This window comes from Chenopodium album, chromosome 4 (genome assembly GCF_948465745.1).
Source record: "Chenopodium album chromosome 4, dcCheAlbu1.1, whole genome shotgun sequence".
NCBI classification, from domain to species: Eukaryota; Viridiplantae; Streptophyta; class Magnoliopsida; order Caryophyllales; family Amaranthaceae; genus Chenopodium; species Chenopodium album.
In genome coordinates, this window is record NC_137837.1 from 76453222 (window position 1) to 76514169 (window position 60948).

Sequence of the window (60948 nt, forward strand, 5' to 3'; positions counted from 1 at the left end):
TTTGAAGATTGCATATTCGAGCTCCCTTATTCTCTCGAATGTTTCTCACTAGTCGAATTTCTTTCTCCCCTTACATAAAGGTTAACAATCGATATTTCTAAGAACTTTTATTTCAAAATAATACACCGAAACAACACATGTAAATAAATCAACGTAAAATACTCATAGTGTCGTACTAAAGTAGTTGGGGTACACAATAGTCCTTTTTTTCAAACTCTTGACCCACCACAGAGCATTTTTCAGTTTGCACAAAACCCAATTCTCCCCCATCTAACTTTCTCTCTCCTTTTCAAACCTTCAAACTTCCATCTTTCCAAAATTCTGATCAACAATCACACAGTCACACAGTTGAAGATGGAAACGTTAATGGAGGAAAGAGAAGCAACAATGATCTCACCTTCTGGAGGAAAACCCAGTTTCAGAATTGCCCATTTTCTCAAACCCTCATTTCCAATTTCACAAAAACAACAAAAACACTTAAACCCTCCTCCAATTTCTACCCCCACTAAACCCATTTCCCAAATTGCTAAATCTCTCTCTTATAAAATCAATTTCAATGGCTGGAAAAACCCAGCAAAAAATTGGAGTAATTGGGTTGATAAATTGCTCCCTAAATTTCAATCTACTTGGAAAAACACTTCAATTTATGAACCAATTATGGGTTCAAAATATGAAATACCTAGATTCAGGGATTCTCTCTTTTCAATTTGTGAAAAATGGTGTCCTGAAAATAACACATTTGTATTCAATTGGGGTGAAGTTACTATAACTTTAGAGGATATTATGGTTTTGGGTGGTTACTCTGTTACAGGGGACTCTGTTTTGAGTAAAATTTCTTCAAGTGAATTGCAGGAAGTTAAGCGTAATTTGGAAGTAGTTTACTCTGAACTCAATAATAGTAAGTCTAGGAAGGTATCCCATTATCAGTGGATGGATGTTTGGATGAAAAACGGGAGCGAATTCGAGCACGAAGCTTTTTTAACTCTTTGGCTGTCAAGGTATGTGTTGCCTTCTCAAGCTGATGGTGTTATCAATAAGGGTGTTTTACCCATTGCTATACTTTTAGCCCGAGGTACTAAATTTGCATTAGCTCCTGCTGTTCTTGCTAGTATATATAAAGATTTGAGGTTGTTGAAAGAAAAGATTGTGTGGTTGAGAGAATTGGGTGATCAGGTTGATGGTGGCAGTGTAAGCAGACTGTGTCTGTCGTCGCCGTTGCAGTTGCTGCAGGTTTGGATTTGGGAAAGATTTACTACATTGAGTCCTAAACCGAATTATGTGACTGGTGGTATGTCTAGATTACAGAAGTGGCACAAAGTTGCAAACCCGAAAAATGATGATGTTGGTTTGGCTTTTGATGCTGCTAAGGAGAGCTTTCGATGGAGGCCTTATACGACGAATTTGAATAATGGCTCGGGTTGTGGAAAAATGTATGTAGAAGAGGCTGGTTGGGTGTCTGTTAGTTCTGATGTTTCTATTGATTTGGAGTCTTATGTTAGGATTTTAAGGAATAGTAAGTTGGTTGGGTTGAATTGTGTTGAGCAATACCTGCCTCATCGTGTTTCGATGCAGTTTGGGTTCGATCAAGATATCCCTTGTGTTTTCCCTAGGGTAAGTTACACCCGAAATCTTGCTTGGAATGATTATAATAGGCCTGTTGGAGATGTCAAGGTGTACATTCCATCGAGGCTCTTTGAGTCGGATGTTACAATGAGTTATTTGGAGTGGTGGAAGGATTCAGAAGATGTGAAGGTCAATGTTAATTGTCTGAGAAAGAAAAATGATGCAGAAACCAATACAAAACCATGTCAAGAATCTTTGAAGATATCAATGTCAGTGCCTCCTGGTTTTAGTCCAAAGTCCGAAAGGGTGGCAATGAGTGATTGTTTTGATCAAATTGAACCTTGTTCCAAGAGGTCTCGAGTATCTCCTGAAACTGTTATTGAGATCAGTGAATCTGAAACTTCTTCCGGTTTTTCTTTACATTGTAAAGGGGTGAAATCAGATGTAGAACCAGATGATGATCACCTTACATTGACTGAATTGTTTGGAGTTCAGAGTACTCAAAAGGAAAGTAGAAGGGAAACCTTGTCAGTAAACCGTCAAGAGAGCCCTCAATCTTCTGCAGCAGATAATGCTCTTATTCAAGAGATAACACCAGCGAAAGAAACTTCAGAGAATTCTTTGCCAAGTCTAGAGTCTTCAAGGGAAGAACTTATTGTTGAAGAGAAAAATGAGAGTAAGGTAGAATGTCAGGTCACAACACCAATTAGCACTGAAGTGAATAAAGCTCAAACTAGTTTTAATGGCACTCCTGAGTGTCCTGACAGTTCTGAGACTCCAAAAATGGATATTTTAGATCGGATTGCCTGGGTACAGAAAATCTTTGACATCTACAAATCGGCAAAACTGGGCTCTCTAGAGTCTAGGGTTAAATCCGAATAAGATGCATTCTCAGTTATCTTTATATATTTTGCTTGGTAGTACCATGTACAGGCTAAAGAAGTAGATGTAATTACAAAGTGTTAGAAGTTGTAGATAGGCTGGTTTGAACTTGGAAGGCATTTCAGAGGTTGAATATTTTGCTATCTGATTTGCTAGACAGCATGATGCAAGTAAATCGAATGTAATGTAATTAATGTTATTAATCTTTTGCCAAAGAGCCTTAATCTAATCATTACTAATTATGTTTTCCTTTGTTGTTTATACTTTTGATTGCTTTATACACATATTACCGAAGTCTGAAGTACAATGCAACTGTACTGTATCAGTTTCGTCTCCTTGAAATTTACGAGTGCAAGAAAAGCAAGCAATGGATTAGCTTTGTTTAGTCTTATATATTTCCAAGTATGTTGTTTCCTTGTACTCTGCATCAAGTAATGTATGTCGTTGTTCACATCATGGTTTACCACTCTGGATTAAATCCAAATGGTGAGCACTGAGCAGTGGTTCATATATTGGTGTTCTCTTTTAGAAAAGTTTATACTTCATACATGGGGTTTAACTAGAAGGCAATAAGACAAATTGTTACTAGAAGAGCTATGAGTAAAATTAATATCTACAAGTACATTACTTTATTTGGAAAATTTGGTAACTAGTTGCCTTGGTTTATTTATGATATATAAGCTTCTCGAGGATTAATCACATACATAAACTATGAATTGCTATAGCAGAAAATTCAATTTTTCTTTAATTTGACATCAGAGGCAGTACCTACCTTCTTCCTAGAGCGCGATTGTACTTGAAGTAGAGCCATAAAACAAAGCAGTCAACAAGAGAGTCATACAGGTACAGATAGTGCTGACAGCATATACTGTAGGAAGACGATTAAAAATATTAAAGAAGATGCCCATGGAGGCAAATGTAACAGAAGCACCAGCCATAAGATGGCTTATATCCTCCCTCCTGTCTTTGGCTGGATTAGCAGTGGAGCTTGCAGAAGACGAATTTTTGTACCTAGTGGGCTTAATCATCCATGAGGAGATCATAAGCACACAAATCAAGCCAGAAATTCCAGTCATGACATAATCAAGCCAAGAAAGGGAGGAGCCACTGTGAATGGCAGCCTCGCAGTTGACAGTGGTGTTGGCGACAAAGGTAGTTATGATCATGGTGCCTATCTGACTGTCTACTTTCGTCCCTGCATGTTTCATCATCTGAATTATTTGTTGTAAACAGATTGACCAAGTGATCTTAATAATCTGTTTGGGTTCCTGAAAACTGTCTTCTTGAGATCCACCACATGGGGGCATGTCTACTAGACATGAATCAACAGGAGTGAGCAACTGTGGCGCTGCTGGTGAACAAAAATTGCTGAAACTCTTCTCAATTGTAGATTGTAGTAGTTGACTCCCCTCGAGACTCAATTCGCAGGCTCTAATATATCGCTTGATATAATCCAAATGTGAAAACTTGATTTCACCAATATGCAGACGGGAATTCAGCAAGTCTGCAGTGGATAACTCAACAGGCTGATGAAAACCAGATAAACCTCTGGAGGGAGGTCTAATTATGCCTGAGGAATCATTACCCTCTCCATTGAACCAGGATGATGCAAGCTGTTCATAGATACATAGCTTGATATCGTTATTAGTAGTATTACCAATTAAGTACATACCCCAATTTATCTCATTTTCAAACTCCAAGTGTGCCTCATCACGTACTGCTGCAAATGTAAAGTTGTTTGAAGGTAAGATTTCATCAGCATCATCAAGAAACTGTGACTCTTTATTATCATGATTAACAAGCTGGTCCTTCATGAAATCTTGAAATCTTTCTTCATGGCCTCGTTGGAAGCTCTGATCTGTGAGCATCACAAAGATCCGTCCTGAGCTGTCATCAACGCGGCTTATTATTGACTTGCCTCCGTCTCCTATTTGACTGCTTTCATGCATTGAGGGAAATAAGGGAGCAGATCTTAAGAGTAGCCCTGGACCTAATGAAATTGTAATTGATTTTCCAGTAACCATGATGTGGGGAGAAACATCAGATACAATTACCCGATCACCCACCATGAAATTCAACCCAATCGAGGTAATCACTGGATTTATGGAGTCTGTCATCTTTTTTCTCTTTGTCTGAAGTTTTGGAGTAATTCAATGTAATTAATCTTACAAAAACAATCTTGTGAAGTTTAATATAATGATGCCAAGGCTAAAATAAGACTTTTTTTTATCTTGCAAGCAGCAGGTAGAAGTTTCTCGACACCTAAATATGCTTTCAAATAAAATTTACTTGACCAAATAAATAATCAACTTGTATTTCATTATAAGTTTATAACATCAAGTTGGTGATATGATGAAGTTTATAACATCAATTGTCCTTAATGAAGTATTGCTGATATGATGAATGCATCACGCTTATTATATGCCACCATCCATTGACATTGTAGCTTGAGCTGATGTAGTACTACTCCCTATATCCCTTGATGTATGCCTCATTCTCTTTATTTTTTTCCTTAATCGACGTCAGAGCAACTGATGTATTCTACATCACTCCATTAAATTAATTAGTTAGCCTCAGTCAACACGGAAATGAGTTTTCAGCATGGCAACCGAGGAGAGCAACTTGTCAGCCAAAATAAAAAACAATCCTACTCCCTTATTCAAATAAGCAACTTGTCACCAAGTAATAATGCAACCTCTAGACATTTAGCCATTGTTTTTTCATTTCCCAAACAATCCTACTCCATTATTCAAATTGAATGAAATCCTTTTTCGTACAGAATTAATGGAAGATCACCGCACCAGAGAAAGATGCAGCAACAGCAACGGTTACAGTAAAGAAGATAGCAATGAGAAGATCAATAAGGTGCTATTAATCTGCTACCTTTGGTTGATCACACTACTTCCCCAGCGATTGGCAGACTATTTTCAGCACATACCCTCACTATATATAGGCACCTTGGTATTTCTAGCCATCGGTTTCTTCTCCTGTTTCCTGGGATTTCTCAGAGGAGACAACTACAGGTTCAGGCGCGTCTGTGCTGCATATTCATCTATCTGCTTGGGTTTCGTAGTAATTTTGCTTTCCTCCGGTTTCTTGTTACTGGATTCAAATTTACCATTCAAGAAACATCTCTACTTCACTTCTATTGCTCTGACGAATCCCATTCCGATTTTTGTTCTCCTAGTAGTATTGCTACCTCTACTTCTCCATTTCTCATTAGTCCTTAAAAAGTCTTACAAGTAGCATTATATTTTCTGCTTATATGTACTTGTACTTTCATCAAAGGCAATACAATCACAGTAAATGGTGGTTTTACTTGGTATTGCATATAATGTCTCTTGTTTAGTTTTTTTTTCTCAGCTAGCAATAAACTAATAATGTTATCTATGGTTGCCCCTTTGCACATAAGTAATTCAATGCTCAGATTGCTCTTCTTGTTGTTATACTACTAAATTAATTATGTAGACAAAATGAATAAATTTGGACCTTAACTAAATTAATTACAAGTTAGCAGATTATGCTAAAGCCTTAAGCCCAAAACGTAACATTAGAGGATAGATAATACAACACTAATTATAATTAAATGAAGTCCTTAACAACCCCCTCAAGTAGGAGAGCATGAATGTCACAGATTTTGTTTAACGTATATAGTAGAAAATCAAACTGTTTTTTCAAGGGTTTGTAAAGATATCTTCTAATTGTGCATTTGTAGTTACATGAGCGCCTGAGAGCACTCACATTAGTAAGCACTTTTTTGCTCATGAGCAAAAATGGTGAACAAATTTGGTAGAAATGGTACTACATTAATGAGGAAAATGAAAAATGCTCATGAGCATTTTAGAATTTGCTCATAGGATGAGCAAATTTCATGATGAATAGTAATCTCGTGGGCCCTAGCATTCATCCAAAATTGATGAGCAAAAATGGTAGAAATGTTACTACATTAATGAACAAAATAAAATATGCTCATGAGCAATTCAATTATTTTTTGATTACCAGTGGGATAAAATTTCCTCACCAAAAATGCTCATGAATGAATAAATCGGTTGGGAAGAGAGAGAATGAGCAACTAATGTGAGTGCTATGAGCTGTACTAAACTACCAATGGTCAAATAGTAACATCCAATATACGTTTTTTCATGAAAAATCGGGTTTTGAGCTAGTTGGTACAAAGTTGATTGGCTATTAATATCAACTATAATTGTCTAGTAATTAAATAGTTTTAAATTAAGTGTTTATGGTATGCAATTAAATAAATTGTGTCTAATTTAAGAGTTTTATGCATAATTTTCAACCAAATACTAGTTTTAATACACGTATCAATTAATTGGTTATTACAGATTTACAAACGAGTGCCCCGGGGCGTTAGATAAGGATTAATTATATTGGTTAGAATGGTATTAAGTTAGGAATTCATGACAAAATCACGCGTCGTTCAGTGTAATTAATGTTAATTTTACTCTAATATTTGCACTTTAATTCTCTTATCTAATGCCCCGGAGACGCTCATTAGCTTTTGCCTTTATATTATAGGGTTTTAGTCAGATTGGACCATAAAATTTAGAAAGTACGAAGTATAAGGGTAAGTTTATCCCAAGACTGAGACTTATACTTCAGACTCTGCCACATCAAATTTCCACTAAATTTTAATTACTGTTTTATTATTCGGACTCATATAAGACTTTCTCCAATTTCACACGTTATTCCAAGACTTACTCCAGATTTACTTATCTAATTAATATTTATAACATTAATTTATTTATATATTTATTAATTATTATAATATGGTGAGTTGGCAACTCACTATTGGACAACATAATTATTTTTGTCCATTTGTATAGTCTCAAGATGGGTTTTAGAATCCAAAACTCATCTCAACACTATATGTGGTCTTGATAGAGATTATTGCTAGAATCTTACTCAACAGTTGTCTAAAAACTCATCTTAAGACGAGGAATAAACTTACCCGGGTCGGTTCTCTTCGGTCGCACCGGACGAATCGGTACTTTTATTAATGAGATTATGAGAATTTGATACATATGGGCCATGCCACAAAACTAAGTCAAGATGTTACTCAAAATGAATTAAAAGATCCACTAAAAAAAATGTCTCTTTCCTCCAGTCCTCCATTGAAGCAGGCAAGCAGATACTCTGAATTCTCCATTAAAGCAGCTTGTAAGCTTTCTCTCCTCCATTGAAGCATAGGTAAGATGTTTCTATTAATCATCGAATATCAGTTTCACAATCTTGTGTTAATCGTTAATTTAATTCAATTTAGGGTTCTTCTAAGGTGAATTGATTATTGAACTATCGCTTTCAATTTAACTCAAATGCTAGAATTTTGCTATTCATATTTATAAGCGAGAAGAATTTAATTCGATATTTGACTTAAATTTGGTTGCTAATTTGTTGCAAAATCCTTGAATGTTATGGCAGAACTATGAAAAATGGAATTTTTTATTTTCGCCTGGTAAACCTTCCATTACTGCTTTTTTTTTTTTGGGGGGGGTGGGGGGGGGGGGTTCTTTTTGTTTGTTACTACCTCTGTTTCATAATATTTGAAATGATTTGACATAAAGTAGAGAGGAAAAATGTTTAATCTTTGCAAATAATATGAAACGGAGGTAGTATTTTGGTGTTCGGGTTAAGCTAGTATTTGTATTGAGTTTCATGGAATTAATTTAGCTATATATTGAACCAAACACCAGCAAAAAGAATTAATGGGACTCGAATCACAATTCCTAATTTAGGCTTGAAGTAAACAGACTATGGAATTTTGGGTTTATCTAATGATTTGAAACCTTGCTTTCCTGTTCTCCTGAGATATAAAGATTATAAATGTTGTGTAGCTTATTGTGTTGCTTTTATATGTTCTTCTTGCCTTTTATAATGTTAGTGATCACTTGGGAAATTTTGTATTTTATATGTAGATAGAGATCGTAATATACTCGTTGATGGATATGCTAACAAAGGATAGTCACCCTGGTGTTGCTAGTAGTATAGTTGATCAAAGGGGAGACATATGTCATGGTGAAGGGGGTAGTGGAAATATGGTTGATATTGTCAATGTGGTACATGATCAGGATGTAGGGGCTGGTACATCTGCGACAAGCAGTCTTCTGCTTGAAGGAGACATTGATATTGGGCCTGATAGTGACCTTCAATTTGAGTCCCATGAAGCTGCGTACAAGTTCTACCAAGAATATGCCAAATCTATGGGATTCACGACCTCAATAAAGAACAGTCGACGTTCAAAGAAATCGAAAGATTTTATCGATGCAAAGTTTGCATGCTCCAGATATGGGGTCACTCCAGAATCTGATGTTGGTAGTAGCCGGCGTTGTAGCGTTAAGAAGACTGATTGTAAGGCTAGCATGCATGTCAAGAGAAACAAGTATGGGAAATGGGTCATACATGAGTTCATTAAGGAGCATAATCACGAACTTTTACCAGCATTGGCATACTATTTTCGTATTCACAGAAATGTGAAATTGATTGAGAAGAATAATATTGATATATTACATGCTGTTAGTGAGCGAACAAAGAAGATGTTTGTTGATATGTCTAGACAGTCTGCTAGTTTTATGAATCATGAATCCCTAAGGGATGCGCGCAGTTCTCTACTTGATAAAGGTAATCGCTTGGTTCTAGATGAAGGAGATGCCCAATTCTTACTCGATTACTTTATGTGTGTCAAGAAAGAAAATCCTAAATTTTTTTATGCTATAGATTTGAACGAAGAACAGTATCTTAGGAATTTTTTCTGGGTTGATGCTAAAAGTAGGAGTGACTATGCAAGTTTTAGTGATGTTGTCTCTATTGACACCTCATATATAAGGACAAATGACAAGCTACCACTTGTTCTCTTTGTGGGGGTGAACCATCACTTCCAGGCGATGTTGCTTGGCTGTGCCTTGATTGCAGAGGAATTGACGTCAACATTTGTTTGGTTGCTGAAGACTTGGCTCAGGGCAATGGGAGGGAGTGCACCCCAGGTGATTATCTCTGACCAACATCCTTCAATAAAATCTGCCATCCAGGAAGTCTTACCTAATACACGTCATTGCTTTCATCTGTGTAATGTTCTGGAGAAATTCCCAGAAAATCTTGCACATGTCACTAAGAGACACGAAAATTTTACTGGAAAATTCAATGAGTGCGTATTCAAGTCATGGACGGATGAACAATTTGATTTAAGATGGTGGAAAATGGTTGGTAGGTTTGATCTTCAAGAAGATGAGTGGATAAGGTCACTGTATGAAGATCGTAAGAAATGGGTTCCTCTTTATTTAAGTGATATTTTCTTGGCTGGAATGTCCCCTCCTCATCGAACTGATAGCGTATATTCGTTTTTTGACAAATATATTCAAAGAAAACTTACTTTGAAAGAGTTTGTGAAACAATATGGTGCAATTCTGCAGAATAGGTATGAGGAAGAGGCTATAGCAGATTTTGACACATGGCACAAGCAACCTGCACTGAAGTCTCCTTCACCTTGGGAGAAACAAATGTCAACTATATATACACATGCAATATTCAAAAAATTTCAGGTTGAAGTTCTGGGTGTGGTCGGCTGTCATCCTAGGAAAGAAGGTGAAGATGGAACATCCATTACTTATCGAGTAGATGACTGTGAAAAGGATGAAACTTTTTTTGTAGCATGGGATGAAACAAAGTCTCAGGTTTCTTGTTTATGTCGTTCATTTGAGTACAGAGGTTTTTTGTGTAGACACGCAATGCTTGTTCTACAAATCTGTGGTATCTCTAGCATACCATCTCAGTACATATTGAGGAGGTGGACAAAAGATGCAAAAACTACGCAGTTGATGGTAGAAGGAACTGAGAGGTTGCAGACCAGGGCACAGCGTTATGTGGCCTTGTGTAAGCAAGCCATTGAACTGAGTGAAGAAGGATCTTTAACTCAAGAAAGCCACAACATTACCCTGCGAACACTGGTGGATACTCTGAAAAATTGTGTTAGTGTGAATAACATGAATAGAAGTGCTATTGAAGTTGGGGACACTTATTGTGATCATGATATTGTTGAAGCATACCACGGAAATATTTCAACTAGAACTAGCAAAAAAAAGAATGCAGTGAAGAAGAGGAAGGTAATTTTTATGGTTAGGAGTAATATTTATGCTCGCGAATGATGGTGCAATTTTGGTGTAGATTGTGTTACAGCTATCTTGTTGTGCAGGTAGCTTCAGAAACAGAAGTGATACTGACTGATGCTGAGGACAACTTGCATCAAATGGTTTGTCCTTCAGCTATTTCCCCAATTAGATAGTGCACCATTTTGGCTGTATTTAGTTTTGTAAGTGTGCACTCTGGATTCTGATTTAACATTGTTGCTACTTGTAGGAAAATTTAACCTCTGATGGGATATCGCTCAATAATTACTATGGTTCCCAACAGAATGTGCCAGGAGTAGGACTGGTATGCCAAGTCACTGTTTGGAGTTTCTTGCAAAGTTGTTTATTGTTTTGCGAATAATCTGTCAAAATTACAGGTGCAGTTGAACTTAATGGAGCCACCACATGATAATTACTATGTTGATCAAGAAAGTATACCAGGGCTGGTATGCGATTATGAAATTTTGTATGATATTATGTACTACGTATATAATTTATGGTTCTTTTTCTTAATCTGTTCTTTATGACACAGGGGCAATTAAACTCCATAGGACCAAATCATGAAGGATTTTTTGGGGCTCAACAAAGTGTACATGGGCTGGTATACTCTCGAATTTTATCCTAAATTCCTAATAGCCAATAATTCTATATACTGTGATCCCCATTCCTGAAAAGAATCCTCCAGCTTAATTTTTATACTTTGTAGGGACATTTGGATTTTCGATCATCATCTAGCTTCTCTTACAGCTTACAGGTAAGTTTTTGAAAATGTCGTGTTTGTAAACAATGTTATTATATTTATGATTCTTACCTTCGTAGTTTGATCCTATATCAGGATGACCATGATTTAAGATCTGCACAGCTGCGTGGAGATGCTTCTAGGCACACTTGAGAATGAGATTTCTTCATGTGTTGGTCAAGTTGTAGATATCTTCGTGTATTGATCAAGTTGTAGATATCTTTAAAGGTTAGATTTGGTACTATATGAGGTATCTACTATGGACTTATTTTCAATATGATGTTCTTTTATCATTTGAAGTATTAGATATGCCTTGTGTGCTCTTTTCAAACTCTAGATTTTCTTTTTAATCTGGACAATCTCCATATACCCAGCATAGATCCCTGAAGAAATGGATTGATTTAGGATAGGGGAGACAGGATTAGTAAATTCAAGTTGCTCATATATACAAATGTAAAATTTTGTTAATGGTAGGATGATACCAAAGGAAGCTGGATCTAGTATATTGACAATGCAATTGAAGATCATCGACCTTATAGCAATAAGGGTGATAAGTTTGTGTGGAATTAGGAGATTTTTGTCTATCTTGGCCTCTTGGGGAGAAAATAAAATTAATTATTGCAATGTTTATGACAGGATATGGATTATGGACCCATCACGCATTACTCATTGTTTTCACTTAATTTGTTATATCTGTGTCATGAACCTTCAAAATAATTTTTAGAAACTAGAAAGCCTTGGAAAAACTATAGACTAGATCTATATTTGTCGAATATTGTGTCCTATTCCAACACTTATTTACTTATTTGATTAGCATAGGAATGGATCCAGCTTTGGCACTATTTTGAACCACTACTCAAAATAATGAAGGTATGATTTTGTGAAAATGGATTTATATACTACTAGTTGAAACTAAATAACATGAAATGACTATTTTGCCCACAAGATTGGGCAACACTGCATAATCCTGGGACAGACTTTTGGTTAACCAAAAGATTTTTTATTTCAAATTTAGCTTCTTTAGATTTTTTGGTTGCTGCTGTTCGGACTTGTTGATATCACTATATCAGAACTTCCATGTTACTATAGAATTGTAGTATCATGATTTTATGTGGATTTCATTTCAGAGTGACTCGGCTGAAGTATTCCATGTGACTACCATATTGAGGAGAAAATACAAATTCTGCCTCAGGTATTTCCTCTTGTCTGTCCTTTTTTTTCCTCCACCTCTCTCTAAAGTCCCTAACCCACCCCTTCCATCTTCCTCCCTAAAGTAAATAATTTTTTGCCCATTTTTGTCATTTACAAATTACACCTATATTCATCTTGGTTTCCTGTATATCTCCTAGTTTTATACTCGTTATCTCCACCAATTTACTTCCTCTAGTTTTGTTTGATTCTTTCTTTTAAAGTTTTATGATAATCTTCTTGCAAAATATTAATAATCTCACGGGAATCCTTATGATTATGTGTTTTCCTAATGCAAATTTATGATTGGATCATTGGAGTCAAATTTAACTTATATTGACTTATTCATTATATACTCATCTATCATCTTGGCTTCTGTTAATTCCTACAAGTATCCACTTCATCATCTCATTTGCTTTTTATATTGATTACTTCAAATGATATGTAGCTAGCTTTCTCTATGGAATGGATTGAAGTGGAAATAGTGTAATCAAATATCATTTGCTTGCAAGTGCAAATGCTTTTTTGTTTGTTTTTGCTTTATATGCAAGTATCTGTTTCCTATCTGGAAGGAATATTTTGCTGTGCTGGTTTGAGCTAAAAGTTGTGTTATCCTTGGATAAAATTACTTAAAAGTTAAAACTACTGAAGAAAATACTTGCACGAGTTTGAGGAAGCAAGTATAAAAAGTAAGGGTGTTATAATATATTTTTATTCAATCCCCTGACAAAATGTTGGGTTCAAATTAGTTGAAATAAGCCTGTAACAAGCTGCACAAGGAAGGTAAACTTGGATGGCATATGAAGCATGCGTAAAAACAACTGAATAAGTGCATTTATTTAGTATAATGTGGGATGAAGCCGTAAAGGACATCTTGATATGGTTTCGCAGATGATTTTTTTTTGGCTGTTGGTTTTTAAACCTGATATTATTACCGGATTTGTAAGCTTTGTCACTTTGTAGGTTTTCCTTGCCGAACTTTAGATTGCTTAGGAGAACTAGCTTGCCGGATCAAAATAGCCTTCCTTAAGTAAATGTATCCTAAGTCTTGGATTGACAAATGCAGTTGCCAAGTATCCGATCTCCCATACTTTGGCATTAGTTGATTATGGTAGTTTTATGAGGCAAGGTAAAAGGTTTGATGGCAATTTCAAGAGTATATATATATATATAATGCCATGATTTATTTTTCATCTGCAGACATGCATATGAACTTAGACTGTATGCACTTGTGCAAAGTTTATGGCATTAAAGAATATATAATTATTTCATGAAAAGTTGATCTGTTTTCCTGGGCATTCAGCAAGTAAAATTTCATTTAACAAAGAAATCTCAGCATTGCAAGGTTGGATGATGGTGTTGTATCTGATTTGTACCTACCTCTGCTTATTCCTCCTCCAGGTAGCTGCTGATTTTGGCACTGCTCGTTCAATCAGGAGTCGTGTATTTCAGTTGTACCGGAAGTCTGGAAGAATATTGATGCTAATAAGCTATATCGCTTTATTACAGCAATTAGAGAATGTAATGACAAGTATGCAGATAAACCTCACATTGATGTATAATCTTTCATCTATATATCAGTATTTAAGGTGTCCTTTTTCCGTCATGAATTAACCCTAGTTCATATTTTCCATTTCTGATGGATTGGAAACCGGGAATTCAATCATATTGCCAATATATTGTATTGCTTGTTACACTTCTGGAGTTAAACACTTCATTCATTCATTATATCTCCTGTGAATCCTTAATTTTGTTTTGTCCACATACTGTATTAATCTGTTAGGTTAATCTTGAAGTGTCTTTCCCGCTTATTAATACTCCAACGTTTTTCTAAAATTACTCATGCAGTTATAGAATACCTCAACATATAAACACAAGAAGATTATTTTACCCAAAAACCAGGCATCATTAGATTCATTACCTAATCAAAGGTTGAACTTTTTCATTACTGTCTATCAAGTGGTTGCTACAGAGTACTACTCAGTAATTACTATGACAAGTTGAAGAGAGAATTGTAACAGAAGATACTCCATTTACTCGCTAGATAAATTACCCACTTCTAATAGAGATTAGTGCCTTAATGACAGTGAAATCCTACTCAACACTTCCATGTACTCTCGAAAAAAACGTTTAAAACTTAAAATAGTATTACAAAATACTATTTATTTTGTACACGACTATTGATCAAAACAAAATAATTTAGGTACACAATTATTGAGTTATTGTATATGTAGAGAATTTCAAATTATATGATGATTTTTATCAGTTTAAAAGAATTTGGTAACTTAATTGACTAGGTTTGGTTTTTTTTTTTTTAATTTTTTTTTTATATTTTTAATTCATATTTTTTGTTGTTTAGCTGTTATTGGCAAAATAAGATAAAGTAGGAATCAAATGAGCATATTATGAGATGGGTCTCTTTCTTTCTCTCTCTTCATTGTTGGTTGGCATGTCTTTGAAGTTGAGCAATTTGGGCGGTTGATTTACAGCACTTGTTATCTATTACTCATCCACTGTGAAATCATCCCATTTTTATTCTTTATTCTGATTATTATGTGTTTCTGACTAGACAATATTTAATTGATTATTGGCCCAATTTCATCAAATATTTGCAGACATTTTGTTAGTTCTAATCTAGTTGGCTGCTACTTCTTTTTGACATTATTATTCTGATTTTTATGCCTACTCTCATCATAATACACCAATTATTCACTCATCAATTTAAAGCTACCCAACTTTAACCATCAAACTTGAAATAAAGATGTAGGTGTAATAATGTGTTCCTTCCTAGTTTCAAGCTAAGTGCAATCCAAACATAATCTAAATCGGAACATAATTCTGCTATTCATTCAGTAGATTATCCATTTTACATTTTTACGTGATAAATATCTCTAATCGAAGACCTAATGTTATAGGGGAAAAAAATAAGTGAATCAAACAAAGTTATATGGTGTGAAATTGTGAATAGATTATACCGAGTATCAATTACAATATTTTTATAATGTATTATTTAATAACCCAAACTTTTAGAGTTTATGATGAATCTGAAATCATTGTGAAAAACTTAGTTTTGAAAGGATTAAAAGAGGGTTCAAACTCCATCATTAATTCATTATTATCATTACCAATAGGTCCACAATCCTAAACTTCAAAAAGAATTTTCAGTTAAAGTGTTCTTTATATCTTCAATGTGATTAAAGTGTGTCCTAGATTTATTTGTATAGGTCTCAATCAAAGGGCTTCTTGAGAAATAAAATGATGTTTAGTAATTATCCCGTTACCTTAAAGCTCTCCTTGATTCAATATGTTGTTCATTTTCATATTGTTACATTATTATTTGTATTTGTATGAATAGCTTTGTCGAACTTTATTCTTTTTTTCATTATGAAGCTAAAAATTGAAGCAAACAAGTATTGTATTGTCCTTGTCTTAAGTTATAATTATAAATATATTACAAACAATATGAAGTACGGATATACGGTTTTTATGAGTATTATTTTTGTATAATATAATAAAGTAAGACCAATTTCCAAACATTATTATATTTGCGTTGAAAATTATATATATATATATATATATATATATATATATTCAAACATCAACTTTTTTAACTACCCTTTTTGAAATTATAGGGGTGCTTTAAAATGTCACCAATGAGATGTTGCAGTGTATCTCATATTCCTAGTAGTTGACTTGCAATTGTTGTAAAGTTATTGGTTAGGAATTATAGGTCATAAGTTCATGATGTATAATTAAAAGGAAATAGACAAGTAACAAATAAAATTATGATAAATTAACAATTTTGATAAGGTTGGTCAAGTTTAATAACTTGATTAATTAGAAAATATATATGAAGGCTAATCTAGATTCTAGCATGCATGATCCATGGTTTTATCATGGCATGCGCTTGTCCTAACAATTTTCTCTGAATTTAATTTGCTAAGTCAAATCTTAATGGAATACTTTTTCTTAAAGGAATTGAAAGGAATGCTAATAATTTGTTATGCTTCATTTGAACGATGACTTCCTCCACTTTGAGTTTTAAATTCTAAAACCTTCCCCAACTTAATTGTATTTAAGACTTAAATTGATTTATATCATCTTCATAATACATATCAATACACTGTTCTTTAAATCTTTCTTTTATTAACGAAAACTAATAAATTGTCATGGTTTGACTTTTGCACTAATTATATATATACAAAAAAAAAAAAAAAAAAAAAAAAAAAAAAAAAATTACGGAGTACATGTTTTACTAATTTTATGTATACTAGGGTAGCTAACGCGCGCGATGCGCGCGCATAGCTAGTCATATCTAGTTACTCTTTTAGCTTTATCTTAAAATCACAAATTTAGTTATTGGCAAAATTAGTGACAAAAAAATATGTACACAACTATGTTTATGAGTATAAATATCCAAGACAACTAACATTAATGCATGAAAGCAAATAAGTACGTAATTAAATATTTTAGAGGGTATAATTGTCCAAATACTATTCATTAAAAAAACTTGTACATATTAATGAGGGTATATATGTAAATGCACATTTTAAAGGGTATAATTGACATTACACTATTCATAAGAGTGACAAAAAAATATGTACACAACTATGTTTATAAGTATAAATATCCAAGACAACTAACATTAATGCATGAAAACAAATAAGTACGTAATTAAATATTTCAGAGGGTATAATTGTCCAAATATTATTCATTAAAAAAACTTGTACATATTAATGAGGGTATATATGTAAATGCACATTTTAAAGGGTATAATTGGCATTACACTATTCATAAGAGTAAGTTTCTACTTTTTATAAGGTAGGGAATCATGGTGGGATAAAGAAAGATAAAAGAGGGATTGAATTCTCATTGCTATAAACGGAATACTCGTAATATATAAGCGTGAAACTTTTTTTTAATTGTGAAGTATATTTATATGGAATAATCCTTATAAATATGGAGCAGTAAGTTAAAAATACATGTATGTATAGACGAGCATCCTTTAATAGTAGTTTGAGACATTATAGAAAAAAAAATAGAAACATACTCCATATTATAAAGTTAGTAATTTAATTTATTATGCAAACTAAATTAATTTTGTAAAGGGATTATGATATCATCATGTGGGGGAATGTTTAATTATTGCTCCATCATATAAAGTAATTAATCATGTGGTACATGTAAGCAACTTATGTAATTAGCATGAAAAGCTAGATAAGAATAAATACTCTCACAAATCATGATTGTTATAAGATTTTTAATAATAATATATAACAACAAAATATAAAACTAAGGATAGATAAGCACAAATCTTGCTAAGAATAGAAGTAATAATAGCTACATTTTAGAAATGTCTTTGGTATGAATTAGTTGGGAGGCTATGAGATCGATGAAACGCAATTATATGGCGAACAGATTTTAATAATTTTGTACCTAAACTCAAACTAAAACCAAATTACGAGTATTTTGATCATTCTTGGAGTATAAGATATGTCAGACAAAAGAGGAAATTTTGTGTCAATTTTACTACTTTGGGTCACCCACGTGCTATTTAAAGCCGCGTTATGGGTACTTTGCCGCAAGGGCCGATCTTGTTCCTTGTGGAAAAAGGATTGATTGGTATTCGGGTCAGTTTCGAATCGTGTAAATTATATTGAAAATTTAGGTCAAATTTCTATTTGGTAATTTTGTTTAGTGAGTTTTTGGAATATGGTTAGGTTGTTTACTTGAGTATACCGATTATGTATATTTTAAGTAATTTTTTTTTATCAAGCTTAATTTTTACATTGAAAGTGAAGTCAATTAAGTTTAGACTAAAAGGTGGCAATGTCAAGCTTGTTGTTGTTAATTTATCTTAATTAACCTAGACAATTGGAAGTTAGAACATATTCCATAAATCATATAATTCAATATCAAACTTCATAAAAGATAGTATTATTTATCAAATCATATCTAAATCCATGTGGATAATATATCACCAAATCACCTATGATATAATTCTCTAAATGTACCCAATATCCCTAACAAATTCTTCTAGCATAGAATTTTCAAGATTTCAAATCAATTTAGAATGATTCTATCTAGTATGTAGGTTCCTAGGTAGGTTACTTTAGAGTTAAGTCAAATTTTGTCTTATCAACTTATAGTAATGGAAAGTCATGATGAGATTTCTCACACTTAGCAACCCAATTCAATAATGATAATGGGTTCAAATACCCAACACATACTCACCCCTAGGGGTGTTCATAAATCGGTCCGGACCGAAAAAATGGACCGGATCACTCTGGACCGAACCCGGACCGGACCAGACCGAACTAATCGGTCCGGTCTTCGGGTCTTGAAATTCATTTTTCCGGTCTTCGGTCCGGTCCGGTCCAAAACCTTATCAAAACCGGTTTTGGATCGGACCGAATTTTTTATAAAAAAAATGTGTGAAATCTTAAATAACGTTTAAAATTATCCTTAATAAGCTTAGAATACTTTAACTTTATAAGTTTTTTTTGCACTAAACATACAAAAAAAGACGCAAAAATGACGTTACAATATCATTTTTCCAATATTTTTTTTGTGTTTTCCTTGACTTTATTAAAAATTAATATTCTTTTTAAAAAAATTCTTAAATCGGTCCAAAACGGTCCGGTTCGGGTTTTGGACCGATTCTTTCGGTCCGGTCCGGGTTCGGGTTAATCGGTCCGGCCTTTGGTTCTTAAAATTCTAATTTTCGGTCTTCGGTCTTATCCGGGTTGGTCCGATCCGGTCCGGTCTTGGACCGATGAACAGCCCTACTCACCCTTAATTCTCACTACCTCAATCAACAATGAATTTTTATTTAATTTTTCAATTACATTAATATTGTATATATCAAGACGGATCTAATAATAACTACTTTTTGAAGTATAAATTATAAAATGTAATTAAATAAGATTTTTCTAAAAAAAAAAAAAAAATTAGCATAAACTAAATAATCAAAAGTTTAAAGTGAGGTTAGATCAGGGCATTTGCAGTGTGAACAAAGATATTTTGTTTCTTTAAATGAATATATAGTGCAATATTTGTAAAACTTCTCTAATAGACACGTGCTGCAATAGTTAAAAAACGAAGGAAGTATATGTTGTTAAAAAAAAAAAGTTATATGACTATTTTTTTTTTTTTGAAAGATATACTACCTCCGTTACATATTATTTGCAACGATTTGACGTAAAGTAGAGAGGAAAAATGACTAATCGTTGTAAATAATATGTAACGGAGGTAGTAATTAAAATACATTGGTTTAGCCTAGTAACCAAGTTTTTATGGAGCTCTTTCCCAAAATAATGTTGGGAAAAACTCCAATTCCTAAACTACAGCTACTTTTTCTTTTATTCCCAAATTACCGTCCACGTAAGCAAATTAGAAAAAGCCGATTTTTTTTTGGCCGGTTTAGGAAGAAACCGCTAGTTGAAGTAGCGGTTTTGGGAAGTAAAAACCGCTACTTCAAGTAGCGGTTTTTAGAAGTAAAAACCGCTACTTCAAGTAGCGGTTTTCAGTTGTAATTTTTTTTTTTTAAAAATTATACATTAAAAAGCTAGCAACATAATTCTTTCAACAAACAAATAATCAAAAAAGAAAAACAAGTTCGCATGATTATAATTCTCCAAGATTAATAGTTATACTTAGAAGAAAACAAAACAGAGCCCATTATGATTGCTAATACTCCAAATCAACAAAACTTAAAAAAGGATAAAAAAAAAAAAATTAAAACTTAGTATGATTAGATCTGGAATACACAATTACAAAAATTGAATAAATTAACAAGTGAATTGAAAAAAAAATGAAATTAGGCCTAAATTGACAATTGAATTGAAAAAATAAAATGAAATTAGGCATAAACTATACTAACCCTCCATTACCCCTAATTTAAACATTAACAATCTCAAGCGTGAAGTGCGGCTCCGAGGACGGAATCAGGTAGGTGGAACAATTTTTTTCCATGTTTGAGCAGTGTGAGAAGTCGGAGAACAAATAATGGCGGAATCACGCTGATTTTTTTTGTTTCTGTTTTTACTGGAAGCTAAAAGTGAGAAGATGGGAGAGAATGAAGTTTAATGTGTTTTTTTAATTACTCAAAGACCTAAAACCTCCACTTGAAGTGGCGGTTTACTAAGATAAAAACCGCTACTTGAAGTAGCGGTTTATCTTAGTAAACCGCCACTTCAAGTAGCGGTTTTCACATAAAACCGTAAAAATAAAAAAAATGCTTGAATCGGTGATGTGGACAGTATTTTGGGAATTTATTAAAAAGTGACCGTATTTGTGGAATTGAATTTTTTAGCAGCATTATTTTGGGAAAGGGCTCGTTTTTATGGTTGTTATTTTTTTGGTGAGATTATTAATAAACCATAAAAAATTAAAATTTTTTTTTTTAAAAATTACAAAAAAATAAGGCGGTGAAAAAAGGGAGGAAAGGAAAACGAGTGATAATAAAATTAGGTAAAGGGTAAAAAAAAAAAAAAAGTATAAATAAGACAGGCTAATCCAAAGGAAGGAAGGCGGGCGGTAGGGTGGTACTTGGTAGGGTCCTCATAATTTTCGTGGCTTAAAAGCACACTTGATCTCCAATTTTAGGCAAATTACAATTCCTACTTTCTTTCGCTTTTTTTTATTTTTAGAGAGAGAAACTCCTTCATATTTTAGAGAGAGAAACACACAAATTGGTTGGAAGGAGAGAGAATCAAATATTATCGCTCTGGAGTCGACCCATTCCCTTCCGCGTCTTGGGAGGTACTTTTGCCGCTTGGCTTACAGGTTTCTCGATCTTTCTTATTCATTCATGTTTTCTAGATTGATTTTTTGTTATTTTTTTATTTTAATTGGAGTTAGTTTTGATTTGTGTTTTTGATTTGATTTTAGTTTCAGGTTATTTCGATTTTTGATTTTTGTTTGATTATTTGTTTGATTTGGAGTTAGATCTGGAGCTAGGGTTTTGATTTTGGTGTATTCTGATTTTTGAGTTTTTCTAATTGATGGAACTTTTTAATTAGGTTTTTTTTTTGGGGGGGGGGGGGGATTGTGGATTATGTGATTGAATTAGGCGAATGATTTTGGGTTTTTAGATTGTGTGATTGAATTAGGTGAATGATTGTTGGGATTTAGCTTATGTGATTGAATTAGGCGAATGATTTTGGGCTTTTAGATTGTGTGATTGAATTAGGTGAATGATTGTTGGGATTTAGCTTATGTGATTGAATTAGGCGAATGATTTTAGGTTATGTGATCGAATTAGGTGAATGATATTTTCGATTGTATGATTGTATTTTTTTCTAATACTTTTACATCGTCTAAGGAACTTTTCAGTTTGGCTTGTATTTTGGAATCGGCCGAATGATTTGGGGCTTTGGATGTTGTGATTTGAGTTTTTGGGTTATGGCAATCTAGGAGATACGCCGTTGATTAGATATAAAAATATGAAATTAACCAATGAATAGAAATCGGATTGCTGCTAGTTGAGTTATTTGGCTTTTGATGAATGAGGATTGATAACTTTGTTGTGTAACTGAGATCTATTTTTTTTTTTTCAATTAATTAATATTAGGGATAACTTTGTGCTCTGATTTTGATTGTTTTTTGGTTGAAATTGTCATGTAATTTGGACATGGACCTACTTGTTTTTGTTTATAGCCATTAGATGTGCTTTCAAAATTAGAATTAAAGGGAATACCTTTTCTGAATAGAATTATCATGATTCAGGACTGCCTTGTTGGGTTGTGGACAACTTCAAATTTTTTTTTTTTAATTATTTATTTAGAGTTATTTTGTTATTGCCTGAAATGATCCCTTGAAACTAATTTTGAATCAAGACGCAGTTCTATACAGAATATTCTATTCCTCATGCTACGATGCTATATATGTTGATATTTTCCTCTACAATGAATTGTTTATCAAGTATATAGATTTTACCTCTTCCATATTGCTGATCACATAACTGAAAGCACATTTTAGGAGACAGGGGTTTAATAATGGAATACCATTATTTATTTGTGTTGAAACACAATGGTTGTGGCATCGTTGTATTTTAACGTTGAACACAATAGAGCTGATGCAATGTACTTGTTCCTCCTGTATTAAAACTGGTCTAATTCTATTTGTTAAGCTTCACGTACTTAAATTATATATATATGAGCTTCATTAACTAATCTTAATCTCTCTTGTCTTCTTGATTTGCAGGTTCCAGAATTATATTTAAGAAGTTCAATTTGTTTTACTAAGATATGGAGCATGTCCACTTCTTGTCAAATTGCTTCCATTTTCAGGTCCTTTCATTCCAGAAAGCTCTTGACTGGAGGTTCTCAATTCTTGGATTCCTTCTTGTTTCCTTTGTCAACAGCACCTAGTGCCCAGATTTTCCTAAATGATCAGTATAGGAGGCCTAATGCAATTGTCTACTAAGAAATTTGTTGGATCTTTAGTGCTCTCCTATGAGTAAGTTGTCTCCTCATGGTGTTGAGAGGTGGTTTCATGCCGCTTTTGCTCCTTCTGATCTTTTTTTACTTTCTTTTCGTTCCTCTTTGAATCTCTTATCAGCGGTTTGTGGAGTATATATCAAGTCGAGAGTTTCAGAAAGATATCTTGTGGGGTACTACCAATATCTTAATCTTGACTTCAGTTTTGTGATACGTAAAATAATTTTGGTACTTAATATCAAACAGTCTCCTGCAGGGCTGATAATTGCAGGCTGAGGAATGCAGATTGCTTTTGTAGTCACCACTAGATAAGCCTATCAAATTAGACTCTTTGTGCCCGTAGTATTTTCTTTGTTTCTCCGGGTGTCTGTTAGGTGAGTAGGTGTCAATTTCCAGACAGCTGTGGAGTTCTGTGGTAGCCTTGGTGTTATGACGTGAAACAGGAATTTTCTTAAAGAACATGTTCTTGAGTCTCCAAGCATCTCTGCTATTTACCCTTTTGGACTGTCTCAGAGTCTCTGGTCATGAATTTACTGTGATTAGTCCCACAACTTAAGCCGATTACAGGAGTTCACATCTTGTGTCCGTGCTGTTGGGGTAGAAAATCGAAGGGTGGATTCTGCTGGATCAATACAACCACACAATCTATTATCGTATAGTGTTATTTACAGACATCTATTGGGCATCGTCTTCTTATGTTTCTCGTGTTAGTGATTTGTCAATTTTGTTGAATAAAGAGACCTTCATCAGATACTCAGCTTTATCGTTTTCTGACTTAACAATGGAGAGGTGAGTTTATTCTACCTTCATTATTTTGGCCTCTTACTGTGTTTCTGTGATGAGCACTGCTAATTAAGGTGAGTTCTTGCTTGTTCAGGTACAAGCTAATTAAGGAAGTTGGTGATGGAACTTTTGGGTGTGTTTGGCGTGCTATAAATAAACAGAGTGGAGAAGTTGTAAGTTACATTCCTTTGCTATTAAATTGGGATATTGTTTTTTGATTAGCAATTTGATATCATGAGATATGTTCACAGGTTGCTATAAAGAAAATGAAGAAAAAATATTATTCCTGGGATGAATGCATTAATCTAAGAGAAGTGAAGGTAACATTATTTTAATTACATCATGCTATTGAATTTGTTGTTTTCCATTTCTCTGTTTTTTTTTTTTTGAGTTTTTTTATTTGGAAATGTTGCAGTCACTAAGGAAGATGAGCCATCCAAATATTGTGAAGCTGAAAGAAGTTATTAGAGAGCATGATATTCTGCATTTTGTGTTTGAATATATGGTAACTTTTCTTGTGCGTGGTCCTGGTTTTTTTTGTTCCTCTTTACAATCGAACTGATTTCTGATACCAGTCCATGTAACATTTTGTTTACTAGGAGTGCAATTTGTACCAACTTATGAAGGATAGAGGAAGGCCCTTTTCTGAAAATGAGCTCAGAAATTGGTGTTTTCAAGTATTTCAAGCCCTTGCCTACATGCACCAGCGTGGATATTTTCATCGTGATCTGAAACCAGGTATGTGCTGCCTGAATGAAACTAGTCGTGGTCAGAAATGACATGATTTTAGGCATCTTTGGCTTTGAATTTTTCATCCTTTACATTTGTTTAATTCATCATTGTTAAACTAGCATCAATCTAACTCTGAACTTTGACCATTCATTTTCAGAAATTATATTGGTTGATGTAGTTCCCTTCTAATTTTTACACCTTAGGTTTTCCCAATTGGGTATTAAATCGATTCATAGGCTTACTGTGTTGTCCAGTATCACTAGTATTGGTTTGTATTCGTAGACAGCCTTACTTTTTGGCTAAGTTTGTTGTCTGTGTAAACTTTGCAATGTGCTAGTTGCAGTGAGATAAGTACTCTTTAACGTTCACAAATTTCATTACTTTGTTTAGTAGCTAAGTGCTTTATTCTTGTTTTACTACAGAGAATCTGCTGGTATCAAAAGATGTTATCAAAATAGCTGATTTTGGTCTTGCACGAGAAGTAAGTTCTGGGCCACCTTATACAGAATATGTTTCCACACGCTGGTAAGCATTCTTTATTCTGTTTTTTTTTTAAAGAGTTCTATCTCTTCTTTATTTGCCTTTTTTTCCGGGTTGTATATACCTGAAAATTCTGTGATGTGGCAGGTATAGGGCTCCTGAAGTTCTGCTGCAGTCTCCCACTTACACTTCTGCTGTGGGTAAGTGATATGGCTAATGTCCCCTTTAAATATATTAAAATAAGGACATAAAAAGTGATTTAGCCAAGTCTCTGTATAGTTGGACCTTTGTCATTAATTATGATATTCTGAATTCTTTTTGTATTTTTGGTCTTTTAGATATGTGGGCAATGGGTGCGATAATGGCAGAACTGTTTACTCTTCGTCCACTTTTTCCTGGGTTAAGGTATGGGCATCAATTTTAATTATTAAGAGCACATATTAATACATGAATTCTGGTTGCCTTGTCATCCATTCATCCCTTTGTTTTTATAATTTATTGTCATTGGTGTTACTGCAGTGAAGCAGATGAAATCTATAAAATATGCAGTGTCATCGGAACTCCAACAGAGAACTCTTGGGCTCACGGGCTCATGCTTTCTAGATCAATGAATTACCAGTTTCCACAGGTGAGTCAGAAACCCATTGACTGTGTACATTCCTTTTTTCTGTTTCTTCTGTCTCTAGAGTTCTGGAGTGATTGGTGAGAGGGATATCTTTCTGCTCCAATCACCCTATATTAGGTCTCAGCATCCAATGATTCAACTAGGCATTTTATTAATTTAACTCCTAGATGCACACCAATGGGACCCTCCTACAAGTTTATATGAAGCAGGTCGTAATATTTAGGAGTTCTAGGACTATTTGTATTTATCTGTTGTTTATAGAATGCTATCTTGCTTGATAGCATAATGTTTCTAGAGGCTTAGTTCTATTCACAATATTTTACTGCAAGTTCCGTGTTGTCTTTAAGTGTACCAACAATGCTCAAGTGTTTTTTATTTCCATCTAAATTTCCTTAGTTTCTTATTTCTTTAGTATGTATTTTTAATCAACATCTAGTCTAGTGTCCTTGTCTATCTTTGTTGGTGAAGTAGATATTTTTCAGCAGCCGATTCATGCATCCCAATAAAATGTTTGATGAATTGTCTTCTAAAACTTAAGCTTCTAATACTTAGTATTGTGAATAATATCATACATTATGTGGTGCAGTGTTGTAAAATATTGTACAACCTATTTTGGTCATGATTTTAAGTTCTTGCAGTACTTGATTTTTGGTTTTCACTTTGCACTGCCCTCGTATTAGTCGGTTTGTCCTATGTTTTGTTTTTGTTGCACTTTCGTTTTTTCTCTTTTTCTGTGTTCAATTTTTTGCGGATGGTTCATTATGACGATTCATGCTAGCCATCCCCAAATCATTGTTGTTTTAGTACTCAATTTCTTCCCCTTACTGATCTTATGTTGATTATATTTTTCAGCTTCCTGGCGTGCATCTTTCAAGTCTCATACCTTCTGCAAGTGATGATGCAATCAGCCTTATTAGGGTAAATTGAATGCTTTAATTTTTTAATCCAGCTCAAGGCTTGCTTGTGATATTTATCTCTGTAACTGAAAATATATTGCATTTTTCAGTCACTTTGTTCCTGGGACCCCTTTCAGAGGCCAACAGCAGCAGAGGTCCTTCAGCATCCCTTCTTTAAGGTATTCTTTGTTTACATGTTTTCTGCACCAGTTTTCTAGAACTGAGAATTTGTACATTTTATTTGGTTTTGATTAGCATGGGATGATGTAGATGGGAGTTACAATTGATTTTTTTTTTTTTTTTTTTTTTACAGAATTGTTTCTATGTCCCGCCATCTCTACGGCCTAAAGCAACTGTCAACAGAACACCCCCATCATTGGGAACCAGGGGATATTTTGATCAGAAATCTGCGAGGAAGAGTTCTGGTCCTGGAACTCATCCCGTCTCTAAGACCACAAATCTGAAACCTCATGTTGCCTTTGGTGCGGGTGTACAACGCAAACTGGAAATGGATGGCAAGGATTTAAACAAGAATGACAAATCTGTTAAGAGCTCTGTTAAACAGCCAAAATATCGGCCACCAGCTAGGAACAGCCCATGTAGGTCACTTCTCATGTTGAATTAATTGTATTGTTATTAGGTTTTGTCAATACATAAAATCTTTGTTTGCCTTCTCTTTTGCTTGTTCTTCCCTGTAAAACTTGCTTGCTATGGAAACTAATATGCAAAGGTATTGGTATGTAGCCTCCATATACCCAGGTAGGACCACTCGTGGAGTAAGTGAAACAGCAGAGAAGCTGTCCAACATGTCTCTGGGTTCTGGCAGACAAACAATCAGGCAATCAGTACCACCACCTATGAAGGCTGGAGGATGGCATGGCCAATCTAACATGTTTATGGGACGATCTCAGGAGATCCAACCCAGCAGAACTTTTACGAGAAAAGTTGCAGGATGATCTGTTCTTATTACTGAGGTTTACAATAAAGCAACAAGCAACATACAGCTAAAGTTCAGGCAGTTGCAGTTCTATAGTGTGTTAAATTTGTTTTTTTTTTTTTAACTACTGGTGTGGTGTTCGCTAAACGTGTTACTGGAGGAGTGACAATGTCAGACTATCTAGTTTTTATTACCTGTGTTTACCTGTTGTGTATCTCAACTTAAACAATGATAACTTTTAAAGTTTATATATGGAGAATGTTGCTTTGATTATATTATCATATACTTTCAAGAATTTGCATTAGCTTGATATCCCCCTTCCTGGCTGTTCTTTTGTTTATTACAGCTTCCTCTTAGGAATTTTTTGAACTTGAGTCATGTAGTTAAATGAAATCACCTCCCTTAATCTATTGCGAGCTGCTCTGTTGATAGTAATAAATTATTTACACCACTGATGAATTGATGATCCAGGTCCGGTTTGTGATAAAATTGGCTAAAATCTTCTCCAACATTAATATAGTCTGATGTATGCCTTCAGCTGAACAATTTATAATCCTGTTTGTATCTTTTGTAAGAATGAAAATAACAGACTGAACTTTCATAAATTATCAGATTCAGCTCAATCAGCTTTTTCAATTGAGGTCAAAATATGTTCCCTTAAATGGTATTAATGTGTTAGCCCGGCAGAAGGCCGATCTTCGTTCTAAGATAGAGCCTCTTCTCACCATGGAGAGGGCCGTCGTGACCTTTTGGCCAAATTTCCTCCCGAAGCCCGCGAGCAGTACGAGGTCGACCGGGTGTATGTTCAAGTGTTCAAATGGTTTACTTATGCAAATATTTGGTTAATTCAGAATTGATCTGATCATATCAAATTTTATTTTTTACTCCGTATCTTTTAATTTGTGTCTACTTATTTTTGAATATCTTTGATAGGTTTGGTTGAATTTGAATTAAAACATAGCCTATAAGTCACATGACTCACATCACTTGCACACATCTTTATTTCATTACAACAACCAAATTTTACTTGAATCTGAATTAAAACATATCCTAAGACATAGCCTATAAGTCCAAGGATGTCCATTTTCAGCTGATTCAGAGCAAGCCACTCAGACAGAACAAAGACTATACAACAAAGCATTAGTTAAAGTAAAGTAGAAGTTGATCATCTTTTTCTTCTAACCAATTTGCCGATTAGCCATGGAATAAAAGCACACGCCAAAATTAGAGAAGATATACTTTGCTTTAGCACCAAGCTCGTGTAGCGTTTGACAAATTTTTCACGCCAAGCTACGTATTAATTGGTGCTCACAACCCAAATAAAATACAACAAATGAAATGTTGAGTAAAAGAGAGCAAAGCAATCAGAGAACTTTGAAGGCATAATTTTCAGATGAATGAATTCCACATAAAAGAATTTCAGCTCAACTGATTTCATCATTTCGCCTGCTCTCTTTTACTCATCGAGAGTCCAATTTCAATAAACGAACACGATTGTTTTAAAGATTGTAATGGCCTTTGGAGGCAGGCTTGTTAAGAACATAGTAAGTAGGCTAGTTGAAACAAACACCCATTACCAAAGCACAAGCCTGTACTATGATGCCATTCATTCGTGTTCGGGCAAGCGTTGCCGGGCACCCTGTAGAAAACCTACAGGTATTTCAGAGTCAAGTAATTACACTCTCCCCTGTTAGCACGCAGCCCTTTATATATAATCAAATCACTTGTAAAAACTAAGTTTATCTTAAGAAAATATTGAAGTAATTACAGAATCCCTCAGAATAACATTGTTCATCATGAATGTATCAGTCCACTACTTTTAATTTTGGACATAAGTCATTCTTCATTGGGATGTAATCTATAAAATTCAATGAAAGAAAATAATGACACGAACACACCTAATCACAAACTCCAATGGTCGTAATTTGAACTAGTAATGTGACAACTAAACTCACAAAGGTGGTACATTTCTAACCTTAAATCACCTTAACAACAGCAATAGCCTCTGACTACCAAACACAGTAAATAACAAGATCTAATGAAAAAGATTCAAACTTTGAATCATTTAGAAAAATCCATCCTTGAGAATTACAAAATTGATGAAAACTGGCAGTTATTGAATTATAACCCAGATTAATTGGTCACTAATTGTCAAATAAGAAAGAGATTCAAGATGTTAATTTGGCAAAATATAAGAAAACTTTAAAATCACTGTGTAATTTAGCATAAAATGGGGCAAAATCAATTGATAATCAACAGAAAACAACAGTTATAACAACATAATATTTGAGCAATATGAATTTATGATGAAGAAACAGAAAAGGGCGAGAATACAAGAACATCTCACCAACAAAAGCGATTGATTGATATAGCATAGCATAGAAGAAGCTTGAAGAACAAGAGGGAATGGGAGATAGTAATCTGTTAGTTTGGTTTATATAATACCGGCGCCTAGAAATAATGATAGATGAGTGATTAACCTAACCATACCAAATTATCAAGCCCATATTTGAGCCCAATTCATAATGGACCAAGTAGTGTTTCTATTTTTGGCTAATTTTGACCCATTGTAAAACTAATTGGGAATAGTTAGGATTTGCAATACTCAAAGTTGACATGTTAAATGGGTGGTCAACTCCATTTTTTTAGCTGTATTGACATTAAGTTGTTTTTTATTGTAACTTTGATTTAAAAGTGACTTTTGTGGATGTACTTCCAATTGAGGAAAAAAAAAAAAAGCAATGCTCAATCTAAGTACCTTATGCTTGTATTTGATAATCATGAAGCAAGTGTCAATACGGGTTGGTTACTTTAATTTAATTAAACCAACTTACACTATGCTTAGATAACAATAGTAAAGGAAAAGGGGGGGGGGGGGGAGGAAATTGAGGGAAGGGAAGGGAAAGGGAGGTAAGGGACTAAGGGGAGGGAGAAGGTCACTTTTCATTTTCCTTCCAAATCTCTCCACTTAGAGTATTGTCATCCGTTGCCCACAAAGGCTGGGCATGAGGAGAGAGATTGTAAAAGAATATTAAAAAAAATCAAAAAATATTATTTTAAGAGAGAGAAAAACATTGCCCAGGTCATGGCCATGACCTTTGGCTAAGAGTGGGCAAATGCTTAGAAAGCGCCACTTATCACCATTTTATTGGACTAGTAGTTTTTACTTTTTTTTTTTTTTGCAAAGTTATTGTTTATGTGATAATTTATGGTAAATCTGTACAAACTACGGATTAATATTTTTCATCAAATATTGCAATTGTAGAATTATCTTGATTTAGATAATCATGTATTTTTATATCTAGTACTAATTTAAAATTTGTTATCGTATTATAATATTATTACATCTATACTATCGTTTCACTAGTAGTTTTAACATTTAAAATTAATAGTTATTTTTAATTTATATTGATTACATGTTTTAATCTATTAGTATTATTAATTACTAAAAAATTAATTAAGTAATTATAAGTGATTGAGTAGAAGAAAAAATTGGAAAGAGAAAATTTGTGACCATAAATTTATAGGGCAACTAATGGGAGTATATGGGTATAAGTAGGTATGAGGATTGGGCATGAGTGAGGTGAAAGAGAGAGATATTAATTAAATATAGTATGACCACCATTGCCTTGGGCAATGGATGGCTGTGCTCTAATGGAGGGGTTTGGTTTATTAAACAAAGACTGGAAAATAGATTCTTCCATTTTCCTCCCCTTTCTTCCTTACATTAGTCATCTAAACAAATGATCTCTATCCAAACATATATTAGGACTTTGTTCACCTTAGTTTCACTTATTAACTCCGTCTTATACTCTTATATTAATTGCAACATGGGGTATAATTTGTGGGAAATAAAAAATTTCTTTGTTTCAAAAATTTCATATGAAACGAAAGTAGTATTTCAGGTTTTATAAGTTTATAAGATGATTCGGAAAAATAAGATCCAATAAGAATTATCAATTTACAAATTACAACAAGAATAAGTAATAAGATCAAATACAAGTAAAAACCAAGTGAATTAAATCTTGTTTAGATTAATTTTATATTAAAATAAACGAAAAATATGAGCTAACACAACCTTAATAGAGAGAGTCCAAAAACTCCAAATTCTCTCATAGTCCCAACTAGAGATGGCAATGGATCGGATTCGGATCGGGTGGAGCTTCACCGCATCCATCCATTACTCTAATCGCTCCATCCACATCCATCCATCATCCGCTTCACCCATCATCCATATCCATCCGTCCATCATCTGCGGATGAAACGGGTGGAGCGGATGACTAATGGATGAGTATTAAAGTTGAAAAAAACTCACATAACTTTAATTTTCGGTTATTTGTACAATAGTTTTATTAATTTTATTAATTAAAAAGGAAACAATAACAATATATTGTTTGAAAAATTAATTTGCAACAAAAATACATATAATTTTCTTGCACATTTCAGATTTTATTATTAAAATTCTTAGATTAAAAAATTAATATATGTTAAACGGGTGGGTGGATGATTAGCGGGTGAAAAAAGTATCATCCATATCCGATCCGATCCATCATCCGCTTCATCCGTCACCCGCTTTTCATCCATTTAATTCGGGTTTTCATCCATTTATTTATTGCGGGTGGAGCGGGTTAGTGGATATCCACTTAATATTGACATCCCTAGTCCCAACTACCCAAAGTGCCAAAGTCACTGAAAATCTTGAGAAGAGGTCAACAAAAGAAAAGTGCACACAAAGTGAACAAGGAAACCTCTTAAAAACAAACTGGTTGAACTCCATCAAAGCAATACCAGAAGCAGGATTCAACCCCGAAAATCAGGATTATTTGGTCTTCCGAAAATCAACAACGCCAATAAAAATGGAGAAAGAATCCATTTTTGGTCATAATCTCAAACTTTCTGTTACTACTTTTACTCTCTTTTTATTGCTACTGGTATTGACTCCTAGTGCCATTGCTTGGACTGGTGAAATTAAAGGCAGAGTTGTTTGTGATGTTTGTGGGGATTCTTCAATTGGCCCTGAAGATCATGTTCTTCAAGGTATCATCTTTTTCCTATTATTCTGTGTTATGGATTACTTTATGATTTCTGATTATGTATTTAATAATGTTTTCCTGCTTATTTTTGGGGGGTTTTGATGGGTATGTAGTGTAATCGAGTTTTATGGATTATATGAATTGGGTTTTTGGATTAGCAAAAGTATGTTCTGATTTTGGTGGAATTTGTTGTTGCCGACACTTTGATTGTTCTGTTTTAGGTATTGCCGAGTTGCCGACAGTGTGAAATGGGGTTTCTTCTGATTGCATTTTTACTAATAATTGACTAGTACTTCTTAATTAAGTGTAATTCATTGATTTCTTGATCAAATTACAGTATATGGGTTTTGCTTATTATTATACTCATGGAAATATGGTGATAGTGTTGATTGAGGATAGTTTTGATGTGGGAAAGTGTCAAAGTGATCAATTGATGGGAAAGTGATCAATTAGCTGATATATGTAGGATGTATTTCATGAATCCCTTCCGGCATTGCAGACTTGCTTACTCTGAATTTTTATGGGAATGGATTCTAAATACATTTCGCGCATTTTCAATTTTTTGTTTGTAATGCTCTATGTGTGGGACTTTCTTGTTGCATAATCTGAACTTTGACAAAATCCATACTAAATATTGTTCTTGTAGTGATGTGGGACTACTTGGTTATTCAAGGGCATTCAACCATGTCTGTTGTACACCTGTACCAAAAGATCATTGTCTTTTCTATATGATATCCATTGGACTTGAGATTGATTTGTAAAGATTTCATCTCATGAAATAGACTGGTTTTCTTATGGTAAATATCATACGAACAGTAAGAATTAAACAAGATGAAAGCTTGATAATTCTTGAAAGCTTACAAAAGGTAGCTTGGCTACTACTCTCAACTAGTAGCTTTAGGCTATAATCCTTCACATTCTAATTCTACTACAACTTTATATAAACAAGCTTCATTACAATAGGTAACCTACTTCTTAATTAGCTATTTCTTCTACGACTCTTCACCATCAATAATCAGACCAAGGATGCCACTCCCTTAGTGTTTCCTTGATGACTTTTGTCACATTGTGCTGATTTGCCCCCTGCTGTGCTTCATTCTTGTCCCCTCTTCTCCTCTTTACACCCTCAAACTCTCAAAGGTGGCTCTTTGGAGGTGGATACTGGGTCTATAATATTTCATGGATGAAGTTGAACTTTGAGAAGTTGATTGGACACTCACATATGATGGAAGGCTTCTTTTTTGTTAATTGTTTACTAAATCAAACAACTCAAAGTCTAGAAAAGAGCTTTTGTGGGAATGTGGTTAGACGAGTACTGTAACAATCCTTGTGATTGCAGTAGCATCCTGGCTGAGTAGAGGGCAAGTCTTAGGGGCTTTCATGAATGTTCTTCTAGGAGCGTGTAAACTGTACAGTGATCTCAAACTATAAACTCATCAAAACTTGTACAGATAGGTATTTTTAAGTGATTTTGAAAAACTAATTATATTTTCTTTGCTGTTTTGGGCCTTTGAAGCTACCCATCTTGGGGATTCTTATCCTATTTTGGTTAATCTAACAGCCAACCCATCATCCCTATACGTGCCTGTTCTCTACCAACAATGTCATTATATTATTCTTAGGAGATAGATTCATCTTAGCATTCAGCTTATTTACATCCCGCCTTTAATGAAGCTAAAAGCTACAATCAGTATGAAATGTGCCAAATGCTTTTGATTCTGGATAACATATTCAGTACTATATTAGATAGAGATTCAAATGTCAATTAAAATTATACTTATTAGAAGTTAGTAGTTGTTGACGTGATTGCTGCTGTACTGCTGCCAAATGGTGCTAGTCTGCTTATGGTGGCATGTGCTATGGTAGGAGGTTCCATTCACTTGCTATATTGACTATTGAGCATGTCTCATTCTAGTTCCTAATATAAGATAAGAATAGGACAAATTTTTTGAAGCTTAAATTACCAAAACTAGGTGTAATTAACTCTTTTATTTCATGGGCTTGCCTAGCAATGCATGAATGAAAAAGAAAATATGTAGTGATCAAATGTATAGGAGGCAAATACAGCATAGAAGCTCCTTGGCTATGGTAGCAGCTGAAGTAGCTAACTTTGTCATACTTCATAATTGTATTCATGCAGGGGCTGAGGTGGCTGTCCTGTGCATAACTAAATCTGGGGAGGTTGTGAACTATCAGGCGTTCACTGATTCCAAAGGAGTATATACAGTTGCAGAAACAATGTCTGAAAGTGAACGCTGGGATGCATGCCTAGCACGGCCAATCAGTAGTTTTCATGAGCGGTGTAATCATCTTGGGGATGGCAGCTCTGGAGTCAAGTTCACTTATAAGCGTCCTTCTGGTTATTCCTACACTCTTAAGCCGTTTGTTTACCAGTTTGCTAATACCCCAATGTACTGCTAAGTTAACATGCTACATAATGGTGTGTAATACTCTGTATGCAATGCATACATTGAAGATAAATAGACAAATTGCTGCTTAACTTATTATTCCGTTTTCTCTGTGTGAATATATATATGTATTTTTTTTTTGTTTAGACAGCCTGTGTGAGTATAATGAATCGTTGCTACAGTTAAGGCTAAAGGAGGTTGAAGTTTGCCATATACAAGGTTCGATAAGAAAAAAAGGGTTTTTCTAAGTTATGCCCCCAAATTTTTTCGGTTTCTAACCTGTGCCCATGCGATTTCAAAAGTCTAAGTTGTGCCCTCAACTTCACTAATTTTTATTAACAATATAGGGATTTGTGCATACTTGGAAATCATAGTATTTTGGAGTTTTGCCACATCCTAACCAACAATTGTAATTAAACCCACTAAGCTCATAAATATGAAAATTACAAGTGTTTGAATCAGTTACATGTGTTGGGAGAACTTTCCTCTAAATGAGGCCTGACCAAGCTCGAATTGAATTCGGATTAGTTAAAGTTTAGTAGGTTTATATTATTATACAAGCTTGCTTAAAAATACCTGTAATGGAAATATAATTTAAGTGTGCATCTGCCTATTTAGATGTACACAAGGTCTCATGGAAGTATATTTTCAGAGTTATATGGATCATCATAATAATCCCCTCAAAAAAAAAAAAAAAAAAAAAAACAAAATCATCATAAAAAAAATTTAAAAATTAACAAATTAAAATAATGCTACTCCGTAAAAGATAAAATAATAAATTAAGATAATGCTGCATATAAAAAACACAACATAATTACAACAAAAACACGGGTCGTGTAGGCCTGTAGCTAACCAAATTGACTCTTTGAAATAAATTTTTAGATTAATTATAAGTTGCACAACCATAACGGAAGGCCACAATATACAGACTTAATATCCTAATTAATTCCCCAGTTTTTTTTTATTTTTTTATTTATTTTTTTTTTATTTTCTTCCCGTTATTTCTCTCCTCTAATTCCCCTGTCTTCTCCTCTCGTTCCCCTGATTTTTCTCCATATTAAGGGCCTGTTCTTATACGTTGAAGTTCAGTTCAGTTGAGCTCAGCTTAGTTCAGTTCAGTTGAGCTCAGCTTAGTTCAGTTCAGCTCCTAATTTCCTTCTCTTATAAAATATTCATTTCAGTTCAGTTTAGTTTAGTTCAGTTTAGTTTAGTTCAGTTCAACTCATTTCAGTTCAGTTCAACTGAATTCAGTCTATAAGAACAGACCCTAACCCTTTTTTCCCTCTTTCTTAGAAAACAAGATCAATGTCTTCAGATTCTGGAAATATAAACCCTTCTTTTCATTTCAATTTCTTCTATTTTCCTATAATTTAAAATCGAATAAAAATGGTCCACATACTTTTTTTACAACTACTTTATATTTTTAAACCTAGTTTCAGTTTGATAATGGCGAAAGGAAATCTTCTGCTTGGCTATTTTATTTTATTTTTTTCATTTTTCTAGGCAATTTTCAGTCTAAATGGTTGATCTTATTAAATGGTGGTGAATCTAATCTTTTGATTTTTTTTTAATTGAGAACCTTCATTGGAATTATTATTTTTAATTTATTGTTTTCTAATAAAATTTCACAAAAATAGAATAAGAAAAATAAGGACAAATCAGTAATTTAAATACTCTAAACCCTAAACACAACCCAAACCAACCCTAACCCTTAACCCTGAACCCTAAATCAAACCCAAACCAATCCTAACCCTTAACCCTAAACCCTAAGCCTTAACCATAAACCCTAAATCCAACCCAAACCTTAACCCTTAACCCTTAACTCTTAACCCTAACCCTCAACTCTAAACAAACCCTAACCCTTAAGACTTAACCCTCAGCCTTAAACCATAGACTTATATCCTTAACCATAACTCTAAACTCTAATCTAAGCCCTAACATCGTAAACCCTAAACTAGTAAAGTCCTACCTACTCCTAAATCTATTTCTTTTTACTTGCACCATTTCATATTTTATGTATGCCAATGCATTATTTCATCAATCTATTTCATATTTTATGTATGCCAATGCATTATTTCATCAATCTATTTCATATTTTATGTATGCCAATGCATTATTTCATCAATCTCACTTATAATTTAATAAGAAATAACTAATTTTTTATTTTTTATTTTTTTAAATTTCATGCTATAAATTAAAGTATAAACTAAGTAAATTGTGTAAAAGTAGTCAAATGCTTCAGACAAGATTCGATCACATATAAAATATTGCCCCTTTACATTTAACAACCAAGCTAATTTCCATTTAGGGCCTGTTCTCGTTGACTTAACTCAGCTGAACTGAACTGAATATTTTATAAGAAAAGGAAATTAGGAGCGGAGCTGAACTGAGCTGAACTGAACTGAACTGAATTTCAACGTAAGAGAATAGGCCCTTAATTTCACTCTAACAAAAGTCACAAAAGAAAATGTTGCTTAGATGTTGAGACCTAACTAATTTTTGGCTAGAGCAAACATGGGCCAAATAAATCATATTGCCTTAGGGGGAAAGGTGACTCCCCTTCACATATTCTCAAATATACATTGTTGGGGAAATAATTTAAGTGTCGAAGACTTAAACCTCACGAACCATTCTAATTCTAAGGGCTCGAAGTTGATTTTATTAGAGATCGTAATGACTCAAAGTCAACTTATACGTGTCTATTCCATCAAGATAGTAACCGAATCAAAGCAAGTAAACAATTATGATTTTTTTTTTGGGTGGAGTAACAAGTGTAAATAGTAAACATCCATAATTGAATGATCTACCCCTATTGTCAATAGGTTTGTTCTCAAGTTTTCACAAAGTTGGACGTAACAAATACTTCATTCAATAAACCAATGAAAGGGAGGGAACAACTAACAGGACCCAATGATTCTCCGCCACGTGCACCCCTCAATCCTTGCTGGAATTTTCTTACAACTCTTTTCCCTTTTTATTTATAAATAAAAACTAACTTCGCCCGTTATATTGCCAGAAAACAGTTCGCACCAGAAAAACTTCAAATGCTGATGAATTTGACGAGTTCATGAAATATTTTATACAAAAAATTCCCAGTAGTTATTATTGTTTAATTTTAATTTCTGGGGTTTATGCAGCTATTATTCAAAGGTCGAGACATTGATCATTTGGCGCAAAAATTAAATCGACGATGATAGAATGGTCGAAGCAGCTCAAATCCGCCTTTGGGGCTTCTTTCATATGGCTCATTTGTTTGATCTACTTTACCCAGGTTAATTTTTCTATGATTTTCAATTTTTTTTTTCTGGGTTGACGATATTTTGGGAAATTTGATTGTTATTTTTTTCTGGGTATGATGACATTTTAGTTTTATGAAATGGGGTGTGATTTTTTAAATTTAATTAATTTTAGATTTATCTGGGCTAAATTTGCGATTATGTGGTTCTGGGTTTGTGTTTTAGACCTAGGATTGATAATGTTCATGGTTATTGCTACTTAATTTTTTAAATTTGCCAGTTTATAGGAAAAGTCGTTGTGATTTAATGATTTTGGCCTGAAGTAGTAAGTAGTTGATGGAGTTATGAAGTGAGATACTTTTATTAAGATCATAGTAGATGGTTAATCTTCTATAGTTGGCCTATTTGAATTGGTTAGAGTTGGCAAATTCCAGTTGGATCAGCCAATCTTGAGATGGGGTAGAAGAATGTGTTTTTAATGATATGGAAAGTATTGGGGTTCAGGTCTTCAGGAGGTAGAGAAGTCCCTGGCTTTGATTCACACCCGGCCGCCTCATTAGGGTATTTTTATTTTTCTACAGAAATTACCTTGGTAGAAATTGTTGGTGGAACTTTTGAATTGATGGTAACGTTAAGAAAATTTTGTTTAGTTGCTTTCGGATGGGACCAAGACTAGTAGAGATGCTGATCTATAGGCTTATAGGACACATATGAAACATATTGAGTCTAATAGGAGAATGTGGTTGGCACATCAATTTAGCATGCTACAATGATAAGTTATTCCATAGCTTGTAGAGGATTGGATGTAATGTCCTCCCAAAGTTTGTTGCTGGGGTGGTAGATTGGTAGCTTACAATTTTCTGCTGAAAAAATCAGATCAGACATGTGGCGCTTCAAATTTATAGGTGAATTAAAGTTTGTGCTTGGCTTAGAGACATATTCATGCTTTGGAAGGGCGAGAAATCAGCTATGAATGCAGCACATTGGTGCAGGTAGCTCTGGTGTATGAAGTCTTGAAGCTTTTCATTGATTTGATTAACTTAAAGAGGTTATTTTATATGTTTATGAGTCTTCATAAGTCTCGGTGCATATCTATGTTTGTCTTTTGGAGTAAGTTGGGTATTGGGTTTTACAAACAAGAGAGATGTTTTCATTGGTGTGGGAGTGAAGTTGTTGAGGAAAAAGTAATCCTATGCCAGTGTAGACTGTAGAGAGTGATAGCAAAGTCTGATTAAGAAAAGCGAAAAATACTTAATTAGGGCCAACCCTTGTGTTTGCGAGCAGCTATTCTTATTAAGAAGGTTCCTTACCTGAATGTTAGGGCTGATTTATATTTGCAATCTTGGTCATATATTCAATGGTTATAATGTTGATTAGGCCTCATAATTCTATCTTCTTGACCTTTTTGTGAGGGGGTATAGGTGTCTCCCAGGATATGGCCTGCGAACAATTAACACTGATTGCTGATATCCGATATTTTATTTTGCAATACACTTATCTATAGATAATAGAATGTATATATCTTTGTAGGTTGTGGCTAATCTGGCTATTACTTCTCTCCTTAAGTGTAGTTAAGCTGCTTTAGCATTTTACTAAACTAAACTGATGGTTTCATCAGTGTTCTGGAGTATAGTTATCAAGCTTTTACCCTCTATCTGTCACTCTGTCTTCCACTTAGACACATGACACTATGACAGAATAGTGACCTATGTTCTGACAGGAATATTGTGTTTAAGGGTCAGAAATGGAGCAAACACTAATACCCTCTTCCCATTCGTCAGTTTTATGTGACCTTTTGTTTCCCCTTTTTCTATTTTTTGGGGGGGTGGGGGCCTAGGGGGGTTTGGGGGGGGGTGATGTGTTAGTGCTGTTGGGGCCTGGAATTTCTGCAGCAATGCTGCTGAATCTTCCTTATTGTTTTTAATGATTGGCTTTTGTCCTTGAAATTTGTCCAATGCAGGGTTTTAGATCCTTTGTGTGGACAGCAGTTTCTTACCATCTAAAGGACGATCTGAAGCTGTCTCCCGCAGCATCCCAGTTTGTAACCTCGGTAGCATTTTTTCCTTGGAGTATAAAACCATTATATGGGTATGATTTTATTATTACTTTTGAATAAGTATGCTACTCCTATAAAAACAGACGTACTTGTACCCGTATACTGCCAATTCTAGTTATTTTAGACAAGCTTAGTGTTCTTGGCATGTGCATATGCATACTAAGTCAAAGTATACACTTCATTTTTGCGTAGTGTGCCAATTGCCAAGGGATCCATTCGCACGAGGTAATCCTCAAGGGAATTGTCAATGCATAACCAACTTCCAAGGATTCAATTTTAAGAAATATTTTTTTTCCCCAAATAAACATCCATTTGTATGCTTCCGTATGTTGAACATATAGTTTGATCCATATGAAGATTTTATGATGTCTCTGAATATTTGTTGATAAAAAGGTGGTGTTTTCCTGGCATGCTCTTGATTATGCATGTAATCAAGATATTAAATTTTTCTATCAGTATTGTAATAATGTAGTTTAATCTTACCATGCAGATTTGTATTAACTACTAAGTAATGACTTTCCCTGTTGCTTCACATAATGACATTTGGGGAAGGGTACTGAAGCATCCTGTATATTTGCTAAAGTAATATTGTGGTATAATTTTACCATGTAGATTTGCATTAGCTATTAAGTAGTACCTTCCTTTGTTGCTTCACATAATGAGGGTAATAGAGCATTCTGTATATTTGTTCTTTCTGTTGCTGATGCTTGTGGTTTGCTCTTGTTTGCAGAATTATATCAGATTGTATACCCATAAGAGGGAGGAGAAGGACTCCATACTTATTTATTTCGACAGTGCTATCTCTAGTGCCATGGATTATGTTAGGCCTAAATGCATCACTGAGATCGTCCAAAGTGCCACTCATGTTTTTTTTAACAGCACAGAATATAGGCTCTGCCATGGCTGATGTTGTAGCTGATGCAATGATTGCAGAAGCTGTAAGGTTTGAGAGGTATGTATATTAATGTCAATCTTATTCTTTGCTCTAGTTGCATGAACTGATTCGAGATTTAGTATAAAATGAAGAGCTCTTGTAAACATCATAATATTTCTCTATTGCTTGCCAGCCTGCTTCTGCCAGATGCATATATGTAAATATTTTTATGTCTCACTTCATTTTATTTATTTATTTATCTATCTATTTATTTATTTATTGATAGGGCTGCATTTGCTGGAGATCTTCAGTCAATTTCTTGGATGTCCATGGCCTTGGGAGGAATCTTTGGGAGTTTATTGGGAGGATATGTACTGAGTAACTTGCAAATAGATGCCATATTTCTGCTGTTTGCCATTCTTCCAGCTTTACAGCTTGTGTCTTGTGGTTTGGTTGAGGAGAGTCCTGCAAATTCCAAAGATTTAAGTGAAGATTCAAATTCGACAAGCTTGCATATGAGTAATGGTGATGATAATGCAGCAAATGTGGACCGTCTAACTAATGGTTTCTCCAAAACTAGCACTTCAAGGAGAAAGAAGAGCCAAAAAAGCAGAAAGAAAGCAATTTCGTTCAATAACTCTCCAAAGCAAGTCAAGAATAAGTCATTAGCATTACAATGGTTTTACTCGTTGAAGACTGCCAGTTACAGTTTATTCAATGCTTTTAGGCAGCCTATCATATTGAGGTAAGAAAATTACTTGGAGTAATAATTTTACTCATCGGCACCAAAAAGCTAAACATTATGTTTTTGGGCCATTTTATTAGATAACCGTCAACAGGTAAATGACTTAGATTGTGTGACCTAAAAAGATATCTTGATTTTGGAATTTTAGTATGGTGACATGATATGGTCTGGACTGTGGACTCTGTTTTTTAAGACGATGTTGTATTGGCTGAAATCTTGGCTTGATTTGGTAAACTTGGTTGACATAAGTTTGGTCAATTTTTTGTAAGGTAAATGGTCCTTGCTTTCCTTGGCATCATTTCTTCCCAATTCACCATAATGTCTTGATAAGATCATGTTTAGAATGTTGGTTCATTCGTGCTCATGTCTCTTGTGAAGTGAATCATGTTAATAATTTTTTTTATTTTCCATTATGCATGATGGATGTGTTCAACCTCTAATCATTATTTTCAATTGGAAGGCTAGACCCATGGCTTGGTTTTTCTTGGCACACATTACCCTCCCCAACATTTCAACTGTGATGTTCTACTATCAGACTGAGTTGTTGAACTTGGATGCGTCCTTCCTGGGAAATGTACGAGTTGTGGGCTGGTTAGGCCTGATGCTTGGAACTTCCATTTACAATAAGTACTTGAAGAGAAAGAAGCTACAAAAAACTCTTATGTAAGTAGTTTGTGAATTTTATTGCATACATGCTTATTCTTGTTTATTGCACTCTTCCCTTTCTGTACACATACTGACTGTGTGTGATGTGTCTGATGCTCTGTCAAAAATGCTGTGCAGGTGGGCCCAGATTGCATTGTCTTTGCTAATTATCATAGACATGGTTTTAGTTTCTAGAGCAAATATTGCATTCGGGATTTCAGATAAAATGTTGGTCTTATGGGGGACTGCAGTTGCTGACGCAATCAACCAGTTCAAGTAAGCTTCTATTATTACTCGCATATCAGAACCTGCATCTGTCTTTGTTTTTTTTTTTTTTTTCTTTTTGTAGACAACATCTTGGGTGACTCATTCAGACATTTGTACATTATTTTTTGTATTTTCTGCTTCTCCACCTTATTTCCAATTGGGAGGGGAGAGACACAGAGACACAGTCACAAAACCAGTCGATTGTAGTTGCATGGGACACTGTTATTTTCTTATTTCACTTTGAAGTTTTTACTTTTGATTGTGGATTTTCTCCCATAGTTTTGCTGTCTGTTGCAGTCAGCCAGCCACATTTGATATCATTATATTCTGATTTCACTTCGAAAGAATGCTGTTATATATTCTCTGTTTCTTCTCTGATTTCATTTGTGAGGAAAACATTTCAGTTGAGATTGATGGAGTACTGGTTGTGTCAGGAATACTTGTGCTTGCTTGTTAATGTAGTGATTTCTTTTCCTTTTTTTTTTCTTTATTTAAATACTGTGATATTGACATGGTTTCATTTCTTGTTGTGAAACCAGGTTAATGCCATTTCTGATTTTATCAGGACAGCTGTGTCCTCCAGGCATTGAAGGGACCTTGTTTGCTCTATTCATGTCGATAAACAACTTTGGATCCACCGTGGGCTCATTTGTTGGTGCTTGGTTGGCATCGATTTTGAACATTTCTTCGGGTTCTTTTGACAACCTTCTTCTTGGAGTCGTCATTCAGTTCTTTTGTTCATTCATCCCCCTGGCATTTCTCTTTCTGATACCTAAGGATGCCACTGGCTTGTCCGCATAGATAGGTTAATTTAGAAACTTACTATTCAGTACAGACTATACAGTGAAGACACCCATCTTTGGTCTCTTAATTTCGTTCTCACTGCCTTTTGTTATCTCCCTTTTCACAGCTAGCACAGTATAGAAAGATCATTGATTAGATTGTTGAGAGATCACAATATACCATAGAAAATGTAGAGGTGTAGATTCATAGCTCTGGCTTAGAGCTAGATTTTTGTTCTTGGAAATTTTGTATAATGATTAGTTGTAAACTATGAGGCTACGAGAAGTTGTAGCATGACTGTTCTGCTTTCCACCGGAATTCAATTGATTGCCTTATCAGTGTTCATGGATGAGTATAAGGTTAATCAGATGTAGCTGTAGCTTCTTCATGCATAGTGTGATGCAGGTAATTGCTGCACCAAAGAAATTGATGCAGTAACAAAAATTCTTAGCTTTTTTCTTATGAATAAATTATTAAAGCATTTGTTTGCCAAGATAAATTTTAAACAAGAGAAATTGATTGTCACACATGTTCTTGTTCGAAAAATTGCTTGAAGGAAATTTAGTTGGAGTGGCTAGACCACAATAGTTTTAGCATGTACTCGTAATTTCCCAAGAACTTGTCTCATCTTTTCTTAAAATGAAATGCAAAGTCATACACTCATACCTATATACGGAGTAAAAGTTTATCAGTTTATGGGTGTCCAATACTCCTATTTATTAAAATGTTCGATTTACATACAAAGGGGGTTTTGGGGTGATAAAATTCATTTTCCCAAAATACCCCTTTCATCTTTTATAATTTTTTTTTTAAAAAAAAAAAAACTACCATAACTTCAAAAATATAACTACCATTTAAAAAAAAAACTACCACCCTTTAATTTATTTTATTTTTAATTTTTTTTTTTGAGGGAAATCATATTTTGCATGAACATTATAATGTACTCATATCTTACCTTTTAACCTCTATGTTTCATCAATTTATAAACCCACTAATATTTTTTTTATTAGAATAAGGTAGATGATATTTTAGGAAAAAAAAGAGAATCGAGCCATGCATATTAATTTCTTATGTTGCACACGCAATTTGCGTGTGTCTCACATCTTGTTACTATAAAAATAAAATGGTACAATTATTTTATTTTTATTTTTTTTGAAAAAACCCACAAAGGGGAACTTAGATTAATAAATCATTGTTTGCAACATCCAAAATGCGAGCCGAGAAATTATTATTCCACACTCGTTGATGAAATTCCCTAAGGTTGGAAATGAGTCAATTCATGTGTTATCATATTCCCGCTCCTTTATCCTTTTAACAAAAGACCAAACTACATAAAAAAAAATAGAACATAAATCTAAGATATCGTCAACAATAAGATGGAATGAGCTCGAGCCATTCAACCCTCACGCACTGATTCAATCACTCCCAAGCAATCACTTTCCAACAAAATGGTACAATTTTGATGTTGATTATTTTTTTTTTTAAGAAAAAAATGATGATAAAGTTAGAATCACATCAATTGAATACTAAAATATTATCCATTCAACCAATTGGTTGTTGGTGTAGTGGTGATTGAGTCTACACAGATCACTCGTGTTAGATCCCCGCAACGATAATTGGGAGTGGACTAGAACCTAATCACCCATAACTGACCCTCGAATCTATATTAATCCAAAGGGTGAAACACATGCCCTTACGAGTTTAGTCGGGAGTCAAAAATAAAAATTGATTTTGGCACGGGCTCGTGGACTCTTTCCCCAAGCTATTGATTCGTTGGCATCAAAATCAGACTGGTAAAACCGGTAAAACTGAACTCACACACACATTCTCTCTCCTCTTTCTCCAACGGTGTAAGAGTGTGAAATCTCGCCGGAAAAATGAGGCGGCGACCGGGAATCGGAGGTTTACAGTCATCTGCTGCTACTAGGGTTAGTCCTTCATCATCTTTGTCTTTCAATTTTCTTCGATTAATTTAAACAACACCCCCAAAAAAAAAAAAAAAAAAAAAATTGATTTTGGATAATATTGCAGAATCAATTTCGAGTAGTTGGAGAAAATATAGCCTCCATGAAAACCGATGTTATGAAGGAGCAATTGTCCACTTTTCGTTCTCAGCTCGAGGATTTCGCCCGCAAACATAAGGTTTTTGTTTTATAATTAGTTTTAGATATTTTTATTGATTGTTATTATGTAGCAACAATTTAGGGTATGATTTGAATTTCTTTGATGTTCTTGGTAATAATTTTAGAAATAATTTGTGGTAGGATTAAAATTACATTTTGTTTACCCCTATTCTTAATTTATGAGCTGTTGATTTTTATCTTATTTGTTTCTGAAATTAGATGGTATTAGTTGGGATTGTTACAGTAAAGTTATTGATGTTAAGGTGAGGTAACATTGAGTATAGATTTTGTAGTGATTGTTTATGTGAAGGTGAGTTATAAGATAAGCAGGGAAATAAGCTACCTGCAACTGACTTACTAGATTGTCTAGATACTGTATATAGCTTAAAAAGTTATTTGCTTGAAGTCCCGGACCCCATCCGAAAGATGCTAGAAAGAATTACTAGAGCTTTCTTTCATTGCAATGGGATTCCTGGTTAGAGGCATCTTTTTAGGGAAGAAAAGGGATATAGTTCTTGTTTTAGAAGCTTCCATTGATCTATTATCTCTTGAATTTAAGATTGATTTCTCGAGTCAGATGAAGTAATGTACTATGAAATGAAAATTTGACTGGATAGACTTATACTAGTTAGTGTACTGAATAGTGAGGCAGATAAGGTAAGCATTGGAGTATGTGATAATTCATTTTGCGTGTGCGTGTACTGAGAGAGGGGGGAGGGGTAATAACATAGTGATTTGTACTGAATAGTTAGACAGATAAGGTAAGCATTGGAGTATGTGATAATTCCTTTTGTGTGTGTGTGTGTGTATATTGAGGAGGTGTTGGGGGGGGGGGGGAGGTTTGAAGTAAGGGCACATTGGCCCCTTTCTTTATCATTCACTGCCATTGATTGACTAAGTAGACATTAGGATTACTGTTTACATGGTCTTGAACTTTAGGTAACCACAAAGTTTATGCTTGGGACCTTGAACTATTAAAACTTAAATGCAGAAGAATCCTTTTAAACTGTGCAAATTGGCATAAAGCAGAGATGTTAATGTAATTCTACTTTTAACTTTTCATTGATCTGCAGAATGATATACGGAAAAACCCGACGTTCAGAGCTCAATTTCATGAGATGTGCTCTAAAGTAGGGGTGGATCCTCTTGCCTCAAACAAGGGTTTTTGGGCAGAGCTTTTGGGAATTGGTGACTTTTATTATGAACTTGGTGAGTGTCATTCTGACTTAGCTCTTTTGTGTGATTCATTTGTTGACCATTCGATATAGTATATTTACTGTGGCTTTGCTAAATTTTACTACTACTATATGTTATGGTGCTTTGCCTGCTTTGGCATATGATGATATCTGCCTTTGCTTTTGGTGTGATGTATTTTTGTTCATGTCTAGTATTTTCTGATACATCTTCTTGTTGCCTAGAAAGGGGTGCAAATTGTTGAAATATGTTTGGCCACTAGATCCCTCAATGGAGGCTTGATAAACTTGCAGGAGTTATTAGACCTGCTACGTTTGAAGCGTAAAAATGCCCGTGAACCTGTATCAGAGGATGACTGTTTACGTGCTATATCTAAGCTGAAGGTATTGCAAGTTGCTTGTATTTCTAGAACTTATTTTTTTGGTCAAAACATGTAAAAAATCATATACATTTACTTATGATATTGTGCAGCAAGTGCACATGGCTGTCAATGTTAGCTTCAACGTTATTGTCTTTTTACTTGGATGCACTTGCTATGGAAAATATCCTTACTAATGCATCATGTATAGTTACTAAAGTGACTTTGATCAGAATTTCGTACTAATTCAAATAATTACTCTTATGACTGTAGCTTTGAAAGTTCCATACCATCCTAATGGGGCACTTTAATCAACTTAAATTATTTAAGCTCAAAACACCTAGTTGCAGCTACTGAGTGCACCATTGTGCTTTCAATTCGCACATTTATTAATCTTAATGTAGGGTGATTGCAATAGACTTACATTTGTCGTGCCCATTGTTAGGTTTTAGGTAGTGGGTTCGAGGTGATATCTGTTGGCAAGAAAAAGCTCATACGATCTGTTCCAACTGAGTTGAACAAGGATCACAATGAAATCTTGGAGCTTGCTCAGGTTGTTTATTGTCTTTATTTTCTTGAAAATTGCTTATTTTACACTTTGTGTGATTTCATTGTTTTGTCTACAATCCACACTTATTATTTTATAATAGTTTTTCGTTGATGTGATATTGTAAATTTGTAGTTTAGTGGATACTAATTTACAAAGCCTACCTGTCAGAGATTTGTTTGTAGGACTGTATACCTGCTTGAAATTTGGAAGTGTACTTTGACACAGCTAATTTGTTTCTTGTATATAATTTTTTTTTACATGCTGTAGTCTATAATGCTAGTGGATAACTCTGAGACTGGGTACGCATTGATGGTTATCACTTATCAGACTCTAACTTTATCTTCCCTTGGGACCTGCTTTAGAAATTGTGTTATCTCCAACTGATAAATATATTGCAAAGCCTGGAGTGAACAGTAGGAGATTGACATATCAGAACAGACTGATTCTGTAATCATATACTTCGTATAACGTAGGCAAAAAGTGTGAGCACTCCCTTGTTAGAGGATATAAATCAGGGCTTTTAGATTTTGAATCCTTGGATTCTTTTTTCCTAAGCAATAATGGAGACAGAGACCCAAGGGAGGGTCTCTTCCACAAGAGCCCAGATTGATCTGCTACAAACCTCTGCCTGATTTTTGTATCGTCTCTCAGAGTGTTGGGGACCATGAAAAGGAAGGAAAGGTGGCGGTGTCGATTTGAAGAGTCTTAGCATTGTTAAATTTTTTTGTGAGGAAAGGGAATGGAAGAGAGATAAAACTTAAAAGATCCAATCGGGAGATTCCTAGCATTCTATGTGATCGTAAAATGACAAGATGGAATCATGGAATATCTCTTAATTTTGTTGCCAACACAGTCCAAAATAGCTATTTAGTGCATTTCAAGAATCTTTGACATTTTTTACCCAATGATATCTCGTGGCTCCTGCCATTTCTAGCTCTGTATGGGTAGATAATAGATATGAAAACTTTTATGCCTCATACTCTAATGAGCACTATGAAATTATCCTAGCTATGCCCAATGTGGTTTTGATAATAATCAATTTTGTCTGGGATATAAGGTGCTTATTTACAGACTGGCTTTCTTCCGTGAATTTTGAGTATAAAAACATGGTTTTTATTATGATATATGAATAGCACCTTGGAATGTATACTTTTGCTGATTGTAGTCTGTCTGGGTTTTTTTTTTTTTTTTTTTTTTTTTTTGACTTCTGATTATTCTGAGCCTTCTACTGAAGAAACAACATAAGACTAGATTGCAAGAGATAGAGAGGAAGGGAAGGGGAGGATGTAAAACTATTGATAGGGTGTATCATTTATGGACAGATAGGCTAGTTAATTCACTGTATTTAAATTTATTGTGCTCAGTTCTTTGAAGCGGAAAATGGTACTCATCAGATGCATTATTAGAGCTCGAATGAGGAAAGTTTTGAAGAAAGTCCAGAAAAAAAAACAAAACAAAACAAAAAAACAAAAAATCCTTATTCAGTTCATTACATTTCAAATTCAATAGGAAGAGACTTTCTATGGACAAACATGAACGGATGAACCAACTCATTAGGAAAAAAAAATATCTTTTTTTTGGGAAGTAATAAAGGATTGTGGAATAAAAGCTCCCCATTAATTTGTTAATTTGTTTACTGATGGCTTATAAAGCTAAGATGTTGGTGACTGCAAACTAATTAAGAACTAATGATTATAGTTGATTTGGAACTTTTAAGGTAACTTCCCTTCCTAACCCATCTACTGGAGGAAGTGTTTCTAGATTTGTTGAATTTTGTTATATAGGACTGCTTTACCACTGATATATCTATTATTCTATTTTTTTTGCTTAGATTTTTCATTAGTGTAATAAATTAGGAAAAGGAATTAGTGTTGACCTTGGTAATTTTGCTTTAGGCAGTGTCCTACCCTTGATTGTAGCAATTTCATTATTAATTGCTTCTCCACATTGTTTTGAAGTCCAAATTACTCCCATGTGATTTTTACTAGTAATGATCAGCATGCACTCTTTCAAAGCTTGGTTGATAGGTTTAGATTAGGTTTGTATCTTGAGACTTAAAAGTTTCTCTTTATCAGTCTCCCATATATTTGGCTAACTTGATTTGGTTTTATCTACCTGTATGAATTTAGTCCTCACTTCTACCATAAACTTGAGCCCTATCATCTTTTAGGGAAACCTGACTAAGAAGTACTTACATCCTCATGCCATTCTTGTTGCATCTTTCCTTGATAATGGATATGCATTATGACCTCAATGATATAATTCCTTTTCCCTCTTGGACTGTTGATTGATAATGAGCTCTATAACATAATAATCAAGGGTGCAAATGTCTATTGTGGATACATGTCATACATCTGGTGATGATTGACCATAGAATGAATTATGGTTGACTGTATAAGTTCATACTGTTTCTTTTTCAATATATTCTGAAGCTGTAGCTGTAGAGCTGTACTTTTGAGTATTTGCCAAACAAACTTCCAGTTGAGAACCTGGATCTTAAGTTGTTAGAATGCATCTTTAACTTTATATGGCTCTTTTTAGTGTTGCTGTAATGCTTTATTGGAAAGGAGGATGTATCTTTCAGGATTCATAATCTCAATTGTGTGAAATCCTTGTATCCTTTCTATCTGGCCATATTATGTTAGAAGAAAATAAGCCTGACCATGTCATTAACATTTCAACGGAGAGATACTCTCTTTATTTATGCTCTAATTTCTGCCCTCAAGTTCAATGGGGCTCGATGGGTTGGCTTTTGATGTGATTTGCAAACATAGTATACACAGTAGAGCTGTTTACTTATTAAGATAAAAGGGGTAGGTTTTTTAGGATACTAACATAAACATACTCTTTTATATTTGAACCTGATAGAGCTTCTAATAAACTCGTTAGTGATCTCAATGTAATATTTTTATTGCTTGCACCTTTTCTTGTATAACTTGAAAATTATGCTATCTAAAGTGTTTATTCAAAGGTCACTAATTAACTTTTTGCTAGTTAAATGCAACTTCTATGAAAATAAAGGACTCTTTATGTTGTTGTTCCTATTTATTGATTCACGCACTTATTGTGTTTGTTTAGTGTTGGATAATTCGTCTCCCAACAATGTTCTTTCTGGAAAAGTAATATCTGACTCAGGCAAGAGACCGACAGACCAAGCTAACTCTTTTTCCTTGTGTCTCTTAAGAATTACTTAAAGAAGAAATTACATGGCATGTGTTGTGTAGTTTCTCACCTTGTCTTGCCTGGTTCCTGGGGCAGGCCTGTCTGAGTCACAAATCCTATTTGGTCCATTAGATGATATTGCTGGATTGTGGGTAGAGGGTAGACAAGTTTTGGGTCCAGGCATTCAAGTTAAAGCAGGACTGGTTCCTGGCCGAGTGGCCGGTTCATCTTGTCTAAGCTGATCTGACCCGTTTGAATTTTGATCTCTAATGTTATATTGGTTCCGGAGATGTTTGTGTTGTATATATGCAGTGTGCCCTCTAAAACAGGTGCTTACAACTTCTGTTATCTTACCGCTAAAGTGCTAATAGCTTCTGCATTGGATTTGCTGGTAGAGCCCTCTTAGTTGCTTCTTCCCTTATGAAATCATCGACTTTATATTATAAAGCAGATTATGCTGCAGTAATTGTCATATAAGGAGACAATATTTTATGTATTATTTATTTTCTTTTATCCTAGCCTCCTCTATTTTCTGGTATACAGGGTTCAATCCATCCCTGTCATCAATCAGTTTGGGGAATCTTGTGCTTTTTACTGGTCCTTATTTGGCCTCTGTCCATACTTCCTTGTATTCTTATGATGGATAGATCTAGCATCATTAATATTCTAGTTTGAAGAGGTCTAACAGGTCCGTAAATTAACTTGAGGTGAAATTATTATATCCTGTTATCATCCTATTTCATGGCTGTGGAGGTTTGTGTTAGCTTTTCTTTTAATACTCGCATGTAGTTTTCTAGGTTATGTATAAATTCTTTAACTGTTCTGAACTTTTGTATGCTTATTCTTCCTAGTTTGGAGTTGGAAGCTATGTGCTCTTGATGAATAGTGGCATCTTCATATGCCTATAAGAATAAAAGGGCAGTGGATAGATAAAGTATATGAATGGTGGTCTGTTAAATTCAGATAGCTGATGCAAGTCTTACAATCATGTAAAGTTGTCAAACTGAGATGGCTGTGCGCTTCATCTTATCTGAAAACCAGTGCTCATATGAACTTGCTCTATATCACTGACCATTTTTTATTTTTGGGTCTTGTCTAAATGACTGATTTTATTTTCAATTTGTATTGTATATCACTTTCAGGCGCAAGGCTATGTGACTGTAGAAGAGGTAGAAAGACGACTTTCTTGGTCAGCAGGGCGTGCAATTGATGCTCTTGATACATTGTTAGAGGCGAGTCTTTATTCTATGCCTTCTGATCTCAGTTTTGTTAAAAACTTTCAGCTGGTGCTTAGGGAATTGTGTTTATGATTGCAGGAAGGTCTTGCAATGATTGATGACGGCCACAAAGATGGCAAACGCCGATACTGGTTTCTTTGTGTGTCTTCCATCTCCGCTGTTGTGGAAGCTGATACTATCGCAATGTGATCCTCTCAAGGCATGTTATATAATCTTAAGGGGAACACAACATGGATAATAGCCTAACAATACATGACTGGGGCAGCCTTCCACTTATCGGACCCAAACTCTATAAAATTTGTGGTTGCTCAACTCTGAAGTAAATTTCGTGGTCTCCATTTATTACTCAAGAAATGTGGTCTGTTGCTGATGTTACGGCTGCTGACATTATAGATAACCAGTCCTAAAGCCATCGTAACACCTTGTTCACCTTCTTTCAACAATGTAGCAACCGGAATTTGTATTGCTTTCTAGGCTTCCAATTACGCTACATAAATCTGTGAAAGTCGTAACATTACCCTACTCCAAAATTACTACTTCTTTCTCACAAGACCTTGTCTTTTCTTCCATTGTTTATGGCCTTGTGCATTAAATTTTTCACAATTTAGACGATAATGGTTTATATATACAGAAATAAATAAACAACAAATTAAAACTACTTAATTGTATGAAAGTCTTATCTGCAAATCTGCATTTAGTTGATTCGAACATACAATACTAGTGTATTGTATTGGCCTGGGCCATCCAATCAGTCTAACAAAAATTTAAAGCCCTAAATCAAGGGGACCAAGCAAATTAATTTCCTTTAGTTAAATATTCGTTCCAAAGCCCTACAAACTTAAATAGTTTCCATCAGATTATTAGTCACATTTGCCCTTTTGAACTCGAAATCCAATGCTTAGTAACTACATACATGTTAAGTATTTGTCGTACATTTGCTACATGTGGTTTTTTTATTTATTTATTTATTTATTTTTTCATATGGTGTAAAAAAGCCCTAATGAAGGCAGCGTATGCCTGTACATATTGTAAAATCCTTTTGGGTTAATAGCTCAATTTAGTAGAGCCCTTTTGGCCTTTTGGGTAGGAAATCTGTCTTGCATCAAAGTAGACCCTTGAGGGTTTGGGCGAACAATATCTACTACTAGTAGGCTTAAAGTCACAATCATTGTTGACTAACTGCAACCACAAACACAGCTAAAAATTGGGGCAAAATTATGGAAACTGCAGCCATCATCAACTTCCAAGCTCTTTTGAAGCCTAGCATGATTGTTGCTAGAGAAGAGTTTTGAGGGACAGAGGAATATCCTTGAGGAGAGAGAAAGTTGTTAGTATTAGTGGAAATGGTAATTTATAACTCTATTATCCTCCTTTTGTTTATACCAGGGTCCACTTTATATGAGAGCTTTTTGGATTAAATGGTGCAAACAATAAGGGACACATAGAGTAGATATGAAAGAACAAAAGAATGAGTGACATTGAGAAAGAAGCGAGAAAAATAAAGCCATAAAATACTGGTGTTGTTTGGTTGCACATAAACATGGAGGAATTGAAAAATTCCATGAATTTAGAAAATAAAGGACTTGTTTAGTGAGATTGTGAAAAGTGTAGAATCATGGAAATTTCCAATTTCCACAAAACATGGGAATTTATTACTCTTCGTAACTCAAAACTCTCATGGTTTGTAAACACCCATATACAAGCACACAAGTTTAGTTAATTCTTAGGAAATTTGATGTGTGATTTTAATTTCCATGAAATATAAATGCCCATAGGAAATTAATTCAATTGTCAGCCAAACAATACCTAAATTGCAGCTTATTTTAGTTGGACCAGCTATGAGCTTCAGCAAAGAATTTATGTGGTCTACAAATTCAGAACAAAAAAAAAAAAAAAAAAAAAAAAAAACAAACAAACGGGGTTCAATCCTAGAAAAATAAAATAAAGCATTAAATAATACTTTCTCTGTTTTTTTTACTTGACCTGTTTTTTTTATCACGATTGTCAATGCAAAACTTTAATGATCAATAAATTTAATTCTCCATAATTAAAGATAGTATTAATTGAGACGAATTCAAAAAGATATCATATAAATTTGTTTTTTTTACATATTATACACAAAAAAATAGTAAATAGTTTAAAAATCAAAATCGATAAGTAAAAAAGAACGGAGGAAGTAATTATAATCGGCTTAAAATTTTAAACCAAGTAAAACTCCTCCATAGTTCAAACTCCATACTTAATTCCCCTAAATAACCCGTGAGGAGTACGTATATTGATCTCCCCCTAATAATTCAAATTTCTCTATCTTTCTATCTCGGCAACGTGGGAACTACCCATTGGCATTGGTAGGACCTTTTCTTTCTCTCTCTCTCTTTGTCTGTCTTCCAGAATCATCATCATCTTCTACTGCTCTTTCTTGTTGTTGTTTGCTGTTTCTTGGTGTAAAAATGGCGACTTTGGCGCTGAACTTTTTAGCGTCACCTGGATTCACACGCCCCTTGTTCGTGTTGAATTGGTGGGACGAGATCAACGAGTCAACTCAGTGGCAAGATGCCATCTTTTTCACCCTTTGTGCTATCTATGCCATCGTTTCTGCTGTTGCTCTTGTAATCTTTCTTTCCTCTTGTTCAATTTTCTGCCAATTTTATTTATTTTAGTTGTTCAAGTTTACTTCTTTTACTTTTAATTACTGGGTCTTGCATAAATTTGAATTTTATTAGCTAAAGCTCAATCCTTTGACTTTCTTTGAGTTTTGGGTATCTGGGTTTTTGTTGATTAACTTGCTCAGATGATTGTAATTATGAAATTGAGCTCAAATTAGGTGTAGTCAGAGTTTAATTTGACTTTAATTAGCTAATTAAAATGCTTTGACTTTGATCAAATTCGGTTTGGTTGGGAATTTGTTGATTAAATTGATATTAATATTGAAAATTTATTTGGGTTTGGTTGAATTTTATGATGAGCAGATTCAACTTATAAGGATTGAAATGAGAGTGCCTGAATATGGTTGGACAACGCAGAAGGTTTTCCATTTGATGAATTTTATTGTCAATGGAGGTGATTGAAAATTGACTCTTTAGCTTGCTTATATTATTTCTTGCCTTTTATAGTTTTATGTAATTACTTGGTGTTAAGATTGGTACCTTGTTTGTTGCAGTGCGCGCTGTGATTTTCGGGTTTCACATGTTTGTATTTACTTTGAAGCCCAAGGTGAGCAAACCTTTTTGTTACTCTTACTTCATGAAGTTATATTTGAGTCTTTTTGATTAGATCCTATATATTAAGAGTCAAAAGCAACATGGTAAAACAATGTTGCCAAGTGAAATTCTCAGAGATTAATTTTGTAATGTGTACATCAGAATGCTTAATGGAGTTTCCATCCAAGAGAAGTTTCGTACTTCGAGTATTATACTATTATGTAGCTGTATGTGTGTGATATTGATGATTTAGTAACCTTTGAAGCTTACACCAGCGACAGTTTTGACCATGATGTTGTTTTGCCTTTGTTAAAAGAGTATAACAAAAATACAAACATTGTCATCGTTTAGTGCACATCACAAGGATAATATTACATACACTAAATAGCCCTAAAGATGGAGTGTTTGTGTTTTTGGAAGTTTAAGCTGTTACTTTCTGTTATTTAGACCCGGAGAATCGATAGGCTTAATGTAATGGACTAGACTAATTTAACAGATTATTACTCTCAATATAGAAGGAGGACTGATTGTTCATTAATAATTAAGATAACAAGTTAGCAACTTGGCAACTCGAGGCTGCCAATCTCAGTTTCCTCACAAATTTCTGGATGCCTTCCTAGTTACACATACCATGCTACTTATACTAAGAATACTAATGGTCAAAGCCTCAAAGGTGACCTTAATTCTTAACATGTGACTACTTAACATAAATAGGAAGACCATAGAAAAACATATTAGAAGTGAGTTGCTTTCTTTCCTTCTTCTTTTCTTAATTAAACTTGTCCTCTTGCTCATCGGAGTTTTGATGCGTTGGAAACCACTCCTGCTGCTGGTTGACCTTCCTAGAGCCCCTATTGCTTGACTTTCCTTCTGGTGTAGACCCTCATGGGCTGTGGCTGACCCGAGTCCATCACGCTTAAGCATATTCCCAAGAAAAAGCAGTGCTTCGATTTATCACAAACGACATTGTGTGTGGAAAGTCATTATGTTTGGTCATTATATTCATTCTTTTACATTGTGATGACGTGATGTTGATTTATTACTTTTTAAGATATAAATGTGTGATGTTGCTCATGGTAATGGTCTTATGTTATGCTTTACACAGGTCTTAACATCAGTGTTATTGGACTTCCCCGGGCTGTTATTCTTTACGACATACACACTTTTGGTTCTTTTCTGGGCTGAGATATATTATCAGGCAAGTGTGGAGGTGTTCTTGATCTATTTTTCTGTACCATTCTGATGCATTTTCATGTTAAAAAAACCTATTCATGCAATGAGATATATATGGTGTATATTTGGCTTGCTTTGTTATCTGCTTGTGTAGGATATCAGCACTACTGAAATGATTATTGTGAGCACGAAACAACTGAGTTGCATCACTGAACCTTACTTTTTCGATGCAACTTTTATTGTTTCACATGATTTCAGTGTCCACTTTGACTGATATTTTTGCGTTATCTGTTATCTTGCTCATGCAATTCTTTGAGGGGTAGTTGTTCTAATAACTTAATGTACTCTTCAATCATGATGCTTATGCATGTTTTCCTGATTTTGAAATTTTGTTTCTTTAACAGGCTAAAAGTCTTTCAACAAACAAGCTCAGGGCCTGGTATATTGCAGTTAATTGTATAGTCTATGTTATACAGGTCAGTCTTCTTTATCCTCTTGGGAGATCTTGTGAGAGCGGGTTAAAGCACCTTGGGAGAGGGGAGGTCAGTCCTGGTATAGTGCATGTTTTCTATAAGCAGAACAAAAAAGGGATATGGGAAAGTAACAGGATTTATGAACTACAAAGGATGCACTTATACTCCTGTTGTTACCTCAGATAGAAAAGGCCAATGTTATCTACTTTATGTCCTAGTAATTCCCTTTCCTTGCCCTCAACAAGCCTCATGAAAGGTACAAGGACAAGGATTATAGGAGACTTTTGATGATCCTAACCCTGTATGGACTTCATATATGTTTTCACTTGTTTGGTTATGGACACTGCTTACTCATTTGAATAATAAGCATAATTCTCCTTTATTACATTTTTGTATAAGTTGGAACTATTTAATAAGATCAAACATTTTGGCAAGTTATGGGTTTGGAAATGATAAGTGATATAATGATCTTAAGGCGGGAGGGATTAGCACTGAGGCAGGTGCTCTTATGTATGTTGAATAATCTTGGAGGAGCAGGGAAAATAGTGTGATCATGATGATCAGTATTTGCATTGTTTTACATATACCTTATACAGTCTTATTAATTCTGCAATGCACTAAGTGAATCTGGCATGACAGGCTTTAATCTGGATATACATATGGATACATGATAGCAGTTTTTCTGAAACCATTGGACAAATATTTATCGCAGGTTTGTTGTGCAGTTTAATGTTTTACAGAACTTAGCTTTCTGTACTTAGCTTTCTGTTTATCTTATCCATGGTGGATTGTTAATTCATCATAACGCTATTTTTTCTTTGCAGTGGTGTCCTTTATAGCAGCACTTGGTTTCCTGTTGTACGGGGGAAGGTAGACATTAATCTTCATTAATTTTTGTGCATAAGCATAATTTAAAATCTAGAGAAGTATAATTCTTGTTGCTTGGTTTCATAGGTTATTTAACATGTTGCGGCGCTTCCCAATTGAATCAAAGGGGCGAAGAAAGAAACTTCATGAGGTTTTTTTTCCTATCCCTATGACAACATATTTCACAAGACAATAGATCATTACCATTTAGATTAATTAAAAAAACATCTTTCTGCTGTGTTTTATATATCTATTTTGAAGTGTCAATTAAACAATCATTATAAACTTTCGAAAACTAAAGCACAACTTTATTACCCAAACTGAATGATAGTTGAAATTCGAGAATTGGTGTTTGAGGGTGTAGAACTGTAGATATGCCACGAGGAAATATTGCTTGTTCAGTTCGTGTTGTATAGTGTGTCTGTGAACGTTCAAGATGTATCAGTATTAATTTAGGGAATAGATGATCAAGTTAGTGCCAACATTCTAACTAAAACATATTATTGCAGGTTGGATCAGTTACAGCAATATGTTTCACCTGCTTTCTCATTCGCTGTGTTATGGTAAGCCTGGATCTCGGCCATCTGAATCATATGGGCACATTTAGCCTTTCTGTTGTTTCTGATGTTTTGGTTTAATTATTGATGAGATCATATAATTGATGCCATGTCCCTATCTTCTGTTTTTGCCTTTCATCTGTTTCTTCTCTGTATACTCATGATCTAATGCGTTGAACCTGTCACGAGTATTCAGAATTACGTTCCTTGGTGTCTGTCTTTACTTGCCACATGCTTTATCTGCTTGACGATGTTCTCATTGCATAAAAAAATATGGTTACAGGTTGTAATATCTGCCTTTGATTCTGACGCATCACTTGAAGTCTTGGATCATCCAATTTTGGATCTCATATACTACACGGTATATTTTATTTATCTTTTTTTGAACATATCTACATCTATGATCTGAACACAACATATTTATTTCTTACTTATATTGGAATATTAGGTTGTTGAGATACTACCTTCCGCACTTGTCCTCTATATTCTGCGAAAGCTTCCTCAAACAAGAGCATCTGGTCAATACCACCAAATCCAGTGAGCTTAAATTATTGCCATCTTCTGCGATTCATTGGCCTAGGATTGAGCTGAATTTTGGATCAGAGTATCATCCGAATCCCCAATGTACTGTCTGCGCTGCCAGACAAGTAGTATCTCCTAGTACTCGCCCCATCTGTGTGCATGCATCTTGTTTGCAGTTTTTTGTGCCATATTGGTTAGAACTAGTTCAGGTGACTACCTGGGGCATGGTGTTACTTCATTTATCTGTACTAAATTACTAATAGATCTTAAAAAGGTCCCAAATTGTATAAAGTTCCATTATTCAATTTTGATACGGAAACTGTAGTCTTGTACTGTGCGTTCCTCCGTCGAAATAATCAACTTATATTTCAGCTACCTCAAATGCCAACTCCTACTTCTCTTTATACTTGGTTCTGATTTCGGCGTCTTCCATTGAGTTGCATCTTCGGTGTTTCTATACCATCTAAAATAATGAGTGCTAAAGAAATCTTACTAAGATTGTTCTCACATGAGAGTAGAATTTAAGGCTTCTAAGACGAGCATTGACATGAAAAATATCTTACAAATTACATGAAAATCCATCAATAACATTATAATTTTAGCAATTTGGCTGGATTATCAGGCCATGATTATCATTAATACTCGTATCGTGTACTTGTATTAGATTAACATGTGTATAAACCTATAAGTTTATGCTTCTAACTCTTAAAATTATCAGGAGAGTTAGAAAAGTCTCCATCTTTGATCACGAGAGTTTAGCTGTAATTTCAGACCTTAGAAAGAATTATGTTTTGCTTGTATGGAGTTGTGTCATTGGACTTAACAACTGTGGCTATTGGGCAGTCCAGGCACAGTTGTAGTGTGGACTAACAATGAGTCGTAACCAGCCCACTTAATCCACACCCATGCAGTTGTTGAAGGCTGATCTCGAGACCAGGTACATATAGGATTCCTCGTTCAAAAATGAACATTTATTATAACAAAAATTAATATTTTCTAGCTGAACATATTTTACAATAATTTTGTATTTCTTAATAATTAAATGTTCATTTTCATGCAATATAATGTTTTGTATAAAATAAACATTGACTTTGTTAGGAGCAGGATCGGCCAAGAAAGCTTCGGTGACACCAAAAGAGGGTCTAATATAGGTGCCGGATCCACATGACCCCACCACGTTGACGATGATGACCACCGAGCACCACCCATCAATGACGGAGTTCTGGAGGTGACTACTCGTGATATGGCGGAGGATGTGGCTCGTAGTGTTGCCGCCATTTTAGGATGAATTTGAAGGTTTGGAGAGAGGAAATGGTGGTAGATTTGGAGGAAGAAGATGACAAAATTTTGGTGGGGTTTTTTCAGATTTAATTTAATAGATTATATGGGTGTTGTTGGGCTTATTGTGTTGGAAAAGTGGGAATATTTTAAGATATTGAGTGACAGAGCTTACCAGACAAAGTCACTATAATTATGAAAATATATTGTTAATATTGTGAGCATTAACATTATAAGAATGAACATCGGTATGAAAATGAACATTTAATTTTGTAAGAATAAATATCTTATAGTAAGAAAATGTTCATATTTTATTTTAAATCTTTATTTTCAAAATGAGGGACCTACAAAAATTGGTTGGGCTCGAGAAAAGCTAAAATTTTGGCACACCCATGGGCTAGACTACAAATGGTGAATTGGACTTGAGAATATCGCAAAGTTCACACTTAACTTGATAAAATAAAAAAGTAATACCTCTACTTAACAATAGATACAGTCCATATAGGCATACAATGTTTTGAATTTCTTTTTAACACAGTACTCTGACCTTTATTTTTTGTATACATTAATAAATTAAAGCAAAATTTTACAATTTTATTTTGAAAATAAACGTTGAGATTAATCCAACAATAGTATACATATAAATATTTAATTTTTATACATGTGTAAAAAAGTGGTGTTAAAGTGCACATAGTCAAAATGTTGCATCTTTGTGAAACAGATGTATTATATGATTTTAAGAGACGGTGTTAATTGAAGGGTGGTCTACTCCATAATTTTTGAGTGATGGAGGAGTGTACT

At 34.4% G+C, this 60948-nt stretch overlaps 6 protein-coding genes and 2 non-coding genes across 19 annotated transcripts; 6 read left to right on the forward strand and 2 right to left on the reverse strand.

The window, feature by feature from the left end:
* Positions 1–7420: 7420 nt before the first annotated feature.
* On the forward strand, positions 7421–14206 carry LOC145629373 (protein FAR-RED IMPAIRED RESPONSE 1-like). 6 transcript variants are annotated; one of them, XM_081681958.1, is made up of 10 exons: positions 7421–7653; positions 8379–10559; positions 10649–10705; positions 10813–10887; positions 10961–11029; positions 11116–11184; positions 11290–11337; positions 11419–11572; positions 12450–12514; positions 13912–14206. In XM_081681958.1, the coding sequence occupies exons 2-8, from the start codon at positions 8403–8405 to the stop codon at positions 11473–11475; spliced, it is 2532 nt and encodes an 843-aa protein (XP_081538084.1). In that variant the 5' UTR covers positions 7421–7653; positions 8379–8402; the 3' UTR covers positions 11476–11572; positions 12450–12514; positions 13912–14206. The 6 variants fall into 6 exon arrangements, with proteins under 6 accessions (XP_081538084.1, XP_081538085.1, XP_081538088.1 ...); XM_081681959.1 differs by having other exon boundaries at positions 11419–11550; XM_081681962.1 differs by having other exon boundaries at positions 10967–11029.
* Positions 14207–21116: 6910 nt separating this feature from the next.
* LOC145629374 (cyclin-dependent kinase F-4-like) lies at positions 21117–27678 on the forward strand. 6 transcript variants are annotated; one of them, XM_081681965.1, is made up of 16 exons: positions 21120–21297; positions 22717–22971; positions 23074–23125; positions 23199–23741; positions 23830–23908; positions 23987–24055; positions 24151–24240; positions 24335–24473; positions 24890–24992; positions 25095–25147; positions 25286–25352; positions 25467–25575; positions 26425–26490; positions 26579–26647; positions 26782–27067; positions 27213–27678. In XM_081681965.1, exons 4-16 carry the CDS (start codon positions 23734–23736, stop codon positions 27422–27424), a joined length of 1350 nt encoding a protein of 449 aa, XP_081538091.1. In that variant the 5' UTR covers positions 21120–21297; positions 22717–22971; positions 23074–23125; positions 23199–23733; the 3' UTR covers positions 27425–27678. The 6 variants fall into 6 exon arrangements, with proteins under 6 accessions (XP_081538095.1, XP_081538091.1, XP_081538094.1 ...); XM_081681968.1 differs by having other exon boundaries at positions 23209–23741; XM_081681969.1 differs by having other exon boundaries at positions 21117–21273; positions 22717–23125.
* Positions 27679–28764: 1086 nt separating this feature from the next.
* Positions 28765–28852, reverse strand: LOC145629822 (small nucleolar RNA R160). Its single transcript, XR_014111956.1, has one exon. It is a non-coding gene; the product is annotated as a small nucleolar RNA R160 (small nucleolar RNA).
* A 323-nt stretch (positions 28853–29175) lies between these two features.
* On the reverse strand, positions 29176–29259 carry LOC145629824 (small nucleolar RNA R21). The gene has a single exon (XR_014111958.1). It is a non-coding gene; the product is annotated as a small nucleolar RNA R21 (small nucleolar RNA).
* A 2811-nt stretch (positions 29260–32070) lies between these two features.
* LOC145627334 (uncharacterized) lies at positions 32071–34965 on the forward strand. Its single transcript, XM_081679727.1, has 2 exons — positions 32071–32442; positions 34579–34965. The coding sequence occupies exons 1-2, from the start codon at positions 32262–32264 to the stop codon at positions 34857–34859; spliced, it is 462 nt and encodes a 153-aa protein (XP_081535853.1). The 5' UTR covers positions 32071–32261; the 3' UTR covers positions 34860–34965.
* A 2819-nt stretch (positions 34966–37784) lies between these two features.
* LOC145627335 (putative folate-biopterin transporter 4) lies at positions 37785–43731 on the forward strand. Of its 2 annotated transcripts, XM_081679728.1 has the most exons (7): positions 37785–38117; positions 40043–40170; positions 40869–41090; positions 41299–41757; positions 42223–42420; positions 42541–42678; positions 43209–43731. In XM_081679728.1, exons 1-7 carry the CDS (start codon positions 38037–38039, stop codon positions 43468–43470), a joined length of 1488 nt encoding a protein of 495 aa, XP_081535854.1. In that variant the 5' UTR covers positions 37785–38036; the 3' UTR covers positions 43471–43731. The 2 variants fall into 2 exon arrangements, with proteins under 2 accessions (XP_081535854.1, XP_081535855.1); XM_081679729.1 differs by lacking the exon at positions 40043–40170 and having other exon boundaries at positions 38065–38117.
* Positions 43732–45214: 1483 nt separating this feature from the next.
* LOC145629376 (vacuolar protein sorting-associated protein 22 homolog 1-like) lies at positions 45215–52735 on the forward strand. Its single transcript, XM_081681971.1, has 7 exons — positions 45215–45380; positions 45484–45594; positions 46649–46784; positions 46998–47152; positions 47573–47680; positions 51982–52071; positions 52156–52735. Exons 1-7 carry the CDS (start codon positions 45330–45332, stop codon positions 52264–52266), a joined length of 762 nt encoding a protein of 253 aa, XP_081538097.1. The 5' UTR covers positions 45215–45329; the 3' UTR covers positions 52267–52735.
* Positions 52736–54374: 1639 nt separating this feature from the next.
* On the forward strand, positions 54375–59244 carry LOC145629375 (tobamovirus multiplication protein 1-like). Its single transcript, XM_081681970.1, has 11 exons — positions 54375–54686; positions 55047–55137; positions 55238–55290; positions 56383–56475; positions 56855–56926; positions 57563–57635; positions 57748–57793; positions 57878–57941; positions 58300–58353; positions 58631–58708; positions 58796–59244. Exons 1-11 carry the CDS (start codon positions 54528–54530, stop codon positions 58886–58888), a joined length of 876 nt encoding a protein of 291 aa, XP_081538096.1. The 5' UTR covers positions 54375–54527; the 3' UTR covers positions 58889–59244.
* The last annotated feature ends 1704 nt before the right edge of the window (positions 59245–60948 follow it).

Bases quoted from the DNA above. Each gene is read 5' to 3' on its own strand.
- LOC145629373 (XM_081681958.1), top strand. From the start codon at position 8,403: ATGGATATGCTAACAAAGGATAGTCACCCTGGTGTTGCTAGTAGTATA. The intron at 11,030-11,115 runs GTATGCGATTAT...TTTATGACACAG, and splicing joins AAGAAAGTATACCAGGGCTG to GGGCAATTAAACTCCATAGG. The intron at 11,338-11,418 runs GTAAGTTTTTGA...ATCCTATATCAG, and splicing joins GCTTCTCTTACAGCTTACAG to GATGACCATGATTTAAGATC.
- LOC145629374 (XM_081681969.1), top strand. The intron at 24,474-24,889 runs GTATGTGCTGCC...GTTTTACTACAG, and splicing joins TCATCGTGATCTGAAACCAG to AGAATCTGCTGGTATCAAAA. The intron at 24,993-25,094 runs GTAAGCATTCTT...GTGATGTGGCAG, and splicing joins GAATATGTTTCCACACGCTG to GTATAGGGCTCCTGAAGTTC.
- LOC145627334 (XM_081679727.1), top strand. From the start codon at position 32,262: ATGGAGAAAGAATCCATTTTTGGTCATAATCTCAAACTTTCTGTTACT. The intron at 32,443-34,578 runs GTATCATCTTTT...GTATTCATGCAG, and splicing joins TGAAGATCATGTTCTTCAAG to GGGCTGAGGTGGCTGTCCTG.
- LOC145627335 (XM_081679728.1), top strand. From the start codon at position 38,037: ATGATAGAATGGTCGAAGCAGCTCAAATCCGCCTTTGGGGCTTCTTTC. The intron at 40,171-40,868 runs GTATGATTTTAT...TCTTGTTTGCAG, and splicing joins AGTATAAAACCATTATATGG to AATTATATCAGATTGTATAC. The intron at 41,758-42,222 runs GTAAGAAAATTA...TTGGAAGGCTAG, and splicing joins AGGCAGCCTATCATATTGAG to ACCCATGGCTTGGTTTTTCT.
- LOC145629376 (XM_081681971.1), top strand. From the start codon at position 45,330: ATGAGGCGGCGACCGGGAATCGGAGGTTTACAGTCATCTGCTGCTACT. The intron at 45,381-45,483 runs GTTAGTCCTTCA...ATAATATTGCAG, and splicing joins AGTCATCTGCTGCTACTAGG to AATCAATTTCGAGTAGTTGG. The intron at 52,072-52,155 runs GCGAGTCTTTAT...TTATGATTGCAG, and splicing joins CTCTTGATACATTGTTAGAG to GAAGGTCTTGCAATGATTGA.
- LOC145629375 (XM_081681970.1), top strand. From the start codon at position 54,528: ATGGCGACTTTGGCGCTGAACTTTTTAGCGTCACCTGGATTCACACGC. The intron at 56,927-57,562 runs GTCAGTCTTCTT...CTGGCATGACAG, and splicing joins GTATAGTCTATGTTATACAG to GCTTTAATCTGGATATACAT. The intron at 58,709-58,795 runs GTATATTTTATT...TTGGAATATTAG, and splicing joins TGGATCTCATATACTACACG to GTTGTTGAGATACTACCTTC.